This window comes from Ailuropoda melanoleuca, chromosome 14 (genome assembly GCF_002007445.2).
Source record: "Ailuropoda melanoleuca isolate Jingjing chromosome 14, ASM200744v2, whole genome shotgun sequence".
Classification (NCBI taxonomy): Eukaryota; Metazoa; Chordata; class Mammalia; order Carnivora; family Ursidae; genus Ailuropoda; species Ailuropoda melanoleuca.
This window is the reverse complement of record NC_048231.1, coordinates 7,479,521-7,551,609: the sequence shown is the minus strand read 5'-3', so window position 1 is coordinate 7,551,609 and position 72,089 is coordinate 7,479,521. Positions and strand designations below refer to the sequence as shown.

Sequence of the window (72,089 nt, the reverse complement as noted above, 5' to 3'; positions counted from 1 at the left end):
TTTTAGTCTCTATTTCATTTATTTCCACGCTGATCTTTAGAATTTCCTTTTCCCTACTAACTTTGGGTTTAGTTTGTTCTTTTTCTAGTTCCTTGATGTATATAGTTAGGTCATTTATTTGAGTTCTTTTTTCTTAACGAGGGTGTCTCTTGCTATGAACTTTCCTCTTAGAACTGTTTTTACTGTATCTCTTAGGTTTTGGTATGTTATATTTCTATTTGCATTTGTTTCAAGGTAATTTTTTATTTGACTGGTTGTTTAGTAGTACGTTATTTCACCTCCACATACCTGAATTTTCCAGTTTTCTTTTTGTAACAGATTTCTAGTTTCATACCATTGTGGTCAGAGAAGACACTTAAAATATAAAAGCTATTTTGTACGACACAGTAATAGTAGACAAATGATACCATATATTTGTCATATTGCATAAAATATACAACACAAAGAATGAACTCTAATGTAAACAATGGACTTTAGTTAGTAATAATGCATTAATATTGGTTCATCAATTAAAACAAATGTGTCACTCTACTATAAGATGTAAATAACATGGAGGGAACTAGGGAGCTGTGGGTGTAATATGAGAACTCTGTATTTTCTTTTTTTTTTTTTTTAAAGACTTTTTATTTATTTATTCGACAGAGATAGAGACAGCCAGCGAGAGAGGGAACACAAGCAGGGGGAGTGGGAGAGGAAGAAGCAGGCTCATAGCGGAGGAGCCTGATACGGGGCTCGATCCCGTAACGCCGGGATCACGCCCTGAGCCGAAGGCAGACGCTTAACCGCTGTGCCACCCAGGCGCCCCAAGAACTCTGTATTTTCTGACAAATTTTTCTGTAAACTTAAAAGTTCTCTAAAAAATTAAATATTTGTTAAAAAGATGCTATAAGCAAAATTAAAAGACAGGTGAAAAATTGACAGAAAATATATACAACATACATTACAGATAAAAATCTAATATCCCTAGTATAGAAAGAATTTTTAAAAGCTGAGAGAAAATGAAACCCAACACCTCATAGGGAAATTGGCAATAGATAATTCACAAATAATAAAATACATTAAAACTGCCCTTAAACATACAAAAATGTTCAACCTCACATCATTACGTTGACATACCATTTTTTACCTACCCCCCAAATTTTAAATATAATATTCTGCTGCCAAAACTACAGGAAAACAGGTACTCTCATAAATTGCTGGTGATAACGTAAACTGATACAATGCTAATGGAAAAAATTTAGCAATATCTAATGAAACTTATAGTTTATTACCTCCTGACTTAGCAATTTCACTTCTAGAAATTTACCCTAAAAAAACCCCCAAAGTATATAAACATATATGCACAAAGTTATTCATTGCAGCATTGCTTTTAATTGCAAATTAATGGAAAAACCTTAAATGCAAAAAGTCCTAAATTGGAGCATGGTTGAATGGACTACTACATCCACACAATCAAGTACTATGCAACTATAGAAAGATGAGGAAGATCAGTGACTTCCAGGATATATTAAGAGAAAGCAGTAAAGGGCAAAGAACATTTATTGTATGTAAATTTTTGAGTATAAGGGGTAATTAAGAAAATATCCATGGGGGCGCCTGGGTGGCACAGCGGTTAAGCGTCTGCCTTCGGCTCAGGGCGTGATCCCGGCGTTGTGGGATCGAGCCCCACATCAGGCTCCTCCGCTATGAGCCTGCTTCTTCCNGCCTGCTTCTTCCTCTCCCTCTCCCCCTGCTTGTGTTCCCTCTCTCGCTGGCTGTCTCTATCTCTGTCGAATAAATAAATAAAATCTTTAAAAAAAAAAATATCCATGGATCAGAATAAAATTTTTAAAAAGATTTAAGCAAGAAAATTAAAAGATTGGGGGCGCCTGGGTGGCACAGCAGTTAAGCGTCTGCCTTCGGCTCAGGGCGTGATCCCGGCGTTATGGGATCGAGCCCCACATCAGGCTCTTCAGCTATGAGCCTGCTTCTTCCTCTCCCACTCCCCCTGCTTGCGTTCCCTCTCTCGCTGGCTGTCTCTATCTCTGTCAAATAAATAAATAAAATCTTTTAAAAAAAAAATTCTAAAAAAAAAAAAATCAAAAGATTGGTTACCAGCAAGGAATGTGTATCAGTATTTGTGGCTGCTGTAACAAATTACCACAAACCTGGTAGCTTAAAACAAATTTACTCTTAACAGTTCTGAAGGCCAGAAATCCAAAATCAGTTTCACTGAGCCGAAATTAAGGTGTCAATAGGGTCTCACTCCCTTAGGAGTCTCTAGGAAGGAATCTGTTCCTTGTCTCTTCCAGCCTTTGGTGGCTGCCAACATTCCTTGGCTTGTAGCTGCACCACTACAATCTCTGCCTCTATGATCATACTGCTTTCTCCTCTTCTATGTCAAGTCTCTCTCTGCTTCCCTCTTACAAGAATATATGTGACTGTATGTAGGACCTACCCAGGGTAATGTCTCCATCTCAAAAGCCTTAACTCAATTTAATCACATCTACAAAGACCCCGTTTTCATATAAGATAACATTCACAGGTTCCAGAGATTAGTATCTGCATGTCTCATGTATGTCTTTTAGGAGGTCATTTTCCAGAGGGTGTATGAAAATGGAGTGGAAGAGATGGGGGAATGACATTTGAGAATACCTTTTTATATAGTTCTGACTCCTGTTAATGAACTCTTGTAGTTCTCAATCATATGACTGTTTCACATACCCAAAAAAATACACTGAAATCAACAAGTATGGAAGAGGGCTAGCTCTTATAATGGTATGTATACAGAAGGAACTAGACCTAAAAGTATTTCACATAATTAACACATCACCACTGAAAGAAAAGGGGGAGAACTAACTGAAATGACTCTTCTTTTTAAAGATTTTATTTATTTATTTGTCAGAGAGAGAGAGAGAACACAAGCAGGGGGAGCAGCAGCAGGCAGAAGAAGAAGCAGTCTCCCTGCTGAGTAAGGAGCCTGATGTGGAACTCAATCCCAGGACCCTAAGCATGACCTGAGCTGAAGGCAGACACTTAACCAACTGAGCCACCCAAGCTTCCCCTGAAGTAACTTTCGGGCACAGTATTTTGTCTATACTCTCAAGCTGAAAAAAAAAAAAAAAAACTAACATTAGTGTATTTTTACCACTGGAATGGGTTATCAGTTTTGAGGCTATCTTTTATGCACTCTAAGATTAATTGAATAAGCAAATGTATTGTAAATAATCAGAGCCAGGTGTCTCACTGTCAGCAAAGAGAATTAGAAATACTTGAAAAATTAAGTTTGGAATGAATCCTGGGGTACTGGATTGAAAAAGGAGCTATCAACTTGAGCTCAGTCATAGATATATATACATAGAAATATAAATGGATATGAATGTGTCAGTATGTATATTTTCCCAACAATGAGCACAATAACTAGCACCCAGACCTTTTATCTAAATACTCTTCTCCACTAAGAGGATTGAAACTTCTTGGAAAAACTGCTGATTTCACCTCAGCGGCTGGGAAAATAGTACAAGACAGACCCAGAATATCTTGTGCCAGAAACTAAGGAAATGCTCCAAGAATCATGGAAATATGTCGTAACAACACAGGAGTTGGCCTGAAGGGACCAGATCTACGACAATCTGAGAATCAAAATAAATGATAATTTGAGAGCACTAAGTAAAAATAAGAACCTATGTGCATGTACATGTTAGAATGTCAACTAATTAAAGGAGAAACCACCATTTGGCAACCACCATATATATGCTGATTCAATCAAAACCCCTCAAAGGAATGCCAAAGTAGTTAAGGAAAGTCTGATGAGAAACAAAATATTTACATAGTCTCAAGTATTTCCTCACAATATACTTACTAATTGCAAAGGAAAAAAAGATAGTGAACTGTTAACAGTGAAGAAAACTGGCAAGTGACCCAAGTTAACGTCACTGGGACAAATCAACATTGTGTGTCTCCAACAGAACACCCTGAGAAGGACACAACATCACTACTGGGTAGCCCTGCAAAAAATGCATAACTTGATTCTATGAAGATGAAATATTAGACAAACTGAGGGACATTCTACAAAATAACTGGGCTACACTCCTCAAAAAAGTCATTGTTACTAAAGAAAGACAGAGGGGTGCTTGGGTGGTTCAGCTGGTTAAGCGTCTGCCTTTAGCTCAGGTCATGATCCTGGAGTCCCCAGATCAAGCCCCACATGGGGCTCCCTGCTCAACGGGGAGTCTGCTTCTCCCTTGGCCCCTCACCCACTCTCTGCGCACTCTCACTCTCTCAAATAAATAAATAAATAAATAAACCTCTGGAATTTGATCCTGGACTGGAGGAAATGTTTTTTCTTTTGCTATATTATTTGGTCAATTAGTGAAACTTACATTCATACACTGAATATTTAATAAATATAGATAAAGTAAATGGATAGGTTTATAGAGAATGTCCTTAATTACTTCTGGAAACTGCTCTGAAATTTCATAAATAATACACATTGAGTTTTCAGAGGATCATGTCTGCAACTTTCAAACACTTCAGAAAAAAAGAATATGTATATAATAAAAAGAAAATTATTAAAAAATTTGTAAAATATTAACATTTGGGGAACACAATGAAAGATACAGAAGAATTCTTTATATTATTCTTATACCATTCATTTTTGCAAGTCCGAAATTATTTTAAAAATAAAAACTTAACGGGGCGCCTGGGTGGCACAGCAGTTAAGCATCTGCCTTCGGCTCAGGGCGTGATCCCGGCGTTATGGGATCGAGCCCCACATCAGGCTCCTCCGCTATGAGCCTGCTTCTTCCTCTCCCACTCCCCCTGCCTGTGTTCCCTCTCTCGCTGGCTGTCTCTATCTCTGTCAAATAAATAAATAAAATCTTTAAAAAAAAATAAAAATTAAAATTAAAAATAAAAAAAATAAAAAATAAATAAAAACTTAAAAAACTTTAAAGGTCACTAGGGCAATGATTTTGAGATTGGAAAACAGATTCCAAGGAACTGACCCAGGACCAGCTAGAGGGTGGAAAAGACTTTGCCACACCCTAAGGTCCAAAATTGTATAGTATAGCAGGGTAGGGACTAGAAACATGTCTATGTCTGCCTTGAGTCTTACTCAATCCCAGCTCCAGCCAGTGCCTCCCACACCAGGCATACTCAATAAACATGTGTTATTGAATATACATATAAATAACAAATATATATGTATAACATATAAATATAAATAGCATATACAATGTTATATTATATGTTATATAAATATAAATAACGTTATTTATAAATATAACAATGATATAAATATATATATAAATAACAACGAACATAAATAACATATAAATAACACATAATATATATATTAATATATATAAATATAAATAACGAACAATGATATAAATAACAACGAACAATAACATATAAATAACGAACAATGATAATCTGCATGAGAAAATGAACCAAGCTATTTAGAAATAAATCCTAAAGATAAAAATTAAGTTTCTACACATATTTTAGCAACAGAATCTTTTTCTCTACTAAAATCTTAAATAGAACCTTAATGCAGGAAAACAAAGTGAAGTCACTCCAGTTTTAATGTGGATCTGATGAAGATTTGGAACCCCTCAACTTTTCTTCACCCGGCATCAAGAATCCAACACCAATTTTTTAAGATTCAAGAGCTCTGAGAAGGTAATTTTTTTTCTGAGAAGTTAATTTAAAGATAGTCTTATTTTGAAGCTCTAATACTAGCCTCCACTGATACAAACTTTTCCTTGCTTTTTCTAAACTTTGATCCAAAGAATCACTCAACTCCAAGGCAAAATTATTTCCTTTTCACTGTTCTAAGCTTTAGGAACTGTTAAATAATCAATACCCAAAACTGGTTCTTCTCAAGAACCTTCAACTACCTGAATTCCATTAAAACACACAATAGCTTAAAGCTATGAAATTTATCTCAAAACAAAAAAGTTGAACAGGAAAATCCAGATTTAAAAAAATTATCAGTAAAAACTAATCCTCCCCAATAACTAAAAGATATATCCACGAACTGGTCTACTGCATATAAAGTATGATGTACAAGTCCACTGGGATACCCAAAATCCCTTCAGGGATCCACAAGGCCAAAACTATCTTCCTAATAACACTGAGATGATATTTGCCTTTTCACAGTTAACATTTGCATGCACAGTGTATGCAAAGGTAGCTAAAACTGCTTGTGCCTTAAAATGAATCAAGGCACTGGCACCAAACTCTATTACTAGTCATTGTGTGCTTCAATGGTTGGGTGGGGGGGCAGTAAAGGGGAGCTAGTTTAACTTAAAAATTTTTATTTTTAAAATTCTCATGCTTTGAGAATGCATCTTCTTAATAGTCTGTGTACTGAAATGGAACTATGCATAAAGCATTTCTGTGTGTACCAAAAAACAATAATTATCTTGAGGAAAACCACTTATAGGACTGGTTGAGCTACAAGCTGAAAGAGCCACATTCCGTGGGATACTGTTTTTACTTGAAAAAACTCTGGTTCTCCAGACCTGGGTATTCGGCAGACATTTTCTTGAAAATGAACAAAGTCTATCTTTTTGTATGTATGTATGTGAACGTACCATTTAAAGACATACGCTCCCCACCTGCAGCGTTCCCTGCCAGGGTAGCTTCCTGGCATGGTCACTTTTTAATCCAAAACCCCTTGTACTGCTCCACCTCAAAGCTGTCACAGAGCTCTGGTTCCTCCTTATTCTCTCTGCGCTGGGCCTCACATTTCGGAACCAGGCCTACCTCTCCTCTGGGATCAGGGCATCTAGGTCCACTGGCCATCTCAAGCATTCGTCGTGGCTCGGAACAGGGAATGTGGATGGTGGAGCTGTCCTGCTTGACCAGGAACACCTGGTAGAGGTGTGCATAGGCTTGTTGGTACACACGTGTGAGCAGGACTCTGTTGCTGTCAGCCTGCCAGGAGGACGAGCACAGGTGGCAACGTGCGGAGGGCAGCCCCCATTAACATGTGCTGCCACAGCAGGCTGCGACATTGTGTTGGGGCAGCCTAAGACCAAGACACCTAGACTCCACCTGGTTTCTGAGTGTAGCAGACACTTGGCCTTCCTGTACATAGCGGGGCATGTGCTCCAAGCAGGCAGCCCATGGTGGCCATTGCTCCTGAGGGTCGCAGTGTCAAGTGGAGGCTCACAGTTAGCCACTGGCCTGCTATGTGACCTGTCCCCCTCACTGAGCTCTGGGGCAACCTCAAGAATCAATGTTCTGGCTACCACTGGCTAATCTGGAGCACAAGTGATGGAGGCAAGGCAGTGCATACCGTCACAGTCGACCCAGCGCCCTGTCCTCCTGCAGCATCCAGTAAGCCTGTCTTTTAAAGTGACAGTTTCCAATGATAAAATTCCAACTTTCAAGTTGAGAAAATATGTATTCATCATAATGAGCTTAACATCTTACCTTTCTAATGAGATTGGTGGTGCTAATAACAGTGATTTTTTTATACTGTATAATGAAATGTGTCATGTCAACATTTGGAATATCTGCATAACTCAGTGAAGCAATATTTTCCAAATGACCCAAGCTTAATGTTACAAAATCATGCCTGGATTAAATATCCAATCAATGTACACAACATAGCCATGGATTTTAATGTAATAAAGTAAAAAGTAAAAAGGTTTAACTGATATAGTTTCAGATTTCACAATTTAGAAAACTACCATTTGTCAGGTCTTGACCTAGTATCAAATAGGATATCCACAATCATCTAAAAAGCTACAATTACCTTTTCCAAATACATATGTATGCGAGGTCATATTTTCTTCATATACTTCAACCAGAACAATATATCACAATACACTGAATACGAAAACAGAAGTAAAACTCCAGACATCTTCTGTTAAGCCAGACATTAAAGAAATTTACAAAAATGTAAAACAATGCCACTCTTCTCATTAACTTTTTTGTTTGGGAAATTATTTATTAAAAAATGCTATTTACATAAATATAATGGGTTTATTATTGCTATTTTTAAATGAATTGTGTTAAATTTTTTGGTTTTAATTTCTAGTGGTAAATATCAACATAATCTAAAAAATCAAGTTTCTCACAGTCCCCCTCAATAAATTTTAAGAATGTAAACTGGAACTTAAGAACAAAAGTTTGAGAAGCACTACTACAGAACTGACTGATTTGTTAGAAAACTTCCTCTAACTGCTACAAAATAAAGAAGAAAAAATTGACTGTCATTATTACAGCATAGCTCCATTCAATTCAGTACAGGTAAAACAAATGTTTTTAAAATACAACTAACTAAACACCTCTATTTATCTTAAAATATTATTTTCCCTCAGTAAGTAACCAAACTTACTTTTTTCAAATAACAGAAGGAAATTTTAGAACTTATTTTCTCGTCGTGAATTTCTCTATTCCCAATGTATCATTAATGTTGAAAAACACTCAATGATTTTGGATGGAATGGGATACTTTTAAAACCTCAAAGAAGAAAATAAAATTGTCAGCTCTCCCTGCTTATACTGATATTCAATAATACAGTACTACTAGTTAGTACTGCTGAGAATAGAAATAATTCTAAAATTCAAAACCGTTTACTTAGCAGCTGTTAAGATCACCTTTTAAGATCCTCATAAAGCTATGACAAGTGAACAAAGTTCATAAAGCTATGATGAGCTAACAAAGTTTATCATATTTTCAGGATAAGAAGAAGCTATGTAAATAAAATACCATCAAAAATACATTTTGGTCTTAAAAAAAATTCACACTACTTAATTTTCACTGATACTGTAATTACTGCCTATCAGTAAAATACCAAGAGAAAATTTAACGTGCTAACTGAACTGAGATAAAAAAGACAAATAATGAGATTCTTTACCTCCTTAGTTACAGAGATTGGAAGAGATTTCATACCAGCAGATACTGCAGATGTGCAGAAGAAGGGACTTTGTTTTTGCCAAATTGAGACAGAGTCTACAGAAGATCTGAGGAGCCATATACAGCATTTAGGTTATTTGGCAGTAATTACTGAAAGGCCACAATTTTTTATTTTTTTTTAGTATTTACTACGTACCAGGCATCGTTCTAAGTGCATTTTTCTTACATGAGTTAATTCATTTGCTTTTCAAAACCCTCTAAGTTCATCTCTACTTTATAGAAGAAACTGAAACATGACTTGCCCAGTGACACAGAAAGCTAAGTGGAAAACTGGGATTTGAATCCAGGCATTCTGTCTCCAAAACCTGGACCTTAAATGACTACTATATCATATTGTCTCTCTTGTGATAAGTGCTAAGGTGAAAACCAATGCTTTCAGTGACTACCCAGGTTATCAACGATAATGGACTGCTTTTAATTTTTACTGAAACTCTCTCATTGTCTCTGACACTGTGGATGACTCTCTTTCAAACACTCCTGCATTGATGCTTGATTTTTTGTTGTTCTTTTCCAAATATATATTTGCTGGTCTTTTTAACAAGTATTTGTTGGACATCTACTAACACTCAGGCATTATTCAAAGTGCTGAAGTACTGCAAAAAACAAGAGTCAAGAATCCTACTCTTCTGCCTGTCCTTTTAAAAAAATAAGAGTTGAACTAAAGACTACAAAAAAGTTGACATCAGCTTGATTTCAGTAATGGATAATGTCTGCTATATGATTTACTATATTTTTAATATGTGAAATGTTTCTTAGTCTTAAAAAAATCTCAGTAGAGACTACTGGACTAAAGGAAATGGGAAAAGGAACAGGGGAGGAAAACGGAGGAAGGGAAAGAAAAGTAGGGAGAAACAGAGGGCCCGAGGAGAAGTAAGGAGAAAGGGGTGAGAAGAAGGGAAATAAAGGGAGAGGAAAAGCCAAGGAAGAGTAAATAACTTCCTAACTATACCTTCCACAAAGGTGGCCAGACATTTTAAGTATATGATAGTCATCAATAAATTTTCTCTAGGTATCTGATATTTACCATGGCCTAGCCAAACACCATTGCTTAAATGAAGCATTTGTTAAGCGGAACTTTCTCACAAATTATTTTCAGTGTTTAAGGCCAGGAACATTATTTTTGCTTAATTGTGCTTATTAGCTTATTAACCTAAAACTGGACTACAAACATATACTAGTTCAACTTCCATACTCCTACCATCAGAGGTTCATAGAAGAACAATTACCAAATTCATTTACATTCTAAGGTTTCTACTCCACTTTCACTGAAATAGCTTTAAAGGTCATATTGGCCACTGATAACCTACTCTGAATTTCAGAAGTACATATGCATTTCAAAAGTTTACTATTTCATAACGGGAAATAAAAATTGAGCCAATATCTCCATAAAATAAGACTTCCCACTAAAGCAAATATTACTATACTAAATAATAATTTGAAAAATAAACGGCACATTATTTTATTCATTTTTGCTTGCTACTTGAGCTTTCATTGATAGACAAGTATTTAATAAGTGCTTTTTATAAGCATTACTAAAATGTGAGAATTAAAATAAGCCATCTTATATTTAACATAGCCAAAGAGATATCTACATATATTATCACGCCTACTTACCATTACACCTTTTAAAACATAATTCTATGCCGTAGCTCAGTGAAATGCTCACTTTTATGCATGTCAAGTTACTAAAGAACTAACTTCAAGGAATTAAAGATCTAATGGTATACTATTTAGTGTATAATGTGTACCAAGTGCCTTGACTAAATTAGCACTTTACATAGGGTACTGCTAAATCATTTAAAAATCTCACAACCACCCTGCAATTACCATCTCCATTTTACAGGTGAAAAAACAAATTCAGTTAGTAAATGGTAGGGTTAGAATTTGAATTCAGATCTGACTCCAAAACCATAGCTTCTTCCACTCCACCAAGTTACACAGATTAAAATTTATAGTATTATCTCATTCATTAACAAAATATCAGTAGTACTATCAGTCTCAATTATACAACAATGTAAATTATCTGCAGTACACTGTTTAATCCCAAACTTAGATGTACAATCCTTGATGAATACAAGCTAGTAAATGTAGCAAATATTTCATGCTTGACACCTGACAAGCAATGAGATCCTCCTGTATTAAAAATAGGCAGGCTGCCATGAATGAACATGCTATTCCAAAACCTATTCAGAACTTAAAATGCACTTTCCTTGTATATGAAAACAATGCTAAAAATGTTCATTCTAGGGGCACCTGGGTGATTCAGTCAGTTAAGTGTCTGACTCTTGGTTTCAGCTCAGGTCATGATCTTGCAGTAGTGAGATTGAGCCCTGAATGGGGCTCCCCACTCAGCATGGAGTCTGCTTCAGATTCTCTCTCACTCTACCCCCCACCCCGCTCTCGCTCTCTGTCTCTAAAATAAATAAATAAAATCTTTTAAAAATAAAATAAAATAGGAGCGCCTAGATGGCTCAGTTGGTTAAGCATCTGCCTTATGCTCAGGTAATGATCTCAGGGTCCTGGGGTAGAGCCCTGCAACGGGCTCCCTGCTCAGCAGGGAACCTGCTTCTCTCTCTTCCTCTGACCCTCCCCCGGCTCATGCTCGCTCTCGCTCTCTCTCTCTCTAATAAATAAATCTTTAAAAAATAAATTAAATTATTAAAATAAAATAAAATAAAAACGGTCATTCTGTTCCCAGGCCAGCCAATATTTAAATAGTAACTTAACAACAATATGTAGCTACCATTTATAAGTACAGGAAAATATACATGCATGTGTCTAGGTGTATGTGGGGAGGAGGGTGGATGTATTAATATTCTGAGTTCTAAATTGTGATCTCAGGAATTCAAGTGCCTCCCTGTTTGTCAGTGAGACCAGAGATGTCCGTGACACCCATGACAGCATGGCAGCTTTGCAGAGAGGCAGGGATTCACCAACAGAATCAAAGTTAAAGAGAAAATTAATTAATAGTGCCTGCTGGAAAATCTGAACAATCATCTAAGAGACAGCATTCCTCTATATAGAGATCAGTCACTTCCCAGGCAATTTCTATTCTATAGAGCACTTAAAGTATTTATAAGTCAAGGACAAACTATATTACAAGTTAATTTGGTGTACTGTAGCAAACACATTTTTATTTTCCTTTTTGTCTATTTCTACTTGAGATGCATAAAAACTATAAATACAATGCTTAATAGCCAATTTGGCAAACATTATGATTTAAATTATTAATACATGCAACTATTATCTCTATATTCATTTGCAAAAGGAAATCTATACTGCCAAGTTAGTTAATTTTTGTTACCCAGACTGTTGTTGGGCTGCTTTGACCCACCAATTAGTATATATATGCCTCGTAGTTGGTTTTACCTTGATATTAAGTAAAATATAATTAATTAGTTGAAAATACATAAACCCAATAACAACAGTAACAGCTGAAATTCCAGTTTTATCACATTCTTATTGTGTGATCTTGGGCAAATCATCTAATATCCCTATACTTCAGTTTCCTCATGTGTAAAATAGGAAAGTAATATTTAGCCATGATTATGAGCAAAACATAGTTTAAATGTTCAGCAAAGTCACAACTAATCAGTATTATTTCAATAGACGAGTTACTGCCTATTCAAAAATGTGACCCCCCCAAATTCTTTGTACAGAATGATTATAGTACTAATTCTTTTAACATAAAAGATTTTCTGATATCAGTTACCTTACACAAATACTTGAAAGTTAAAAAAAAATCTAATAGAGAAAACATCAAATAGTAATTACATAGGCTTATTTATTTAAGCTTATTTGCAAAAGCTTTATAAAGCAGACATATATTCAGTTTGTATGTCTTCTGTTTTACTATTTAACATACGGTTAAAATTGACTTTTTCAGGGGAATACAGTTCTATGAATGTTAACACATATAAACCACCACCATAATCATATACATAACAGTTCGATTACACCAAAAAACTTCATACTCTTTCTCTATACTCTTAAATTATATGTAGTCATAAGTAACATAACCCGATAACCAGTGCTATTTCCCATCACTATAGTTTTGTATTTTTAACAATGTCATATAAATGGAACCATCAGATAAATTGCTTTCACTAAGTGTAATTTTTGCCTTTAAGATTCATCCAAGTTGGTTCCTTTTATTACTGAGTGGTGTTCCATTGTATGGTGTATCTATTCACACACTGACATCTGGGTCATTTCCAGTTTCTGACAATTATGAATACAGCTGCTATAAACACTCATATACCAGTCTTTGAGAGAACAGAGTTTCATTTCTCTTGGGAAAACACCTAGGGATAGGATTTCTGGGTCATGCGCTAAGTGTATGTTTAACTCTATAAAAAACTGACAGGGTGCCTGGGTGGCTCAGTTGGTTAAGTGACTGCCTTTGACTCAGGACATGATCCTGGAGTCCCAGGACTGAGTCCAGCGTTGGGCTCCCTGCTCAGCAGGGAGTCTGCTTCTCCCTTTGAACCTATCCCCTCTCATGCTCTCTTTCTCTCTCTCTCTCTCTCATTTTCTCTAATAAATAAAATCTTCAAAAAAAAAATAAACTGACAAACTTACCTAAAGTGGCTGGACAATTATGCATCACTATCAGCAATGTGTAAGAGTTTCAGTTGCTCCACATCCTTGCCAGTTTGATATTGTCAGAATATTTTTGTTTGGTTCTGTTTTGCTATTCTAATAGGTATGTAGTGGTATCTCTCTGTCGTTTTAATCTACATTTCCCTAACGATAATGACACTGATATACTCAGGGTTTTTTTAATATTACATTTAATTCTACTATATTAAAGGACTGTTTAATATTTCAGCACTCAGCCTGTTAATGAAATGAAATAGTTTTATCAACTAAACTAAGCTTGATGTCTTTTCAAAATCATTTACAACACTGAGGATTTCAAATTGGCCTCACAAGCAATAACAGAAAGTTTATGCAATCAACTGAGTAGGAAATGTAGTCAAATAAATTCAACTTGTATTAAATTCAATTTTTGTAGCTTTTTAATAAAAATTGAGAAAATTTAATAGCTTCTTTTCCAACTTTATCTTTCCAGAAACTCCTATAAAATAACCTAAGTGTAACAATGTTCCTCAACATTTATTGCTTATTTTGTGCTACGCACTATGCTAGACCTTAAGTATGCAAATACTAACAAGTCAAAAGACCCTGTCCTCAAGCAATTTACATTATTCATAATTTTAAAAAATTAACTTTTTCTTAAAATAGGCTTTCTCTTTTTAAAATTTTACATTTAAGGAAAATTCAGAAGATAGTACATGGTTCCCATATACCACCTTTCCAGTCAGTTTCCCCTATTATTAACATCTTACATTAGTATGGTATATTTGTTAAACTAATACTGAACTTCCTTCAAAGTACCAAAGAATATAATTTCTATCACCCTTTAAATTTTTTAATTATATCTCATATTTATATTTATTTATATTTAGGAGTATGGCTTTAAAGAAACTTCTGTCCCTTCATTTGATCCTCCAATTCAAGTGCCCAACCCAGTCTGACTTAAGTTATATCTCAATCACAAATTATCAAAAGTTACTAAAAAGATTCTAAATTAGCCTGGATGAGGTACAATGTCCATTTTTCAAAGAAATGACTGGACTGTACCCTTCCATCTCTATTTCTGATTCTCTCTGGGTATTAGTAGGATTCTCCTAAACCCAGTTCTTCCACATCTTTACAGTCTCAAGACTAGAGAGGGTGCTCTCTTTCCCTGCTAGGTACAGTTCCAAAAAACCCAGAACACAGCTAGTATTTGTTCATCTCACATAACCATTCTTGCACCAATAACTGTGATGTGGAAGCTTCCCCATATTATTATATTTCCCCGAGATGAGAGTAGGGGTAGTAGGAGTGCTCCAAAAGCGGCAGGTAACGAGAGGATTAATGGTTATCTAGACAAATCACTGGAGGAGTTGCTGGTAGCCAATTAACCAAACCACTCTATGTCTAGCACCACTGAGGAGTGGGGGTGGTTGGGCTGGGGGGTAACTTAATAACTATACATTATAGATACAATTATAGATTGTATAGATACTATACATACAAAAAATATATACATTATTTTTTAGAAATTGCATCTTTTTCAGGGCTCCTGGGTGGCTCAGTCGGTTAAGCTTCTGACTTTGGCTCAGGTCATGATGCCAGGGTCCTGGAATGGAGCCACAGTCTGGCTCCCCGCTCAGTGGGAAGTCTGCTTGTCTCTCTGCCCCTCCTCTGGCTCCCATACGCACCCACTCTCTCTCAAATAAATAAAATCTTTTTAAACAAGAAATTATATCTTTTTTAATTAGGAAATAAAGTATCTGTAACTGCACTTACACATTTTCATATTCTTGCCTAAAAAGTTTCTTCAAAGTTATTAAAATTACAGAAACTATGTAACTAGCACTAACAGCAGCTTCTAATTACAATGCTGTGCCTGTGAACAAATGTAGAAAATATTGAGAGCAGAGATTTCAGGGATTTAGAAGTGGAAAAGTGGGGGCACCTGGCTGGCTCAGTCAGTGCAACATGCAATCTTGATCTCGGGGTCATGAGTTCGAGCCCCACATTGCATGTAGGGATTACTTAAAAAAATAAAATCTTAGGGGTGCCTGGGTGGCGCAGTCCTTAAGCGTCTGCCTTCGGCTCAGGGCGTGATCCGGTGTTTCCGGATCAAGTCCCACATCGGGCTCCTAGGCTGGGAGCCTGCTTCTTCCTGTCCCTCTCCCCTGCTGTGTTCCCTCTCTCGCTGTCTGTCTCTCTGTCACATAAATAAATAAAATCTTTTTAAAAAATAAATAAAATTTTAAAATAAAATCTTTAAAAAAAAAAGCTTAAAAAATGAATAAAAAATAAAAGAAGTGGAAAAGTGAATGGTACCAAGAGTTCAACCACAGAGCAAGAGAAGGGAAGCTGCCTTAGAATGTGTGTATGGGGGGGGGGTGTAATAAGTGGATTCAACTGTACATAAGAGAAAAACCCAAATTAACTCTGGCTTAAACAAAATAGATATTTACTTTTCTCTGACATAAAATAATCTGAAAACAGGCAGTTGACTGTTCTGCCATGTCATCAACATACAGTATCTTTCCACTCTCCAATCCACTATCTTCTATCTTCAGAGTATAGCCCCTATCCTCATGGTCTAACTTGGCAGCTAGAGAAAAAGATTAAAAGGATACAACTCTCCCTTTAAATAGAATTTTGGAAGTATCACCCACTTCCACTTACAAATCATTGACCAGAACTTCTTCACAAAGTTATACCTAACTGCAAGAGAACCTCGGAAATTTAGTCTTTCAGCAAGTACAGATAGTGCCCACTAAATATTTTTTGTTAATTTGTTTTGTAATTAATTTGTAATTTGTAAATTTGTAATTTGTAAAATATGTTTTGTTAATTTGAGGAAAACAGAGAACATGCCATAGTAGGTCAAAGGCAACAAAGTTAGATGAAGATAGGAGATGTGAATGCAAACTTTCCTTTCTCTAATCTCAAGCTACAAAATGGCAAAAATGAAATGTTTTTGATATTATCACTTACTAGAGAGAGAAGAAATGAAAAAAAGAGAAGGACCTTGAGACTCTTAACTATAGAGAACTGATGATTACCAAGACGGGAGGAGGATAGAGGAAAGAGTGAAATGGGTGATGGGGACTAAGGAGTGTACTTGTGGTGATGAGCACTGGGTGTTGTATGGAAGTGTTGAATCACTAAATTTTACACCTGAAACTAATATTAACACTATGTTAACTAACTGGAATTAAAATAAAAACTTCAAAAAAAAAAGAAAAAGAGAAGGACCTTTAATTCTACTTCTTAGAATATTTCTTACTTGGCTCCATATGATTACCTTAAGAAAAATTCCATTTGAGAAATAAAAGTGTGAATCAAACTAATTTGGCTCAAAGCTGCAAAACCATTTCACTACACAATAGTATAAAACCAATGTGTCTAACAAGCAGAAAACACCAAGGTATAGAGAGATAGTTTAAAACCAATCAAAGAAACAAAATCATACTAAACAAAGAAACAAAATCAACACACCTCTTCAGTCAAGAGTTGAGTTACTTTCAGGTCCAGAAACTCAGCCTAAATTCCTCCTCTCCATCCCCACTCCATTACTTGGTAAACCTCTTCCTTGTATTCATAAGGCATATCTTATCTTCCTTGGTTCTCCTTCCTTGCTATTTTAAGGATTTCACCATAATCACTTGGAATCACAAGAATAATCATGTTGAGGAGAGGTGGGTGAGGGGATTGGTTAAATGGGTGATGGGGGTTAAGGAGGGCACTTGTGATAAGCACCGGGTGTTGTATGTAAATATGGAATCACTAAATTGTACACCTGAAACTCGTATTACATTAAATTAACTGGAATTTAAATAAAATAAACTTTTTAAAAGACTAATCATGAAGAAATTATAAAGTTTAAGAAAATCTTATAAAATAATTCCCTGGAACCTCAAATATTCTCACTCTACTGGACAGAACTAATGATGTCTTAACTAGTATTCATTCATACCAACTTGTCTCAAACAATGAAATTGCATTTCTAAGACTGTAAACATGATATATTTCAGAGTCTTTCTTTACCACAGGCATGATACAGAGATAGCTGTGGTGGGTGATGGTGGTAGGACCAAATTAAGACCTTTAGAAGCCCCAAGTACAGAAAATATAGTATAATCCTCTACTCCACCTTATTAAATGCTACACAACTAAGATTAAGTTAATACAAAAGAATTATTTCTTTCCAGATTACTTCAAAAAATTTTTTAAATATTAAGTGCTTTCAATCTTTTTTCAAATTCTTTCTCCTCTGCTTTGCTGGTACCCTAAAGCCTTTGTTGGATATGGCTTTTGGGTAATCAGCACTAAGTAGTAGTAAGAAATAGAAGTAAAAGCAGTTGCAACTTGAAGAGGTCCGCTCTGTGTCAGGTATTTTACATACATTATTGATAATTCTTACCACATCCACAAAAGGGAGATACTATCAACCCTGTTTTGCTGATAAAGAAACGGCTCAAAAAAGCTAGATAAGATGCCCAAGGTCACTCATGCAGTAAATGGGGGAGTATCTGAAATAGGCCTTTCTATCTCCCAAGACTGATCCATTAGACATACTGCCTGTAGGGCATTTCTTTAGAACTTGCTCCTAAACAAAATTTCATTTCAGAGAAACACTGAAAAATGATTTTTAAATGCATCATTTGATAGTACTCAAATTTTCCATGGAACTTAATCACCGATAATTCTAGATAATGGCTGTAAATATACAGCCAACACTGCTGCACTGCACAACTCCAGAAAGCCTTTTTTTTTTTTTAACGTGAATGGTGTCCTCTGGATTGTGCAATGAACCAGCTATAACCAAATGCTTATCAAAACCCTTGTCAAGGCCATTTAGTGTTCTGTTTAAAAAAAAAAAAAAACTGCAATCATTTTTTTAAGATTCTATTTATTTGTCAGAGAGAGTGAGAAAGAGAGTTCGCACAAGCAGGGGGAGTGGCAGGCAGAGGGAGAAGCAGGCTCCCCGCTGAGCAAGAAGCCTAATGCAGGACTTGATCCCAGGGCCCTGGGATCATGACCAGAGCAGGAGATAGACACTTAACTGACTGAGCCAACCAGGCGCCCCTGCAATCATTTTTTAAAAGGCAGAAAAGTATACTCAGAATGTTAAAGAAAGGTATTTTAACCATTTATAACCAGCATCATGAGCCATCAGGAAAGTATAATTTAAAACCACAGTGATATACACCTGCTAAAAGAGCTAAAATCAAAACAGAAAACAAAACAAAACAAAAACCTGACAATACCAAGTGTTAACAAGGATGGACAGCAACTGGAATTCTCATATATTGTTGATGGGAATGCAAAATGGTATAGCCACTTTGGAAAAGTTTTGTAGTTACCTACAAAACCAAACATACACATACCATATGATTGCTAGGTATTTATTTACCCAAGTGAAATGGAAATTTACATTCATAAAATAAACTATTCTCAAATGTTTACAGCAGTTTTATTCATAGTTGTCAAAAACTAGAAATAACCCAAACATCTCTCAACAGATGAATAAATAAACAAACTGGTCCATCAGTTCTACGGATTACTACTTAGCAATGAAAAGGAATAAACTATTAATACACTCAACAACATGAATGAATTTCAAAGGCATTTTCTAAGTGAAAGAGGCTGACCCAAAAATCTACACAACTATGATTCCATTTACATGATATCCTGGTAAAAGCAAAACAATAGCCATGGAGAACAGGTCAGTATTTACCATGGGGTTGGAGACGACGGGGAGACGCTAATTACAAAGAGGCAACAGGAGCTCTATGTCTTGATAATTAACGGTGGTGTATACACAGTCCATACATTTGTCAAAACACATAGAATGGTATATCACAAAGTATGTATTTTAGTGCATGTAAATTTTAAAATTAAAAGAAAATTTAATTCATAAAAAAATAAAGGAAATATGTCAAATAAAAAAAAGAATGAAAGAATAAGAAAAGGTTTTTAAAAATTACTAGTTCTAGAAATGGTTATCCTCTGGAGATAATATAGCTGCCTCAAGTAAGCCATAGAGATAAAATTTTAAATATTTAAGACAAGGCTTACCACATTCTCAACTGACATTAGTACCCTTCCCTTTACTCACTTCTTTCACCTATGTACACATTTCTCTTTCCTATGGCTACGATTTTTATTTTCCTCCTCCTCTGCAATGACTACAAATTGCTTTTGCCTACTTCACGTTCTTTCCCCCATTTCTCTAGTTAATAGTATTCCCATCCTTTGGGGAACTGACCTTCCCCCATTTTATGTGGTTTGATGACAATTCAATGACAATTCCCCCAGTGATTAGCCCAAGGATGGGCTGTAAGCTCTCAGCAATCTGAGGGTGTGCATCTCTGTCATGGACGACTTCTAACATAAGCAGACAATTAGACTAACATACAGAAAGAAGTACGGTCAGGAAATAGAGTATCCTGAAGATATCATTTAAATTCCTGGATCTATTTGTACCTGGACTGCTCCACCTCTGCTCTTCCCATTTACAAAGACAATAAGTCATCTTTTTCAGCCAATTTAGAACTGTTGGTTTTAATGATTCCCATTTTAAAAGCACAAAACATTTTGTTTCTCTAAGGGAGCAAAAACAGTAAATTATCTCTTCACTTGCTATGGTCTTCAGTTAACTTATTCCCAATATTAGGGGCTATTAATATATAGATATTACCTAGCCCTGCTGTAGGGCAAACGTACATGTATAAAGAGATAGAAATAAAAGATAAAGCCATATATAAGTAGACTGAAAACAGCTGTCCACTGGAGTTACATTTCAAGTGCCAGGAACCTTAAAGACAGCTTTTAACGTAAATTTTAAGATTTTAAGTCTTCAGTAAATTTTAAGATTTTAAGTCTTCAGCGCAGGTAATGATCACTTTTCACCACTTGACATTTTACCATTCTACTCATTCATACCTAGCTAGGTAATAAAGATATGTTACTACTTTGTGTCACTCTGACTTTACCTTGTTCTTTCACTCATCTTCATCAATATCTGAAGAAAGGCAACTGCATATGCCAACATAAAAAAACACACATATGCAATAAGGATTAAAGCAAAAGTCATATGAATTGACAACATATAATAAACTTCCCATAAGTCTTTCTTCAGCTTGTCTGCCTGGAATGTCCCTACTTATTCTTTGATGCTAAGCTTAAACATTAGCTCCTTTCGATACAGCCTTCTCCACTTATCACACCCTAATAGAACTGCTGCCTCTGCCTCCTCTCTACCATAGCAGTTACCAAATTACAACTATTTATACGTTAGTGGTAATGAGAACCTTCTGTAGTAAAAATTTCTGTAGTAAAAAATGAAACCGAAGGGATGCCTGGGTGGCTCAGTCGGTTAAGGGTCTGACTTCAACCCAGGTCATGACCCCAAGGTCCTGAGATAGTGTCCCACATTGGGCTCCCTGCTCAGCAGAGAGCCTGCTTCTCCTTCTCCCTCTGCTGCTCCCCCGTTTGTGCTCTCTCTCTGTCAAATAAATAAATAAAAATCTTTTTAAAAAAATGAAACAGGAAAGAGCTAATGAAATAGGGAAACGCTCCAGTAACAGAATTTCCAGTTTAACAACTGAATAGATGTGATTGGGAATTTAAAGATGACTCAGAGTTCAAGTCTAGGTAATGAAAGGAATAAGCCAATAATAGAGAAAGGAAAGTTAGAAGAATACATTTTAGGAGAAAGAAAATTAAAGAAAATTCAAAGTTGAGCAGGTTGAGCTTAACAGCATGACAAACAGCTGGAGCTCTCCAGCTAAAAACTGAAGTTTGGGCACTTACGGTATAGGAGTGATCTGAAAGAAGTACTCACTGAAGCCAAAGGACCAGGTAACATTCCAAGAAAAAGCAGCTAGATTAAGAAAAATGTATAAGGCAAATACTTAAGAAACAAGTTGACCTTGTGAATGAAAAGAAGAGTGCCTAGAATATACAGGAGAGCTTATAAGCTCCTTATAAGAAGGGAGGAGGAAAAGGGGTTCACAGTGTCAAATCTGGAGAATTTAAAAGCAAGAATTAAAACTGAAAAAAGTCTATTTGGCAATTCAGGTCACTGGTAACAACAGAATAGCTTTAGTGAAAAAGAAGGTAGCAAAATTTAAACAATATACATGTTGCTTTTTCCTTTGGGCTATTGGATAATACAAAAAAAACAGAGGGGAAAATAAGAAAAAAAAGAATAAGACAAGGTGTTTTTGGGGTGGATTTCTTTTTGAGGCCATTGAAGATGTTAGGGAAGATTCAAATAAAAATAATAAGAGTTAACAAACAAACCCATATATTCTAACAGAAGGGATAAAAGTAGTAGCCATGAAATAGTCAGTCATGTAAGCCTAAAAGGACACATCTCTACCAAATGGTAGAGAGGAAGGGAAATTAAACAATTTAGTGATAAAGAAAAGCAAAGCTTGAAGACATTTCTGTTTGATGGCCTTAATCTTCTCACATTTAAAAAAAAAAAAAAAGTAACTGACAACAACCTACAAAGTCTGGGAACAGCATACAGGAATCAGGGGCTAGGGGGTAGAAAAGGTCAGAAATAGCCGCTGCGGGAAATCAACTACAAAAGAATTGTCAACCAATGTAAGTGAGTGTTTTGCAGCCCACTTCATAATTAATTATTCATCTCATTTTCACTTATCTAGTACAAGAGCACAAATTCTTTAGCCTATTTGATTTGACTGTTACTGTTTCATAACAATAGCCTTCTATATCTGATTTGAGATAATTATGTTCCTTCTGTAAGTCTTCTTTTTCATTGTATATTACTGAATTTTTTCTTTGCTATGTTATAAAACTTTTAAATTAATCATTTTTACTGCTTTAATGTGTCTTGCTCTGATGCTTTCCTTAAATATCCAAGTAGTACTTGATTATTCAAGAAATCCTTAATGTCTATTTTCTTAAAGTCAAGTATGTGAGAGAACTATATAGAGAATAGGAATTCTAAATTAAAAATGGCTATACCTTTTGAGGGGAGCCTGAGTGGCTCAGTCAGTTAGGCATCCGCCTTCGGTTCAGGTCATGATATTGGAGCCCTGGGATAGAGCTCCACGTGGGGCTCCCTGCTCAGTGTGGAGTCGACTTCACCCTCTCCCTCTGCCTCTACCCCACTTGTGCTTGCTTGCTCTCTCTCTCAACTAAATAAATAAAATCTTTTAAACAAAATGGCTATGTCTTTTGACAGCTGCTCACATTGTTATGTTTAAAAATAAAAATTCCCTGGGAAAATATGATCTTTAATATTTCAAAGCTTCAAAAGTTATAGGAAGAAGTATCTCTTCTCCTTTACACTGAAATTTTTCTTTTTTTTTTTTTTTTTAAAGATTTTATTTATTCATTTGACAGAGATAGAGACAGCCAGCGAGAGAGGGAACACAAGCAGGGGGAGTGGGAGAGGAAGAAGCAGGCTCATAGCAGAGGAGCCTGATGTGGGGCTCGATCCCATAACGCCGGGATCACGCCCTGAGCCGAAGGCAGACGCTTAACCGCTGTGCCACCCAGGCGCCCCTACACTGAAATTTTTCTAATTACATAATTCATATTTAGATACTTCATATGTATTAAAAATCCTGTGAGACATTTAAAAATAAATATGGCATGACATATATTTAAAAGAATATGGTTGCCATAAAACAGTCACCTTAGAAAGTTCTCAGACTTATTCCTAGAGTGCTGCCATTGCACAAAAAGCTATGAGATTCAACTTTAGAACTTGTTTAAAGCCTTAACATAATCATTATATTATTGTCAAAGTGACAAATCTTCACTGATTAAATATAGGTTTCACATTTGGGGAAATTTCTGGTTATCATAAGGTGGTCCACCTAAATTAGAAATACCACTTCTGAACAAAAAATATGACAATAAAGCATGAAACAAATTTTCTTATGCTGCTATAATGACTCCATCATTAACATATATTTATGACTATATTCCCCTCCTCCACAGTGTCTGATCTGTGGGTTACCAATCATACATTCTAGTATGTTGGGTAAAAATAAAAATTCAATCATTTTATAGCCATACTTCCTACTATTATAGGTAATATAAGAAGCTCTGATAGTTTCTAAGAGTCAAATTATTGAATATTTGAAAGTAGTTACAGCAATCTCATTTTTAAATGTAGCTAGCTGTTATTCAATGCCCTACCTTTTTTTATACTATACTGAAAATGTACATTAACCCTTTGGCATATCTGATGCCAGCCTACTCAGACAGTTGTCTACTCCTGTTACAAACACATACATTTACATATATATAGCACTATTTTTTAACTCCTTATATGTGTATTTTTTCCTTGGTTTATCACCTGAATGTTACCTATCACCTCTGCCTCTACATGAGCCCTAGGACAGTCTTCCCAATGGTAGCTATACATTTTCTTTGGTTCTTCTTTGAAAAACAGTCTAATCTCACCTGGCTGCCTTAAGCCCAACTTGGTTTAAACTTAACTAAAATCTCTCCATGCCATACTCTACCCCCAAAATAAAAAAATAACTAAAAAGCATAGTCTTTTTCTTACATTCATAAGAAGGTTCAATCACTTTTAAAGCTCTTCCTCTGAGAATTATCCAACTTTGCCTTTATTCTCTTCAAAAATCATTAACTCAGGGGCGCCTGGGTGGCACAGCGGTTAAGCGTCTGCCTTCGGCTCAGGGCGTGATCCCCGCATTATGGGATCGAGCCCCACATCAGGCTCCTCCGCTATGAGCCTGCTTCTTCCTCTCCCACTCCCCCTGCTTGTGTTCCCTCTCTCGCTGGCTGTCTCTATCTCTGTCTAATAAATAAATAAAATCTTAAAAAAAAAAAAATCATTAACTCAGCTTTTATGATCGTCCCTATTCTCAAAGTTACACACATGAACTAAGAAATGTTCAAGAAAAAGTTTAATCAGCCATCTTGTTTCTTCAAAACAGTCCCAAATTTGTCCACGGCTGACTCATGTATTAGACAATAAGCCTTGTTTTGGGGCACCGGGGTGGCGCAGTTGGTTAAGCACCTGACTCTTGGTTTCAACTCAGGTAGTGATCTCAGGGTCATGAGATCAAACCCCAAGTCAGGCATCAAGTCTGCTTGAGACTCTCTCTCCCTCTCCCTCTGCCACTCCCTGCCACAAGCTCACACACACTCCCTCCCTTTCTCAAATAAATAAATCTTTAAAAATATACATATATTAGACCAGAAGCCTCATTTTTTATTAAAAAAATAATAATAAAGTAACTGTATTTAAGGGGAAGAGTTAAGATACGTTCCAGGAAAAGGTCAGTGAATGTCTACCCAGCTATAAAAACTGAATAGAAGAAAATCAAAATAATTCATTTTATGGAAAAAAAGCAAAGACCCGGGGGAGCAAGTGGCTTACCCAAGTTTATACATTTGGTAGCAAAACTAACACTAGTATCCAATCTCCTGATTCCAGGTTTAAAGCTTTTCTACTTTAACCATTCATCCAAATGACTAAACGGGATTACACTAAATGAAAGGGGCCAGACACAAAAGAATACATATTGTATGATTCTATTAATGTCAAATTTCTAGAAACGGCAAAACTACAGAAACAAAAAGCAGATCAGTGGTTGCCTGGGGCTGGGAGTAGGAGCAGGGACTGGGAAGGTAGGCAAGACAGAACTTTTTGGAGAATGAAGTATTCTAAAATTAAATTGTGATAATGGTTGCACAACAATATATAAATTTATTAAAACTTAAGCTGTGGGGGCACCTGAGTGGTCCAATAGGTTAAGAGTCTGACTCTCGGGGCGCCTGGGTAGCGCAGTCGTTAAACGTCTGCTGTCGGCTCAGGGCGTGATCCCAGCATTATGGGATCAAGCCCCACATCAGGCTCCTCCACTATGAGCCTGCTTCTTCCTCTCCCACTCCCCTGCTTGTGTTCCCTCTCTCGCTGGCTGTCTCTGTCACATAAATAAATAAAATCTTTAAAAAAAAAAAAAAAGAGTCTGACTCTAGGTTTTGGCTCAGGTCTTGATCTCAGGGTTATGAGATTGAGCCCCATGTTGTGCTCCACAGGGAGTCTGCTTAAGGCACACTCTCCCTTGACCCTGCTCCTCCCCACCATTTGTGCACTTTATGAGATATAATTTATACTTCAATAAAGCTATTCAAAAAATGACTAAGAAGGAATTCAGATTTTGGCTTTAAGTCCATGGAGCTCTTAGGAAATTTTATGTCAAAAGTATCACTAAGGGCGCCTGGGTGGCTCAGTCAGTTAAGTGTCTGCCTTCAGCTCAGGTCATGAACTCAGGGTCCTAGGATCAAGCCCTGCACGGGTCTCCCTGCTGAGCAGGGAGTCTGCTTCTCCCTCTCCCTCTGCAGCCCCCCAAACCCCCTCTCTCAAATAAATAAATTTTTAAAAATCTTAAAAAAAAAAAAGAAAATAGAGGATGTGCTCCTTTATCTGTTATCTGGTCTGACAAATTGTTCCAAAACAGAATTCTTTAGTGATTTCATTTTCATGACATCTTTGTGCCATTATAATTTAAACACTAACAGTATTTTTATTAAGAACCATTCTTAATTGCATATTAGCAAGTTTCTCAAGTTTATTATTTGTGCATCCTTATTAGGGATACATCTCTTCAGCTTACTCAGCACTGACAGCCTATTCTTTGTGTACTTACAAATTAAAAATAAGTTATATATCTCTCATAACAGTTAATGCTTTACATCTATGAGAAACACCACTGTTTGGACCTTAAAAATAAAGTTTTAATTAATGGAGGCCTAGATACCTGTAATTATATCAGAGGAAGCAGTCAGGATTACTTAGTAAACCTACAGTTCCCAGGCTGCTGAGGCTCAGTTTACCGAGGCTAACGAAGGACCTTTTGGCCTCAAGAATTTCAATTACCACCTTCCTAAAGCCCTAGATTCTCACCAAACTTCCTAAAAGAGAAAGAAAAATCTGAAACTTATAAAAAGAAAGCGAAATGTTTACCCTAGCTTAAGCTCTAATTTTAAAGAGTAGGTTTCTCAAAATTACAATCTTTTGACATTTGGTAACTGAATGAATTAAGTAGTTATTCAAAGAATTCAAGACATGAAAAATAGAACACAATCTCAGCTGAATACCTCTCTCTTTCAGGTACAATTCTCTGTGTTAGAGAAACTGAATCAGTCAGATCCCAAATGATTAGGGCCCTAATTATCAAACATACACTTTTTCTTTGTGACTTTTTCACAATAACTGGCTTAAACTTGCTAACAGTATTGCCATGAATGGAGAACACTGCTGCTCATTTTAGTTTGTTAGTTCTCTTCAAAGGACACAGTATGGTTTTGGGGGGGGGGGGGTTCTACATTTTTCTTACTGCGATGAGGCACACAAAGAAGGTGAAGTGATGTTCTAAAAACCAATTCCTTATAGACAGAAACTCCATAGATGAAGACAGAAATAACAAAGGAGACATAAGAAGGCATTCCAGGAAATTGGAAGAGGGGATTATGATATATTAAATATTAAGCAGACAATAATGTGACTGATACAGCACCCTTAACAATGAATGAACCAACTACCCCATATCCCTTTTTACATGGAGTTACAAACTCATTTTTTAATAAATAATAATAAACTCTACCCCAACTGAGGTTCTTCTAGTCTCTTGCCTCAGAGGAAATGAAATCATTATAATAAACCTACTGTAACATAAAAGCTAATGTTTTACCAGGAAATGTTCTATGAACTCTAAGAAAAAAATCCTATAAGGATGATGTCAACTCCCACATTTCCTACCACAATTGGGAGAGTAAGGATAACAAACAGGGAAGGAAAGGAGGGACAAAGAAAAACTAAAGAAGTACTCTCGCTCACCTCCAAACAAAGCAGGCTCATCAACCAGTAAGACCCTCTGCCTCTCTCCTTCCCTTCACTGAATGCCCCAAACACAGCTGAAGTCTGAAACAATGGGAATAATACAGAAGCTACAAATTATATTTTTCCCACCTTTACCACCAATCAAGATGATATGATCAATTATATTCTAAAAATTATAAAAATGATTTTTAAAACTAGCTTATGGAATGATGACTTCAGTCATTTAATAATATTGCTATGCTTTTATAGTTTGATGGTTTGTAAATATTGTTTTTACCACATGCAAATTTATTCTGGCTCTAGGTATTAATGGAATTTCATATCTCATTTAAGGGATATAATCCAGCCACAAAATTATTAAAAATCTGAAACTCATTCACGGTTCATTAACAGTCAATTGAATAAAAAGATGTACATAAACACAAAACAGGTTCATTTTCGTTTAGTTATATGTTTGCACTAAATCAAACAGAAGAATCTCCTATTTTTATGTTACTTTTGTTCACTTAAAATCAGAAGTTACAGCATTTAAAGTTCATACCATGTAATATTTCTCATAACTCAGGTTCTAAAATACACATTAATTTCTCATTCACATCTATGATTAATACCAATATTTTATTACATACTTTATAAAGTGAACTTTATTTACATTAACCAGTCATCAAAACTGTGACAAGTAGAACTTTAAATCCAATGGAAACATCAGTATGCTGTCATATTTTTTCAGTTTATCCCATTGTTAAAAAAACATAAAAAACCCAAGTTTTAAGATACAACAAAAATAGGGAGCATTTCAAGAGTGATCTCTAAAGGTATATTCCAGTGCTTTAAATGAAGAGGTTATACTATAAAACCAAGACAAAAGAGAGTAATAGCAAAATCAAGTTTGAACCACATCAGTACTAGCCTTATATTAGTAAAAGTTGTCAATTTTTTTAAAAACTTGAAACATATTTCCTCTTCACATGTCATTTTCTGATGACCAAAAAAACAAAACAAAATTATCACAAAAAGATATTTTTAAAAACTAATAGGTGAGTGAGCTATTAGGTTTTGGTAAATAAAGTCTTTTTAAAAGAAAACTTAGGGGCGCCTGGGTAGCTCAGTCAGTTAAGTGTCTGCCTTCAGCTCAGGTCCCAGGGTTCTGGGATCAAGCCCTGTAAACTCTGTGTCAAGCCCTGTGTTGGGCTCCCTGCTCAGCGGGGAGCCTGCTTCTCCTTCTCCCTCTGCCTACCACTCTGCCAACTTGTGCTCTCTCTCTCTGTCAAATACATAAATAAAATCTTTAAAAAAAAAAAAGAAAAGAAAAGAAAGAAAACTTAAATGAAATTAACCATATAGCTCTGCTTTCTGTGACAAATATGAGTAACTAATATTGAAACACACAGCATAATCCCATAGGCCCTATATGTTCTTCCATTAAAAGTAAAATGCACAGTATCATATAAAGTTTATATGGGTTATATGTTTAGAATATTGCAAAGACTGATAATAAGGTTATTTATTTAATCAAGGAAGAAAAACCTATGCCAGGTGAGTGAAAGCATTCATTTCATTGGTTTGATCCCTAATTATTCCAAGAGAAAATTGTGGGATATGGAGTGAGGCTGAAGAAGAGATGTAGGCTGGAGAGCAGAACTTAGAGAGAAAAGAAGGTTCAGACATGAGACTAACCTCTTAAAAAATATATCTTAAATGCATATACATCTCTATATAATAGAATTTTAAAATGTTTTTTAAAAAATTGATTGTAAATATCTTTTACTTTTAAACATTTGTCTCATTATAGCAAGCTACAATTTAATAACAATTCCAACCACCAAAAAGAAACTGTATACTAAATAACACAGAAATATAAGCCACAGACTCATTAAGAAGGAAACCAAAGAAAATCTTGAACAGGTCCTCTAAATGCTACACCTACTACGCTACTGCTGACTATAGAAACCTGGGAGTACCAACAGGACTAAGTATTGATGCAGAGTATAAAAGTACTATAATAATAATACTTTTAGTTTCAGCATTGTTTGGAATCTTAGCTGTGTTTTGTTTTGTTTTTTATTTTAAGTAGGCTCCATGCCCAACATGGGGCTCGAACTCACAACCTTGAGATCAAGAGTCACATGCTATACCAACTGAGCCAGCCAGGTGCCCCAGTTGCATTTTATTTTTTAGTTAAAAAAAATTACATTTTTAAATATTTACTGGTATGATTATAAAATGGAAACTCTTTTATAAATGTTCTATAATATAAAGTGGGTGTATTTACCATTTAATTAAAACCAGAGATTTAGTAATGCAGTTTATAGTAAATTAAAAATAACCATTTAAGAAATTGAAAAACTACATAAAAATATTCTGGCATGTCTTATAAAACATTGTTTAATTTATAGGATAAACCTCTTAAAAATGGTAAACACCTCACTATTCTTTATCTCACAGGTATTACCATTCTTTTCAAAGAATCTATTTTTTATTTTATCAGCACTGAGATTCTGTTTACATAATGGACATAATGGACAGCAAAAGAGAACAGCCCAACCACTATCTTCAGAAAACAAAATATTCTAATAATTTTAATATATACATTATCAATTTCTAGCCTTGAATTTGAAGAATATGTGAACTGTGAGAAATATATTCGCATACCTCCTAACTGATTACAGTTGAGAAATCTAACTAAAGTGCCATAAACCAAAAGATAATTGCTTTATATTCAAAGGCCCAAGTTCAATTTAGTAAACAGGCTAGACTCACTGCATTATATCACAGGAGACAGAGGTTAAGAAGTGACCTTGGAATCCTTCATTCCAGATGTCTGAAGGGTCCATTTCTTAATGAAAGGATCTCTATTCTTGATAAATACTTAGCTTACTACCCAGTCAGTATCTTTGCCCATATAAGACTCTACTTGATTTCTGAAATTTTAGGACTGTAGATGTTATAAAGAAAAAATTTAAGAACATACAACATGCACAAAGGATTAAGACCACTTCTCTTGTGATGCGATGCACAAGAAAGTTAAGAAACTACTATCACACACTCTACATTATGGGGCATATTTTTCTGAGATTGTAAATGAGAAATTCAATAAGCCTTAAGCATATACTTTCCATTATTTCAGATCATGAAAAGATTTTTTAAGTAATTTGTAATACACATTTACATATATATGTATACATACATATATATATATTTCACAAATAACTATGTATAGATATATGCCCATATCAATTCCCTTACTCTTTAAATTAAAAATTTATGTTCCTTCTGGTTAAAAAATCAGGGTTTGGGTGTTTTAAAAAGTTCAAACACATATTAAGCTATGCTTTGCTTTGGCACTAGCTCCCCCTCCAGACCAACCTACTAATATAACTGCACTTAAAAAAATAAACAACAACACAAGTTTTTCCAAGCCACTAGAAAATTTCAAAATTCACCACTATTAAGGACATTCTAGTACTTTAAAATAATTAAAATTGAAACCAAACACTGCATAATGTAATCAGAATTATTGTTTTTTCAATTCCATACATCTCAAATAAGATGACGTGTAGGAAAACAACTTCGAGTAACTCTTTAAGAACATCCTAAAAGATCTATACAGTGCTATATTTTATGGAAATGATTTTGAATCACTATCCCAATAAACCACTGTATACTCCTCACGTTAACTCACTACTTGATCAAAAAGATACACTTTTGCATGTTTCTGCAATCTATACAAGTTTCATTCCAGATGTTCAGCTCTTCAAGTACAATTCTCAACCTATAAAAGCAGCAAAAGGAAAATCCATGCCCCAAATCACCCTTGAATGTTCCTTATAGCCTATTCATTTCTAACCCCCTACATTTCAATATACTAAACTGTAAATTCACAAATACAAATGTTTGAATGCCCACCTTACCCTTACTACTGTAGTATTTATAAATCAAGAAATTGCCACTTTCTATATACATTTTATGGCATATTTCACAAAGCTGGCAATGTACAAGATCTTATCATTTGGCATAGGATTTTAGGTTATTTTAAAGAAAGGAAAACACAACTTGCTCCATTATTTCAGTATAGTGTTGCTATACTTAATTTCTCTCCTAAAATGTTTTCATTTCATGCACGCTTTAAAAAAACTGTGTATAAAAACATGAAATTAAAATTTAATAAATAAATATACACTTACTCCCAGGGGTAACAAGAAGGAAAAAACCTATAATGAACCCTTACCTACAGTTTCTAAAGAGAGCCAAGTCAAAGTTCAGTCAGTTACCAGTGATGAGCTTAATTCTAAACTGACAGAAAACTTTTGTTGAATCTGTTCTGCGTTACCTTGAAGTTTGGGGTTATCTACTGGAGATTCTGCCTTTCCTAGGTTCACCTTCCAGAGCTGACTTAAGTTCACTGTAAATTAATTCAAACATGGAAAGAAGAAACAACACCTCTCTCTGCCTTTCTCCAAGGCCTCAATCAAAAGGCTAATAATATACGGCAAAACGCTAACAGCTCACCAGGGATAAACCCTAACCATGACACTGGCATTTAACTTAAGATATACACTGCGTCTCTGACGTTCTGTGTCGCTGAAGATTGCAATCCCCACAGTAAAAGAACAGGTGCTGCACCCGACAACCCACTCACTCTTGCAGGACAAATCTCCTTTAACTAATAAATAAGGACTCGTTTAACCTTTCCAAATAAGTTTAGATACTCAAAAGCCGCCAGCTCATCATTTCCACATCAACCGGCCGGGGGCGGGGGGTGCAGCGGCACTCACGCCTTTAACTGCCCAGGCATTGGCCCCTCGCCGGGAGCAGATCTTTGTACGGGTCCACCTCCCGATTTCTGGCCCGAGAACCCCTCACAAAAGCCCGTAACGTACAAGCATCCTCCTCCCCACAGTCCGTGACTACCGGGACCGAGTTGCTGGCGAAAGGGCAGGTAGGTGGAGAGGAGGAAAGAGGGACACCTCCCACCCCCGCCCCCATCCCTTCTCCTCTCCTTGGCTTCGGCCCCTGCCCGAACCAAGGATGCGCTACGCCGAGGACAGCCACGGCTGCAGGCGCCCCTCACCCCCAGCCCGCGCCCCCGGGCCGCGCCAGAGCGTCCCGGGGGCTTCCTCCCCACTTTTCCCGGAGCCCATGGGTAAGCAGCAGCAGTTGCAGCAACAGGCCCGGGGAACGCCTGGGGGTAAAAGCGGCGACAGCCCCCGTTCACATCCCCGGCGCCTCCTCGAATCCCGCACTAGCCCAGCCCCAGACCCCGCGGCGCGCGGGGCCCGGCTCCCAAACGCCCCCTTACCCGAGGCGGGAGTAGAGGCGGTCTCCGCCGTCCCCAGTTGCCGCCGCCACCACCGCCGCCACAGCCCTCAGCTGCAGCTGCCCCGTTGGGGAGTGGAAGGGGTGGCTGGGTGGAGGATGCTACTCCCGACTGAAGGGAGAGGAAGAAACGGAAACAGGAACCGCCGCCGCCGCCGCTTAACGGAGCCTTCGGCGCCACTGACTGAGCGAGAGCGCGAGGCGGCGCGAGCGGGGCAGTCGCTGACAGCGCGAGACCGAGCGCGAGCCGGGTCCCGGGCGCGCGACCCCGAGCAGCACCGGCCCCATTCCGCGAGGAGAGGAAGGGGACCGGTTGGCTGGGGCTGGGAGGGGGCGGTGTGGGGCGGGGGCCTGGAGCTGAGGGAACCCGGTTACTCCGGTCGGTCGGAGATAACGCGCGCACGCGCCGGAGCGGCTCTGACAACGAGCGCAGGCGGGGAAGCCTTGGCTAGCGCAAGCGTGCGCGCGCGGATGGGGGCGCGCGCCCCTCAGCGTTACAGACTTCTGGGAGAGGGCGCGCATGCGCCGGCCGCTGCCACCTACGGCGACCCTGGCATGTGCCACGGCTTCTTCCCGCCCCCTTCTTGCTGCGCCGGTGGATAGCGTAGTTGCAGCATCCGCTGCCAGGCAGAGCCGCGGGCCACAGAGGGACCGGGAGACTTCCAGCAGGGCAGCAGCTGCTCCTGGGTTCCTGCTTCCTACACGAGCGTAGGCCGCCCTCTACCGCCTGCAGGCCGGAGGCTGACGGCAGCGCGACTCGAGCCGAACTCCCCACTCCCGGGAGCGCCGTCTCCGGGGAATGTCGTATTCTCGACAGCCGGGGAACGGACTGGCCCGAGCCAGTTCATTCCGCGGCCTTAAGGAACACTGGTACTGGAGATTTGAAGCAGGCTCCTTGCTACTTTTTAGAGGGGATCGCTGCAGCTCAGCCCCTGCAGCCAGGTCTGGCCGTTCTGCAGCTTGCGGCGTGACCATAGAATGGCATCGCACCCACATGCAACCATCGAAGCCGTTTTATCTTGTGAGAGCTGTTTCCGCATTTGCCCCGTCAGAAAGACCTCCCATAAGGGCCTGAGTTTGATGTCTAGCCTCTCCCCCGACCCGCGGCTGCGACAGCCCCTTTGAGGCGGAAGTTTATTCAGTACGGGAAAGAGAACTTTAGGAGTGCGGGAAAGGGGTTCCCTAGGATGCTTCCTACCCGCTCGCACTCGGGAAATTCCTGGCGCCCGCGATGCAGAGCAGTGGGCCGAAGAGCTAGCTCAAGACAGGCCCAGACCGCGGGCTGAGCCGGAGGACCTAGGCGCGCCGCCCCGGCACACAGAGTAGTCGCGGGCCGAGGGAGGGGGTGCCACGGTGTCCAATCAGAGATTCGAGCCCTGTGAGTGGAGTGCGAGCCGACCAATCAGACGGCCGGAGGATGAGCTTCCCGTACCCAACTCTTCCCTGTAGCCTCGGGACCCAGATCCCAAGCCTGGAGCGAATACCTTGGAAAGAGAGATGGTGCCCCAAGGACAGAAAAATTATTTCTCTAGACTTGGGTATTTTTAAGTAAATGCCTTGGGTACTTAGAGCAAATAGCGGCGGCGTTTTAGATGCCGAGTATGAAAAGGATCACAGAAAAGAGCTTTACAAGGCACTGGCCTGCCAAGACTGCAATCTGCCTAATAACATTCATAAATTTGCAGCATTTATTGAGACCTTTTTATAGGCCAGGAACTGTATTACAGAAAAACAAATAAGATAACTGTTGATTCAAAGAAGAAAGAAAGGTCCCTGTCCTCAAGAAGCCCAGCTCCCTCGTAGGTTTGCTGGACCTTGTGACTCATATTTACTGTCAGTCCTTTAAAGAAAAAGCTCTCAGCAAAGTAGTTTCCAGTCATTTTTATGACTGTTACCTCCCTGTAAGAAGAGAAAATTGAGGGAAAAGTAGAGTGACCTGGCTAAAGTTACACAAAAAAGATACTGGCAGAGCCAGAATTATGTTCTAGCTCAGAGAGCTTGTATATATCATTCAACAATGATTTATTGAATGCATGGTTGCCATTCTCCACTAAAGAAGTTCTTGTACAAAGCTTACGAACAACGGAATTCTATAAGGGCCACAAGCTTTGGTTGCTGGAAATGAACAGAAATTTTGGGTTTATGTCATCGTGAGATAAAGTCTAACATCTTATTCATACTCTAAATCATTTTTAGAAGTCAGAGGTGAGCTAGATATTTACTTTTTAGCTTAAACAGCATTTTTAAAAATATTTTAGCAACATTTCAGTCAACTTAGACCTTGATTTAAGGACAGATTGTCTAGGTGTCCTCTTTTTGGGGAAAAAAAAAACAGACTTCTGAATTTGTTCACTGAAGCTTTTACATTGATTAATCAGAGGGATATAGGATAAATACTCTCCTTGCAATCGTTTTGCTTTATGCAATATATTGTACCAATTTTGTATAAATTCTAGACTTCAACTTGTTGGATCTGTGTATATAACCTTTGTCATTGAGTTTCTGGAGTTATGTTATAGATTTTGTGATTACAATGTTACCCTATTCTCCAGAACATGACTGTGAATCTCAAGTTTAGTTATTAGCTAAATAAGATTTTGAATAAAATTAGAGAGCATGGCACATTAAAAAAAAAAAATTTTAGCAAACATGTTTAACTTTATAGCTTACCTTATATAATACTTTAAGATCTCCAAGTTCAAAGCTTTACTTTACATTTGCCTCAAAACATCTGATTTTCCATCCGGCCTTCATATTTCCTTTCTGAAAATGTTGGAATTAAAATACATATCTTCTCAGGGGTGCCTGGCTGGCTCAGTTGGTAGAGTATGTGATTCTTGATCTCAGGGTTGTGAGTTTGAGCCCCAAGTTGGGTGCAAGGATTACTTAAAATCTTTTTTAAAAATTAAATAGAATAGGGGCGCCTGGGTGGCACAGCGGTTAGGCGTCTGCCTTCGGCTCAGGGCGTGATCCCGGCGTTCTGGGATCGAGCCCCACATCAGGCTCCTCCGCTATGAGCCTGCTTCTTCCTCTCCCACTCCCTGCTTGTGTTCCCTCTCTCGCTGGCTGTCTCTATCTCTGTCAAATAAATAAATAAAATCTTAAAAAAAAAAATTAAATAGAATACATCTACTCTACGTTCTTCTGCTTTTAAAAAAAAAAAAAATCTGTCCTAGGAATATTTGCCCAAGATTTAGTGCATTTTGATAGGATAGTATATTACATATTAAAATGCCAAATAACTTGGGTTTCTCTAGAATACACTCAGAAACTAGTTCTCTAGTTACTCTGATTGTGCTCTGTTGAGTCAATGTGCTTCTCGCCTGTGACAGGACACGGTTATCAAGACCCTTTCCAGGACATGCCCAGGATTTAGCTGCCACCTCAGAACTGAAGTATCTATTATACAACTGACTTTGGGAACAGATCTTTACACACTGAGTTCCAGATCCATACTGAATTTCCAAAAAATTCACAGCAGTTCCAGCTTTTAAAAAACGTTTCTTTTGGGGCGCCTGGGTGGCACAGCGGTTAAGCATCTGCCTTCGGCTCAGGGCGTGGTCCCGGCGTTATGGGATCGAGCCCCACATCAGGCTCCTCCTCTATGAGCCTGCTTCTTCCTCTCCCACTCCCCCTGCTTGTGTTCCCTCTCTCGCTGGCTGTCTCTATCTCTGTCAAATAAAAATAAAAAAAAAAAACTTTAAAAAAAAAAAAAGTTTCTTTTACTCTCTCCAGAGAGGAATATTACTAAAACTCTGCCTTTCTCTTACTAGGTTAAGTTTCTGAGAAGGAAATATCTCCAAAAGGTTCTAAACATTACTAGTCACCAGAAGACATCTCTGTCAAAAGGTGTTTTCTCCACAAGCTCTAGCTTCCCCACCACCACCACACACTGCTGTTCCTGGGGCCCTCTCACTCTCTCTTCTCACCCCAGCTGCCTGCCTCTGCCTCTCATCACTCCTAGTTTCTGATATTTGCTTAAGCAAGTAGAAGTGCTCTACCACTTCCTCCACCCTTCCCTCACCAACTAGGTTTTAGACCCATCTTTGCTTATCCGAAAACTTACAGATAAGTTCTGCTCAGCAAGAGATGGTACAGAACATTGTTTTGTTATATCATGCCAAGAACGAATAGAACCTTGTCAGCACATTATATTCTTTTACACAGCCTGCGTCAAATTCTTAGTCATCAACCAGAGCTGCGGGGTCTTGTGGGTGGGGCAAGAAGGAGTCAACCATTAGACAATGGAAAAGATGAAAATGAAAGTTAAAGTGAATACACTGGTAGCCATTTTATTGAGAGATTAGCTAGATCAAAGTTAATGAACTTGAATATTATCACATTTCCAAAGTTGTGAACATTCACGCAGGAACTAGTTTGAAGTTTACTACTACCATTTTATTAATGACGATAATAAAAATAATAGCCCAGGTGTAATATTGCTGAGTGCCAGGCGCCATGATAAACTCTTACTTCCATCATTTAATTCTCAAAGCAACCCTTTGAGGTGGATCCTGTTATTATAATACTTGGCTCTAAGAGGTCACAGAGAGGAGCTAAAGAGGCTCTCAGCAGCAGCTACTTACCACATAGTTTAGAAATGTTTCCATTTCTACCACTGTGGACCAACTGAATGTCAGTCCTGGAAACATTCTTAATAATTTTTAATTGCCCTTATTTTCTAAGTATTGCTCTAGGTACATTTACTTAGAGGATTCCATCTTGCAGGAAATCATTCAAAAGACAGCACTGTTACTATTACATGCAAAAAGATGTGACCTTGAGATAATCATTTTACCCATCTGGCCCTTAGTTTTCTGATCTGTAAAATAAAGGGGATGGACTAGAGAAATTTTAGTTGTTTGCCAGTTCTAGAACTACAAATCTAGCCAGCTTGACACACCATTGCCAGCAACCACAACAATGAAATATGGGAAAACAGTCTATACTTTGAAATCCAGTAAATGTTTTTAAGTCACATTTGAGCCAACTCCTTAAATAGAAATTCAGTCTACACCCACTTATTAAAGAACAGAGCAAATCTCTCCAGTCAGAAGAGTAAATGAAGTGATTGATTTAGAGACTTATGAAACTAGCCAAACTATCCCTTTCTATGACTTGCCTCCATGGCTGAAATTTCTGTCTTCTTCATTGGGATAAAGCATCATATAGTTCACACTGTTCACATCCACTTCTATTCCTTCCTCATTAATAGAGTTCCCATTCTCTCTCTCTCTCTCTCTGTTTGTTTTTTAGGTAACCATCCAACCTCCAGCTATAGAAGGGCAATTGAATTAGCCTACTTCAATTAATAAATTGATTAATTTATTAATCAATTAATTAATTAATTCCCTAGTATGGTAGAGACTTGCTTACCCTCTCTTTCCTTGCATATAAAGATATTATATTTTTATACATACATCCCTGCCACTCAACCCAACACTTGCAGTTAAGCTGCACCACGTGACTAATTATAGCCACTAGTCTATAGTGGGTTGTGGGTAGAAGTAATATGTGTCACTTCCAGGTATAAAATTCAATTGCAAGTATAAATTCTCACAGTGTTTACCCTTCCCCAGTCTCAAAACCAGTATTATTGAAGATGATAGAGCCTTTGTTAGCCTAAGTCCCTAAAAGAGGAAAATGTGGAATACCCCACCTCCCATCCTCATCAGGTCAAGATAGATAAATGAATAAAAAACACACCTTTATTGTTTAAGCCACTAAGATTCGGGGTTGTTTTCTACTGTAGTACTACTTGGAATCTAGGTTATGCTAGGTCTTAGACTATTCTAATTTAGGTATATTCTAATATACCTGAAAACCATTATAGTCCTGGGGTATACTGGCCCAATCAGACTGAAGGGAAGGATTTTTAATGCATGCTTAGGGGAGAGGATTCTCTCTTTCCTACCAGGTTCGAATGAGTCAGCCCATAACAGAGATTACCATTGCCAGCAATCTAACAACCACAAGAAGAATTAACCTTAAAATGAAGTCAACACAATACAGATGGCAAACAAAGAGAAAAATCCTTGAAGATATGTTTGAGCTGGTGGTTATATCGCTCCTGAAGGCTACTCTTTCTGGACTTGTAATATTGCAAAATAGTAATTCTGATTTTTTCTCCATAACACCATAAGCAGAAATTACATCTTGTATATCTTTAATTTCATCACAGTTCCTAACACAGATATAGATCTAGAAGCACTCAAAAATATTGGATGAATTAAAAAATTTTTAAATATAATAGCTCATGTTCTTGCCTTTAGAAACAAAATATTACCTGAATTAGCAAGGGGGAAAAGTAATTTAATACAACCCAATCTTTTTACAGATAAAGAGATTAAGACCCAGATACATTTCAAGATTTATCAAGTTCACATAGCTTTGTTATGGCAGAACTAAGGGGGGGGGGATCCCTAATAATTGCTTCATCAAAAATGACTATAGTTTCCAACTGAAAATAGAGAAGCAATGAGACAGTATATTACCATGGTAGTTAAAAACTTTGAAGTTAAGACAAATGTAGCTTACTTACTAGCTATATGTTCTTGGACAAGTTACTTAACCTCCCTGAGCTCTGGTTTTCCATCTGTAAAAGAGAGTAATAATCTCTAGCACATAGGGTTGAGGAATAAATGGCTCAACATGTAAAATGCACTCAGCACAATACCTGACACATAATAAACGTCCTATGTATTGCAGACCTATCAAATGGTGTTTATTCATAGCTAAATCAATTTTTTTTTTGCATTAGGCTAGATCTGCTCTCCTTTATCTTTCCTTTCATTTAATTCAGACCGTTGACCTGTGTTTTTCCATCATGTATAATTATAGTTTAGCCTATACAATTGCCTAGCCCAGACTGCCTTTCCTATTGGAACTGCTCCTGGTGTTTCCACACATCTGTCATATGATGGCAGCAAGAAAAGCCCTGTTATGACTGATTGGCCATTGGCCACAGCTAATTGGTCAAGAGGTGGACACCTGACCCAAATGGGCCAATGAAGCCATTCCTCCAAGATTTTTAGACTTTGGAAGGGAAGTAATCTCAAGTCTCAGCTAGATATATCATCTGAAAAATGTCATTGGACATGTTTTTGTTTTGTTTTGTTTTGTTTTTGCCAAGTAGAGAAACACATTCTGCATTTAGAGAATAAAGTCAATGGACAAAGGGAGAAGAAGAGGATGAAGAAAGTGTCTTTGTTTATACTGGAGATCTCAGTTCCAGGTTTTCTTGACTACTGACAAAATCTCTGCCTTTCCTTCTGCTTTGGGTGGCCTCTACCAATATTCTTCTATTATATTTCCCTATTTTGCATAAGCTAATTTTAGGTGGGTTTATTTTAGCTGTGATTAATGCAATAGTATGTTATATTGTCATAAAGTCAAAAAAAGAAGGAGAAAAATCCTTAAATTATCTTTATTAACAACCTGAGTGAAACTTCTAGGAATATGATCAAATTTATAAAAATGAATCAATAAATCTTTATCAACTGTACGTAAAGTACCTGTAAGCAGAGACTTCAAATTACCTCCCTATATCTGTTCTTTCACTCTTCCATAACAACCAACCCCCAATTTTTAAATGGTCATTTTGCCACTCAGCTAAAACCTAATATTTTCCAGTCTCCATTATTGCATAGGTGTGGCCACATGACTAAATTCTGGCTGTTGAAATCTAAGTAGAAATGTTGTGTGGGACATCTATTAAAAAAAAAAGTCATAAGGGGCGCCTGGGTGGCACAGTGGATAAGCGTCTGCCTTCGGCTCAGGGCGTGATCCCGGCGTTGTGGGATCGAGCCCCACATCAGGCTCTTCCGCTATGAGGCCTGCTTCTTCCTCTCCCACTCCCTCTGCTTGTGTTCTCTCCCTTGCTGGCTGTCTCTATCTCTGTCAAATAAATAAATAAAATCTTTAAAAAAAAAAAAAGTCATAAAAAGAAAGGGAATATACCCTTCTTATCTGTTCTCTGCATCCTATTACCTGGGCCATAATGTGATGACTGGAGCCCTTTCAGCCATTTTGGACCATGAGGAAGATAGCCAAACCCTGGGGTTAGCGTAATAGTGAGGAAGGAGCTGGCTCCCTGACAACTTTGTGGCACCTCCATGCCAGTCATGGGATGCTACCTCCGAAATTCTTTCATGTGAATGAATGAATGAATGAATGAATGAATGAATGAGCAAGATTCTCTCTTATTTAAGCCACAATTTTCTAAGTTTTTCTGTTACATGCCGCTGAACCTAATCCTGATACAATGCCATAGTAGTTTGATAAATTACATTAAGCTGGATCCTTAATGCTCCATAAAAACAGAAATAGATCCAAAAAGATTTGAAAGAAATATAACAAAGACAAGTACATACTACTATATTGAAAAAAATTTTTTTTAAATTTATTTATTCGACAGAGATAGAGACAGCCAGCGAGAGGGAACACAAGCAGGGGGAGTGGGAGAGGAAGAAGCAGGCTCATAGCGGAAGAGCCTGATGTGGGGCTCGATCCCAGAATGCTGGGATCACACCCTGAGCCGAAGGCAGACGCTTAACCACTGTGCCACCCAGGCGCCCCACTATATTGAAAATTTTAAAACCAAAAATAAAGATACAGACAGGAAGGATGGGATAGGTGCAAGAGAAAAATTAAAAATTCAGAGAGAAAAATTCCGGGCAAAGAAGACAAAAAATTACCAGTATCACTATGTCATAAATATTTGCTCCAGTAAGAATGGGTCTTGCCAAAGTCACCAAAGTTGCAAGGTTCTGTTTTGCAGGGACAAAACTCTATCTTAAGAGTTCACTGGAGGGAAAATTAGATTCTGAGGAGAAAAACTAACTCTAACCAAACTGACAAAAGTCTGAAAGACCAGAACGTCCCTTGAGGGCAGAGCCCCTGCATCTCTGTCTTAGTCACTACTACGCACCATATTTGCTGAATGAGTTAATTAATTTTCATTGCAATGTAACTGCCAGGGGAATCAAGAAACTCATAACCTCTGGTTAGTCAGGATCTTCTACAGTTTCCATGGGAACGAGGCAGTGTAGAGTCACGGTTCAGAAAGTAGATTCTAACTATATTCGAATCCAAGCACTGCCACTTAATAGTGGTGAGATCTTGGGAAACTTTTTAAAACTATGTGTCCTTTTTTTCATTCATGTAAAATGGGAGTGATAATATTATCTACCTCACCGGGTTGTCATGACTGTAAAATGAGTTATTACATGTAAGGCTCTTAAGAACAGCACCTGGCGCAGAGTTAGCACACAACAAATGTTAGCCATTTATAGCTCCACAAAAACCCTAAGCTAAAGCAAGCGTTTGTGGACACGATTATTATTATCTGATCTACATCCAAAGTCAAGATAACATGAAAACAGAATCTCGGGAAGAAAAGGAAGTAGGTGATTGGCAAGATTTCCTGGACCGAAGGTTGAGTGTCGTTTTAGTTCTGCAGTACATGCTACAATACAAGTGTTGGTATTTAAAACAAAGAGTAAAGGTTCTAAAAACAACCCCCTATAAATTGTGCTGGCACAGTTTACAAGGAGACTTGTAAACTCACATAGATTGGGTCAAGGGGAGCTAACTTATATTTCTTTCAAGGCTGATCATTTAGTTTAAAATACACTTCCTGTCTTCTGGGCACTTCTGTCAAACGGCTGAGAAGTCCCTCCAACTTACCTGAGCTCTTTAAGGTGCAAGGAACCAAATAACTCGGATGACTCCAAGGAAAAGGGGATTTGAACTGTTTTCAGTTCAAAATACATGAACTGAAATTGACCCTGTGGCTGAAGCACCATCAGATACCAAGGCAACCGGAGGTCGGATCCACATCTCCATCCCTCTCATGTTCCCCGCCTCATTCTCTGCTCTTCTGCTCCTTTCAGTACCGACTGACTTCCAGTTTTTATCCTACCTTTTGGTTTCTGGGGCTCGTGATTTTTGTTCCCTTATAATTTCATCTTTGTCATAGTATAAGACATAATCTTAACTTTCTCGGTTTCTTGATTCACATTCTCCAGAGAGGGAAATCTTGTCGGTTCTTCTTGTCTTTCTCTACTAAGTCACGTCATGGGTCTTCTGGCCTTCAGGCAGGTATCATTCTGTTCCAAACTACTATGTCAAGATGGCGGTGGCTGCCGCTTCAGCAGAGTCTATGGGCCTGGGCACAGCAGACCCTTTAGTAGAAGTAGGGGGTGGTTACACACAGGGATTGACATTGCTGACACCCTGCTGTAGTCCTTTCCCTCACTTTCCCCCTCGGCTTTCGACAACTGTCTTCATCTTTCTAATATTCACATATAGATCTTACCACTCTGTCCTTCTGTCCCCAGTACTTAGCAATCCAACTCAAGCTCAGCCTTCATATTGGTCTTTCCAAATTCCCTGATGCATTGTTTCCAGTAAATGCTCTGTTTATGAAGTCAGGCGGACTCTGTTGGAATTTATCTCAATGCACACAATCTAGCGTCTCACGAACAAAATGACTCAGCCCCCCCTTACGCTGTCACAAAATGAGCTCAGAAGAAATCATGAGTTATGTAAAGGCAACACTCATGGCTCCTTTTAAAATCAGCAAAAAGGTGAAAGCCCTATGATAATGGAACAAAACTGTCTTCACGTAGGAAAGACAGACATTTTAAAAGGGAATCGACAGGCAAGTTTTATTAAAAGCTAATTCTATTTGGTGCTGAAGCAAAGAGTTTATGAATATATACTATATAAATAGCATATAGCTCTAGGGTGGCTCAGTTGGTTAAGCGTCCGACTCTTAGTTTCAGCTCAGGTCATGATCTCACGGTTGGTGAGATCCAGCCCCAGGTCAGGCACCGCACTCAGTAGGGAGTCTGCTTGAGAGTCTCTCCCTCTGCCCCTCCCACCTCCTCTAAAAATTAATAAATAAATAAATCTTTTTAAGAAAAGAAAAAGAAGTCCTCTAGCTCTGAATTAACAAGGGGGACTGGGAAACACAAAGGAGTACATGGATGTTTGCTGGGCACTGATATTTCTGCCACATGCAGTAGATGACCAGCACAATCACATGTGGCACAGCTCTGGATAAAGTGATTTTTTTTTTTTAAGATTTTATTTATTTGACAGAGAGAGAGACAGCGGGAAAGGGAACACAAGCAGGGGGAGTGGGAGAGGGAGAAGCAGGCTTCCCGCTGAGCAGGGAGCCTGATGAGGGGCTCGATCCCAGGACACTGGGATCATGACCTGAGCCGAAAGCAGACACTTAACGACTGAGCCACCCAGGTGCCCCTGGATAAAATAATTTAAACATGAGATAACCTGAAGATGAAATGGACAGCAGGAGGTGAATTCCAGAAATCATGAAAGATGTGATAACAGATTAGGTGAAAAAGTGACTAATGATGAATGAGATTTGGGGCTTGGATGACGACTTATTTGATACCATTAATATAAGTCATAATTCAGTAATAATCACATTTAGAATTCAGTCTTCTGATTCCAACCCAATATCTGTCAGGCTCAATACTTCATTTACAAAAATGCAAAATCCTAACAAAGGATCATTGAATCAGATGGTGTCCCCAGTGTCTAGAATAGTGCTTGGTCTATGGGAGATGCTCAGCGAACATTTAATGCATGGATGAGTGAATGAATGAATGAAGAAAGTGACTTTATGTCAACGGAAAGGAGATCCTGCAAATGGTTTCCAAGGAAGTTGTAATATCCTTTAATAGCTATTTTTAAAGTATCCTAAGAAACCTTCCACATACTTATGTCCACATTCCTAAATAATAGAAGAAATCCAATTAACTTTGTCTTTCCTTTTATAGGAGTATTTTTCATTTTTAGAATAAGGGCCTAATAAAAGAATCTATGCAGCCCTTTTACTTTTAATATTCTGTGTGCCTCTAAGACAAAATGTGCTTGATTAGTTCTACCCTCCAACTTACAATGAATGTATTTACCGACTCCTCCCAGATAGATATGGCTGTGGTGATCATAATTTACTCACCCAATGGAGTGAAACTAAGTCTAACAACTAAATCTAGTACTTAAAATCTGAATTTTCCTGAAAGTCTAAGACACATGGACACCACAGGGATGAACCTGAAATATTTGTTTAAACGCCGCATGATTCCTCGTGACCTTGTACTTCAAGTGTCCTTGTAGTATATCAGGGCTGCTACACCAATAGGGCAAAATTCTGATCTGTCAGGGGTCTATTTTGATTGTCTGAGACCGTGCAATAGTATTTTGAATATTCGAAGAGTACCTTTGTCTTCTGTGAGCTTTAATTAGTAACGGGGAGGCTAATTGAAGCTCTGGTAAACAAGATTGCACACAGATCATTCTGATTCTGTGGTAGGAGAGTTTTTAATCCTTTCTTCATTGTCTCCCAATTACCACTTACCACTTTGTTCATCAAAGAATGTGGGATAAATTTTACACTCATTAAAAACAAATCTAGACTCCAGTATTACATGTAGATAAAGTAAGACAAATTTTTACAGACACAAAATAACTTGGATGTGTGTGTGTGTATATATATAATATATAATATATATATATAATATATAATATATATATATATTAAATATATATATATAATGGTTTTAGGTTTAAGTCAGTCATACTCTGACAGAGTAGCGTGAACCATATAACATCTGGAGGTACCCCTGTATTAATGACTCATAATTTCAGTTCTAGAAACATATACATTTCCAGAAAAACCAAACTGCTAGATAGAGATGCTCATTAAATTGCTTGTACAAGAAAAAGGATATTACTTTTTTTTAATTATAGTTGAAATGAAAGTTGAATAAAGTGCATCGGATTTCCCCTAATATCCTTACAATCATCTTCAACTGCTAGAATCATCTTCCAATGTTTTCTAGACTCTGCAGTGCAATTTACTCTCATCCTTCATATTTCCCAGACTCCTTGTTACTCAAGTTGGAACCATGTTCTAGCCAATGGGCTGCAGACAGAAATGATATTAAGTTACTTCCTACTGTGGTTATAAGTGCCCCTGTAAGAACCTCCAGCTTTTTCTTCCCCTGCCTTGGTGATCTTGGAGGCTAGATATTTCAGATGGTCTCACTATAAAATAGCTAGGTTGCCAGGATCCCTGAGTGTCCACTAGGAGAAGAACCACCCTACAAGCAGCGGACTGTGACATGAGCAAGGAATAAATTTTTATGGCATTAAGCCACTAGTGTTAATTAACCAACTATGATAGTGACTAAGAGGACAATGGGGGCTGAAATCTAGCCCCTGGTTTAGTACCAAACCATGTAGCTTGGCAGACTTTCACCAAAATGAGTGCCCTGGTCTGCATGCCCTCAGGGGAGTTGTACCTTTTGTAATTCACATGTAGATGCCATACGGACTATCAATAGCCATGACTGTATCCCCTCTGAATTGATCACCCAGTCTCCACTCTTTCTCCCCTTCACAATCCCTCTATAAAGAACTGCCAGACTAATATTCCTAAGGCATAACCCTGATCATGACATTCCCTGCTCAGAAACCCCCAGAGGAACCCCATTGCTTTGTGGATTAAGCCCAAAATCTTTAACATGGTCTCCAGACCCTCCGCAATTCATTGAGCAAACCCACCTATGAATCCCAATCACTACCTTTGTCTTCTCACTCCTGTGTTCTCCATCTCTGGAAGCTAGTGTGACATGAAACCAGAAGCTCCCTCATCTCGACTCCACATAGCAGGTGCACCCCAGCTCATACCCAGCTTACAAAACCTCCACCTTCACTCCCTCCACGAATTTCTATAGTATGGAATTTCTTCAAGTCCTCCAGCCTTCAGGAGACACCTTTTCCTTTAATATCCAAATCTAAAAGCTCAACTTCCATCCTATATATGATAAATTCACCTCCATCTGGTTTATTTGTGGGGGAGAAGGAGGTCTGTCTCACAGTTGTTCTTGAGGCAAGTCAATCTATAGCCTGTTCCCCCATTCGGCTCTGCAGCATAGCTAGAATTCAGCTGTATTCTCACCCCTTGTTGGAAGGTGTCAATGGCAACTCATCTTACTTGTGTAGAAGTCCCTACTTGTGTGGAAGGTGTCAATAGCAACTCATCTTAGCATAAGGGAACCAAGAGGTAAGGGAAAAACAACATAAAGTGCATCTACTCCTACTCTATGAGCAGCTAGGATTGGCAAATAAAATATAGAATATCCAACTAAATGTGCCTTTCAGATAAACAACAAATCATTTTTTAGTATAAGTATGGCCCAAATATTGCATAAGACGTATTTATGCTAAGAAATGACTTGTTGTTTATCTGACACTCGAATTTAAGGGAGCATCCTGCATTTTTATTTGCTAGATCTGGCTCCATAGTAGTGTCCTCCCTTTTGTTAAATTCTTGATCTTTGGCTCATATTGAGGAGGAAAGCAGGACTCTCCCTGCCAATGTATAATCCACCAAAAACACAGCCATATACATATATATTTATATGTATGGCATGTATATATAGTATTATATTGTATACTTGTATCAAAATAGCATTCCCCCTTCAACAGCAATGTTTTCCTTCCTTATTCATATGATATAATGATTTCTACACAATAATATCTCCCGTATGACAAAAATAAGCCTCTTGAAGTCAGGAATCTTATTCTTCATATTCTTTCATTGGCTAGTTAGATCTTGGAGGCAGCTTTCTGGCATTAACTATCTACTTGCTACATTGGCATTTCAAGAATTCAAAACTAGCAACAGCGCCAGAGATTTTAAAGCAGATAACAGAAGAAAATGCCTTAGGCATGTATAATAGCAAAGCCCTAGCACTTTTTCTGACTTGCATCAGCCTTGGATTTTTACTTTGGGACTTGCACATGTGTTTCCAAATATCTTCCAATGTCTTCCAGGAAATACTTGGGTGGGATTTACGTGAGGTGCGTCAGACACTCGTAGGAACCCGCAGGTTATGGCTAAAAGTCATTCTTTTAAGATAACTTTCCAAAGGTGTCACTCTCTTCCTAAAACATACTAAGTAGCATCCCCACTTTGTGGGTGTCATTTCACTCTTACAAACGTACTTACACGCTACCTGCAGTGCTGGAAAGGAGCAACCTGGCCACAAGTTAACATCTTGTGAAACACACAGCCTCACTGTTCAGCTCCTACATCCTGTGCTTTTTTGGTAGCACCTCTAGAAGCCAGAAAGAAGGGTGGGTTAGAGTATAAAAGTTAACTAAATACCGTAAATACTATATAGAATCATGGAAACAAATGGTCTTGTTCTTTCTCCCATATTCAAACAAGCGCAATGCTCCAGATGCTAGTCACTTAGGTGTCTACCATGATGATGATTCTTTCACAAGGAATAAGAAATTAATTACAGCCATGGAGGTGCCCTGGAGTCATAGTAGAAAGAGAGGGTATGGTCTGGCTTCTTTAAGCAAGTGATCCAGAGATGGGGGACCTTTCCCAGACTGCTTTATGGAAATCTAACCCTTTTAGAGAACTTTGGTTACTTTGCTGAAAAAGAAAAAGAAAAAAAATATATATGTATGTATGTATATATCAAGTAGCAGCAGTTTTTAAAATGAGATAACATATGCACATGATAAAAAATGCAAAGGGGATATGAAAGGGCATAAAAGGAAAAATGAGTCTCTCCTCCACTCTGTCCCCTAGTCCTCCTTCCCTGAGGCATAAGTGACACCAATTTCTATATCTTTCTAGATGTATTCTCTGATGTGTATAATCAGATAGCCCTTAAACAGATTTTACTTATATATAATATATATTATATAAAATAATACACTATTATACACATTGCTTTTTCAACTCCTTTTTAAATATTTTTATTGGGAAATATATAGGTAAGGTAAGGTTAAAAATTTAGATAGTGGTCTCATATTTTTATTTAACAACATAATTTTTAAAAAAATTTTATTTAAGTTTAATTAATTAACATATAGTGTATTATTTGTTTCGGGGGTACATGTCTGTGATTCATCAGTCTTATATACCACCCAGTGTTCATTATAGCTATACCCTCCCCAATGTTCACCACCCACTTACCCCATTCCTCCACCCCCATCTCCTCCAGCAATCCTCAGTTTAACAACATGTTTTCAAAAGCATTCCATATTAATGCATGCCACTCTGCTTCAGTATTGTTATTGTTGTATAATATTCTATTATATCGATGTACCACTAACCAATCCCAATGTCGATGGGTTTTTTGTTTGTTTCCAACCTTTGCTATATATTGAAAAAGCTATATATTGCTTTTTCAGTTATTTTTCCTTCTTAGAAAAATGGCTTCAAGTATCAAATAAGATATTCAACAGATATTGATTGACCACTCACTATGTCCAATACATGATACCTAGGTCCTGTAAACAATAACGAAACTAAGAATATTCCTATACATTTCTCCCTCTTCAGATTGTTTGGTCATTTCACAGGTGTGTGCTATGGGATTTGTATTGACCCTCCCAAGTCTGTAACTTAAGATTCCTTCTTCATCCATCAAAAACAAATCTTCTCTTGGGGCGCCTGGGTGGCACAGCGGTTAAGCGTCTGCCTTCGGCTCAGGGCGTGATCCCAGCATTATGGGTTCGAGCCCCCACATCAGGCTCCTCTGCTATGAGCCTGCTTCTTCCTCTCCCACTCCCCGCTTGTGTTCCCTCTCTCGCTGGCTGTCTCTATCTCTGTCAAATAAATAAATAAAATCTTTAAAAAAAAAAACAAAAAACAAATCTTCTCTTCTAGATGTACGTCACCATGGCAAAGTAAAAGTTTCATAGATCCAGAACTTTAAACTATCACTTGAAGACCATATATCAGTTTTCTCTGCAAAGGTGAACCTATGCTTAATTACATATTACAGACTTTGAGAGCCGGGGAAGAACCGAATGAGCCCATAGACCAAGGGCTCACGTCACAGATGAGGCAAGAGAAGCTGAGGAGAGGGTGACTGACTGAGCCGTGGTCATACTCTAGCCTATTTTTCTGATACAAAATTGGTTCAATATACCTCCCCATCCCCCATTTAAAAGTCAAATCTGGGACTTTCACTTGTGGCCATGATAGAATAACAGGGACCTGATTTACCTTTTACCATAAACAAATGGAAACCATTTCGATGGTTTGAGTTAACAATTGAGTTAACTATTAACAATAGTTTTCAAATATTGGACAACATGCAACAGAGGACAGTGATCTTAGAAAGAAGAGAAACAAATGAAGCGAAACTATAATTACCCCAGCTTACTGCCTAGAGTGATTCCAGGCTACAGCCCAGGCAAGGGCACCCCAACAAAGCCTGGCAATTTTCCTGAGTTGAAGAGACAGAAATGAGAATTCAGATTGGCTAAGGCAGCTAGAATTTGTAGGGTAGATGACCAGAGGGGAGAAAGCTACACACAGAGAAAGTACTGGAGATCTGCAGGGGATCCCCCTTGAGTCTTAAAGTAACATACATGTGTATAGAAACTATCTGAGGCCAAGAAAAAAAAAAAAATACCTGAAAGGAGCAACTACTGGCATCCACCCAGAGCTGGAAACAGTTCACATTCCCAACAGCCTAAATGGAAAAACTTCTAACACATTGAGCATTGGCTTGAGTATCAGAAAGGTATTGCCTCCTTAGTAGGCCAAATGAACCCTTCGTTCTAAAGGCTGGTCTGCTCCTATCAGAATTTAAAGGCAAGCTTCAAAAGGATCAAACTCTTTCCTAGTAACTTAACTGTGTCCCAGAACATAACTCAAAAATATTTAAAGGAATACAGAAAGAAAGAGAGAAAGAAAGAATCAAGCAGCCAATATTGTGAAATTCATAATGCCTGGAATCCAATATTTTTATTGATACCTTTTTTTTTAACCAAGCATGCAAATTGAAGCAGGAAAATGCAACCCATAATGAGGAAAACAAATCAATCAATCAATAGAAACAGTTCTGACAGAGATGGGCTCCCCGAGACCCAGGCCCAGCCCTCTAGCAAGACAGAGCCCCACGGCATTTTATTTTCTTTTGTTTGTGATTTTACATAGACTGAGGTTTTGTGGGTTAGGTTAAACTTGGGACCTCCTCAAAGAGGACCCATTTATTTATTTATTTATTTATTTATTTATTTATTTATTTCCAAAATGGCACCCTCCAGCAGCACACAAATGTTAGATCTGTAACAGGCGATGCTGAGAGAGAGCAAGCATTTCAGGACCTACAATTAAAGAACTTAAGATGTCAGGAGGATAATAAGAATGTAAAGGATCCTATAGAAATTCAAACCCTAATGAAAAAAGTCAAAGAGACCTTGGAATAAATCATCGACAGGTCCACATCGGCCAACTGTATTTGATTGACAAGCTTATCATTGAGAATCAAGAGAAGCCTTGGATCTGGGGAGCTATGACTGGCCCCCATTGGCAGCTCTGGACCACCTTCAGCATCCATTCTGTGCTTGGTATGGGGGCTCCCAACAGACTACTCGTGGCCCCTTCTATTCACTTAAAATAGCCTCTTGCTCTGCCTGCCCTGTAGGAGCTGATAAACTAAGTCCCGTTTCCATTCTTTTGCAGCCTCAGTAAAAAAGGATGGCTGTCCTTGATTCAACTGTTAGAATTAAGAGCTGCAGCTCGCTCAAAATAATGCTGTGTATTATTGGGTCTTCTCTCCACCCCACCTCTCTTTTGTATCTTATCACCATTGGTATAGAGTACCTCCACACTTTGTTTCTTGGTTGACAATAAACAGAATTGTCTCCCTAAAAAAAGGAAAAAAAGGATATGACACAGTTGATAAAATTAGTAGACAAAGACATTAAAACAGCTGTAATAACTATGTTCCATATGTTCAAGAGAGTAGAAAGAGTGAGCATGTTAAGGAAAGAAAAAGAAAGTTTTTTTAAAAAAGAGCAAAGTTGAACTTAATGTGAAAAATACAATATTTGAGATGAAAACTCAGAACTTCTATGACAGTTATAATTTTTGCCATTATTTCTATCATTAGTAATGTCACAAATGTAAAATAACATTTTCATTGGGTCTAAAAATACTCCTTTTCATATAGAAATCTCAAACCCACATACCATTGTGCATCAAAACCATCAACGCAGAATAGTGTTTGCATAGTAAAAATATGTTAGCTGCACTTGCTACTGGTATTTGTAAAGAATAGACGCACACAGCCTTTTCTGTATGCAAAACATGTTAAGCCAAGCATAACTTCTATTCAGAAGAGTTTAAAGTCCAATGAAGAATAAAAAATTGGGTTCTGCAACTTCATTTTTAAGCTTGGTGCATGCATAAATTAAAGAAAAATCATTTTATATGAGCCACTTAAGACAGGGAATAAAACCTGAGACCCTTGCCAGAGTCAGTGACAGCAGTATTCCCAATTTGAGAGTGAGCTGAGGCTTGAATTATCTAACTTAAGAAATGTAGTAAGAAGAAGGAGCAAATTAAGCAAGAAGCTGAAGAAGACCAAAGGAACTCTTACGAAGAGTGGGAATGTAAAAAATGTGAGTACTACGGTTTACAAGTACGTATGAATCTCCCTGACAGAGGCGGAGAAGGCGATAACATGAAAATGCAATTAAATCCAACCAACAGTTATTGAGTGCCTGTTACCTGCAAGACACTGCGCCAAATGAAGTACTATCCCCTTCCTCCAGCTGCACGAAATATGATGCAAGAGATGGATGCAGATACATAAATAATTGTACCATAAGTCAGACTGATAGCTGCAGTAACATAGACATAACAACAGCTAAGGGAACATAGAGGAGTGAAATAATAACTGGATCTTGGGGCTGGAAAATGAGGGAAGATGACATAAAAGGCAACTTTCGAACCATGTCCTGTAAGATACAAGGGGTTTTACTATATATAAAGGGAAATTCTGTAGTTAATTTAATCTCCCATTTAATTCCATTTATTTCCATTTCATTAATTTCTCCATTTAATTTCCCCCTCCCACATACCACCATTCAGTTCTCTGCCTCTCTCTGCCCTACTTTATAATCTAGAGACCATACCATCTAACCATCCTTGGTGGTTGGCTGGCTTTTAGTTGAGTTTGGCCAATCAGAGACACTTGCCAGAGATTAGAGGGCAGGAAGAGAGAGAGGCTGGGGTATTTATTCATTCTTCTCTCTCCGGTTCAGCACTGTGGTTTGGCAATGGCTGCAACCTTCCCAGTCCTATAGCTTCTACTCATGGCCCCCATTCCTATGGCCCCAGCTCTCCCCAGGCTATGGTGACAGTATTTCATCCCCTTGGCCCTTCAGGCCTATAGAAGGTAAGAGCTTTCCACTCTGCTAGCGTCTGGATGTCTTAAACACTCTTGTGGCTTCCCTTTACCTTGATTGTGCCTCTTAAATAGTCTCTTCATTTGGACAATCCAAGTTGAATCCAGTCCTAGAGAGAGTAATATAAGCAAAGGCAAGGAGGAACCCATGTCATGATTGAGGAACCATGACTGCATTATGGGGAACATCATGGAGTGGGAATCTAGGGTAGAGGAGAGGAGTTTTAGAGAACTGGGGCTAGATTGTGAGGGCCTCAGCAAGGAATTTGGACTTTACTCTTGGGTAAAAGAAATCCAGTAGTAGTTATTGAGTGGATACAATCAGATCTACTCCTGGTGGAGGATGGAATGCAGAGGAACAAGACCGAAGGCCGGGAAGCCAGGTAAGGAGTTACTGCAATAAGGTCCTAAAATGGGGCACTGGATGATGGCAGTGAGAATGGATTTAAAAGTGGTCAGCAATAAAATCTATAGTGCATGGCAAATAAGTGAATTGAGGGGGGAAATCCAAGGGAATTTTTAAGGGTGATTTCTAGGTCTCCAGCTTGGGAGAACGGTAGCCCTATAAACATAGAGGAAAAGGTTCTTAGACTTGGGAACGTGAGTTTGATTTGGACCACCTAAAAATTGAAGTTCCATGGACCATTAAGGCTGAGAAGCTCAGCAAAGAGTTAAAAAAATTGTAACAGGAATAATGTAAGAACTGGAGATAAAAGTAGGTATTACAGAGTTCTTAGTCCTAGTGGTCCTTGAGAATCAGCTGAGGAGTAAATGTCAGGGTCCAACCCCCAGATCAATTAAGTCTGAGTTCTGGGTGGAATCAGAAATCAGACTTACTTGGTGTATATTTCATGAGATTTCATCTGGGTTTGGATTTTTAGACAGCCCCCTCGCTAATTCTTAGTGCCCCCAAATCAAGAGCAAAACGGAAGCAGCTAAGAATGGGTGCTGACCCGGGAGATGATAAAGAGTGGCAGATAGAGATAAAAACAGCAAGAAAAATTTTAATCAGGAGAGTGGATAAACACATCACATGCCACCAACAGGTGGAAGAGGAATGAGAAGAGGTCACTACATCTGGTAAATAGGTTCTTACTGATCCCTGGGAAAGCAATTTTAGTAACTGCAGAAGCCGGATTGCAAGAAGCAGAGCAGAGAGTTTAGATGAGGAACCAGAGGGAGCATAGACCACTCTTTCAAGAAGCTTGGTCCAGTAGATAGGAGAAAGGAGTCAGTAACTTAGGAAGAAACGGTTTGAGAGAAGTTTTGTGGAACTTTACGGTAGGGCACATTAGCTGACTAAGGTCAGGAAACATCAGAGAGGAAGAGGTGAAGATACACAGTGGAGGGTGGGTGGACTGGAAGAACAGGGCCGCAGGGGAACCTGGGGGTGGTGGGAGGTTATCAGAAGAGTCCTGCGAGCAAGGGATATCAAAGAGATAAGCTCTAAGTTGAGAAAGGTTGAGGGAGTTTGTGGCATTGTTTTCATAATGCAGTGGACAGCATGGGTGACTAGTGAGAACAAAGGAGGTAGATAGGAGAGGGAAAAGGCAGAGAACAGTTACTGAGAACTTTCCATGTGCCCGGCACCAGGCTGAAATTCTACTAAGTTACCTCATCCAGTAATTTAATGTACTACTGAAGGACAAATGTCACATGGGACAGGAAGCAAAAATTAGGCCCGTTCTGCCCGATTTCAGCCATCCAGTCACCTTGCTCCTGTGGTACCATTACTAATTAATGGCCCTTTAAAGCTTAACCTGCAATCTGTTTTAAGTCAAAAGCTCATTTCTAGCTGAATAGGGAAAGATTTCAGCTATGATAATATTTCCTTAGTTTAGTTTAAGGAGAAGAGCCATAGAAGAACATTTTAAAGGAAGAGAAAAAGCCTATTATTGAGAACGCTCCATTAGCAATGGCAAAGAAAGATGGGGCTTTAAAAAGATAGTGTTTAATGGCCCAAGCTAATGGCAATTAATAAATATTTAGTAAGTGGAATTAACCTGCATATTTTTAAGCTCTCCTTTGAAATGTAAAAAATGTTAACTTTAGATTACAAATCTATCAGGACTGTGCCACCTCTTTCTGTGATGCCTGGACAATTGTGTGAGCCCAGGGGATATCAATAAGGATTGAGTCATCCACATTACCAGGCAGCCCCCCACCCCCCGCATTATTATCCATGCCGTATGGTACAGGCAAGCAGGCCAGTAAGCTAAATGGCTTCCAATTTTCCAGATGCAGATAGAGCCTCGAGATAGGAAACTCATGATGTTGGGGGTCCTTTTCTCTCAGAAACACTTTCCAAAATTGGGATCAGTAAATTTAGAAGTAGCTGCCGAGGGTTTCCCTCCTTGACACCCCAGTGAACCGAGTTGGGGAATGTGCATAGCTGCAAAGAAAGGCAGGAAAATTGACCAACCTGCCTGAATGAGCCTTGGGGAGCCCCAGAGGGATGATCCTTCAGCTGCCAAAAATCCAGTGGGAATAGAGGTGGAGATAAGGTTGAAGAGGGCTGGGATGAACTCAGGGTAGCACCCCTACTTGGCTCTCCACAGCTTGAATACCGAACCACTATAAATTGTTTCTAATTTATTACTTATGTCTAGCCTACTTACAAAAAGCAAGTTTTACATGATCAGGCCTCCCTCTCTTAAATCCAGAAAGTATGAAGCTTTTAAGTTCTGCGGAAACTGGATCCCAGTTTACATCACTCACCATGCGATCTTAGATCTAAGCACAGTGCCTGGCACATAAGGTAGTTGGCACTCACTAGATATTTATTGAATGCTTGAATTTTGTGCATATGATCCTGCTTTCTTGTGTTTCTACATACACTTCCTTGTAAAGTGTTTGTAAAGGTACTACTATACTTTTTCATTATTCTTTACATGGAATAGTCTAAGAAAAATGTTGATGCTATAAGGAAGAGTCACCACTGGGGCGCCTGGGTGGCACAGCGGTTAAGCGTCTGCCTTTGGCTCAGGGCGTGATCCCGGCGTTACGGGCTCGAGCCCCACGTCAGGCTCCTCTGCTAGGGAGCCTGCTTCTTCCTCTCCCACTCCCCCTGCGTGTTCCCTCTCTCACTGGCTGTCTCTATCTCTGTCAAATAAATAAATAAAATCTTTTAAAAAAAAAAAAAAAGGAAGAGTCACCATGTAGACACAAAGACATTTGCCTAACTCTCCCTTGGACATCTTTTACTTATAGTCCTGCAAGTGTTCTAACAGAGGTGCACTGCAGAAATATTAATCTGAAACTCCAGGGTTTTCTGTCCTCTGTCTCCTAAATAAATAGTTTTTCAAAGTGTTGTAGCTGGAAGACCGTCCAGGGTTGTAGCACCTGACATTTACTTAATGCAGTTCTTTAGCGGAGTCTCCATTTCTCTCCTAGAGTCTCCCAGAGTTCTTTATCACATCTTGGGTGGGTAGATACAAGACAAACATTTTCATCTCGTCTCCATTCTGAAAGGTCAAAATGATGACAAAGTCAGAAATAGAACCCACACCTTTGGCTTTATTGCAGATTTCAGCCTCCTTAACCCTTGTCCAAACATCGGCTTCCTCGCAGCCTCTTCCTTAGCAGTTCATCTTCCTAATTTGTGACCATGCCAGCTTGGTGAGGTGACGCCTAGACTATAATAACAAGAATAGTAAATTTAATTTTATATAGGATCTTTCATACAGCTCCATTACAAAATGCTGTGCCAACTTACGAGTTGTAGAATTACAGAGTGGCGCTACTGAATTAAATAAGTAACAACTGATACTAATAATTAGCTTAATTTATAGTCTAGTCGAACTGTCACAACTGAGGCAGCTTTCCCTCCACCCCTCATTTCCCTGGTTTTTCCTCCTCCTCCCTCCTCCTCTGGCAACAGCAACCAAATGATGTGCTGAGATGGTCATATTAGTCCATCATGCAGTCAAGTCACTTCTTCCTTTACTCTTAGCTTTACGACATTATTATATCAAGAATTTCCAACCTTTTTGGAGTTACATCACCCACCATCGTTTAATTTCACAACCGCTACTCCTGATGGCATGCACTGGCTGGGAAGGGCATACCAGGCTGAATGGAAATACCCTGAGACTCTGCAACAACTTCAGAAATGTGCTTGCAAGGTTGGCAATGACTCCTCTACATGGTAACCTTGGAAAGAGGGTTCTCCTCTCCACTTAAACCAAGGGACTAAAACTCAAACACATCAGCAGGGTACTATGGGGTCATGTGGCAGAAATTGGGAATGGCTGTTTTTCCAGTGTCTGTGCCTGATAGCTTTCCATGGACACTCTGAGCTCACTGGTAATTGGAAGTCAATGACCAGTCAGAATTCAAGAATGTTCTTATATGAACTTGGTCTAAAAACTCATGCAGCTTAGATTTCACACAGAATACCCATTTTTAACACATTTTATTTTATTATTATTATTTAATAACACATTTAACACATTTTATTATACCTATTATACCCACATTTATTTATACCCATTTTAACACATTTATTAATCACTTATCTCCGTACATACCGACCCCCAGCTTCTAAGTTCTGAAGCAGGAATATGGGTCTTCTTTACAATCAAAATAATGTAACCTGGTGACCAAACTCTCCAGGGCCACCAAAGCTGCTCCCTCTGTAAGATATGTTCTTGTGGCCAAACCGAATTAGGACTCAAAGGCTTTTTAAATGATCTGCTGCAGAGTGAGGGGTAATTGTCAGTGCCCTCTATGCTCTGATAAAATTGCCAACTTACCTGAATAGAATGTATCTCAATAACACTCCATGCTGGGGAGGGGCCCTGAGCAGGAAGTAGCACTAACCATTTTATGTATCTTTTATTATTGCATAAAAGTGATTAACAATTTATTACTGGGTTAAGACATCAAAACAATTAAAATGAACATAAAAATCCAACATTGTCAGATTCTTCTGGACTACTGGAGAGTAACTGACATAGTCATACTCCCCCCCCACCCCCGCCCCATGAAACTCTTCACAGGAACTCATGTTTCTCTCTAATACCTCCCTACCCAGAGTGGACAGAGGGGCCCAGATCTGAGTCCCATCAAGCTCGGGAGTACTTTTCTATTTTTGTCAGGGGGAAGAGGTCTCTTTGTTTTCCTCAAGAAGAGTTTGTCTGCTGTAGAAGAAAATGAGTGTTCTTTAACTGTGGACTGTACCAAGAGAGATTTCCCATTCTTGCCTCTTGCCACCATATATTTTTTCTGATTTGGTTTGGCCAATATCACAACCAAAACAGAAGCCTTCCTGACAACCATCCTCCCAATTCCACTGCTAGAAAAATGATTCATTGTGTAAAACCATGTTTGGCAAATAGAATGGGAAATTTCTGTTTGCAGAGAGTTCTTTGGTTTTACCCTTTGCCTTCCCAGAATGAACTCAGGCCCTTTCAGATTCTTAAAATCAAAGAGGGCTGAAATCCTTCTCTACAAGTCAGTGTCTGAAAAACATGAATTTAAATTCACTGGCACCACTCACTTGCCACAAGGCTCTCTGAGCCTATTTCATCATCTGTAAAATGGGTCCAAGTCCAGTGAGAGCTGTTGGCACTCCTGCCCTATTCTTGCTATTCACTGCCAGTACTTGCGATTAGCAGCCCGAATTTTACTGCCTATAATATTTACCACAGGTAGCAACTAGTTTAATTATGACAAGAGTTGATAGAAAATCATTTTTGGAAGTAATTGGACTACTTTTGAAATTCCCTGGGCTCATTTCAGAGGTTGTTTCCAAGAAAACAGGCAAAGACCAGAGTTCTCAGTTCTTGAGCCTTGGGACCTCTCACCTTCCAACTTAACAAATGACCCTGGATGTTTATTTATTAGTGACTGAAGAGCTTTTGTAAACCAATTACCATGAGCAAACAGCACTTATTGTAAAGCAATAAACAACAATATACCTTGCCCTTATCTAAATTCATTGCTCTAAGCCACAGACCTGCAGGGAACAGTTAAGTTTAAAACTCACAGTTGGTTAAGATTGAAGATTTATAGGCACTCCAGTCCAGCTCTCCTTGGGGAGCCAACAATGCCAAAGTACCAAGTCTAGAAGGCCAAATAACCTATGTAAGGGTCACCTTTGGTCTTTCACACTGGGGGCAGGAGAGCAAAGGGAGAAGAAAAAATTCTGGGTTTATCCAAATACCTTTTTTCCCAGGACGTATGAGTATGCAACACATTACAACCAGTTTCTTCTCCAGGTATAGTGACCAATAAGATAAATGGAAAAATCACTGTTGCCAAGTTACACAAGGCAGATTGAACACTCACATTTATCTCTATTCTCACAAAACAAATTCAGCAAAAAAAAAAAAAAAATTTTAATGACATAAACCCACAAAGACTAAAGGAGTATTAGACAAACACACAGCAAATGAAAGAAAGAAATGATATTCAGAGGAAGCTGAAACCTAAACAACCTGGAGAAACAAATCAGTTAGAGTCACAGAATCCCAAAGACTCAGACGCTGGGGGCAATGGATACCAACACGGGTCAGAGTTCTGGGCAGGCCTGAAAACAGAGGGATTGGTTGAACATTGAAATAAAACCCATTCAGACCACTTCTAGTTCCCCTCCCCCTCCCCCACTCCTCCAGGATTCTGTTCAGGAAAGGGACAGCAGACGCTTTGAAGAAGGCAGGACGGTGGCCCTGAAGATAGTCTGCCCACCTTCCTGCTTCCCACACCTGGTTTATAGCATGTCAGCTGTGGGCTCATAGCCGCAAGGGCAAACTGAAGGATTTTTCTCTGAGAAAATGGACAAGCCCAAGAAAAACTGAGGTCCTATTAGTTGACTCAGATCCTAGCTAGGGTGACCAGATTTAGCAAATAAAAATGCAGGATGTGCAAGTACATTTGAATTTTAGATAAACAACAGATAATTCCTTCATATAAATATGTCCCATATAATATTTGGGGCATACTTATATTAAAAAGTTATTTATTTTGGGGGCGCCTGGGTGGCACAGCGGTTAAGCATCTGCCTTCGGCTCAGGGCGTGATCCCAGCGTTATAGGATCGAGCCCCACATCAGGCTCCTCTGCTATGAGCCTGCTTCTTCCTCTCCCACTCCCCCTGCTTGTGTTCCCTCTCTCGCTGGCTGTCTCTATCTCTGTCAAATAAATAAATAAAATCTTCCAAACTGAACTGGGCATCCTGTATTTTACCTGGCATCTATGTCCCCAACCCCAAATTCCAGTTGGCTACTTGGTGCCTCATTCTTACACTGGAACAGAGCCTCAGAACCATCAGATGTGTGAGAAAGGCCCCCAACAGGAAAGACAGAGAGGTCAAAACCAACAAGGACACCTGAAAGAAACAGAAACAGTGAAGGCAAAGGAGAGAACTAAATGAAGGAGAATGAATGTCATCTGGAAGATAAGAGAAAACTCGCTTCCACAAAACAGGAACAGCATTCTATTAAAAAAGGAAAGAAGAAAAGAAGGAAGTGAAGAAGAAAGAAAGTTCAGAAAATGAGAGAACACTTCGTTATTGAAAGTATGATTTTTGAAATTCAAAATTTACTGTAAGGGTTGGAAGATAAATAAAGGAGTCCTGGCATGGGTGTTGGATGAGCACAGTATCCAAGGGAGGATACCCCAGCACAAGGCAGGAAAAGTACAAGATGAACCTGGACAATACGTTGTGCTGGAAAGCAAGAAAGTGCTTTCAAGAATGATGGGCATGTGTCAAAAGGACACAGAAGGCAACTTGAAGGGACTCCCACTGCCTAAACTGGGGACAATTTCAGCATCAAAATATATAATGAATAAATTAAAAGTTTGATGAGGAAAGGGATATTTGCAGTTTTTAATTAACTCCCCGCTAACTACTTATTAATTATGAAATAAGTGTCCTGTTATTTCCCAATGTGCCAAGATGGTGTACATCAGACTGAGGACCTCCTCTAGCCTGAAGGAGACTGAAAACATGATCGAGACAATTGTTCAAACTTGAATGCGATCTAAGTATCGGGTAACAGTAACATAACTCTTGATGTTTGTGACTGTGTTGTGGATTTTCAGGTTATGTCCATGTTCGTAGAAATACACAATAAAGTCTGGAGGATGACAGAGGATCAAATCAACAATTCACTCTCAATGGTTCCAGGGGAAAACATTCTATACACCGTACTTACAACTTTTCTGAAAATGTGTGAGTATTTCAAAACCAAAAAATAAATACATCATGCAGTTGTCCCCTTCCCCTGCCCATTCACATATAAGGCTGTACTGTCCGATATGGCCATTAGCTACGTGTGGCTATTAAGTACTTGATATAGTTTTTAAATGAAGTGTAAACATAAGTATAAAATACACACTGGATTTCAAAAACATAGTATGGGGGCGCCTGGGTGGCACAGCGGTTAAGCGTCTGCCTTCGGCTCAGGGCGTGATCCCGGCGTTATGGGATCGAAGCCCCACATCAGGCTCTTCTGCTATGAGCCTGCTTCTTCCTCTCCCACTCCCCCTGCTTGTGTTCCCTCTCTCGCTGGCTGTCTCTATCTCTGTCGAATAAATAAATAAAATCTTTAAAAAAAAAAACAAAAAAAACAAAAACATAGTATGAAAAAAATGTCAAAAATCTCCCCCAATAATTTGTATATTGTTTACACGTTGAAATAATAGTATTTGGAGCATACTGAGTTAAACATACTATTAAAATTAATTTCTCGTTTCTTTTTACCTTTGTAAATATGGCTACTAGAAAATTTTCAGTTATGTATGTGGCTCACGTTATATTTCCAGCGCACAGCACTGCTCTAAGGAACAATCCTGTCTTTTCCAAATCAATTTGTACGCTTTTGTTGTGCAGAGCTGGGAGGTGAAGAGAAATGGGGTTGGAGAGGTGGGAGGAAAGAGAAGAGGTGAATGAAGAGGGGACATAAACACAGGGCCCTGGCATTGAGGACAATTTGGGGGATTTGGTGGTAAAAGTCTCTGTCACATGCAAATTGAGGAAGAGAGAAAAGGGAATTTAAGAAGTGTCCTTTGGGTTATAAATCAGATTCCCTTTAGCGTTCTTTGAGAGATTTGCAGCTCTAAAGATTAGAACGCAGGTTTCATTTCTTCTTGGCTCTGGGATTACCTTCTTTGATTTGGTTTCTGGGAAACTGAGCCTCCTGAGGACCTCGGATTTATTCGGGTTACTTTAGTATTCTAAATAGTCATTGAATTAGTCCACAAAACTCTTTAGGACTTTTTTTTCCCATCCCTTTTCCCTATTCTTTCCACCCTGCCAACTGGGACCTGGGGTAATATGAGGGTAGCTTGCTCAGTGCTGGAAGGACCCGTCTACATTCCCACCCCTACCCTACCTGACCCCATCTCTTGTTTTGTTAGACCTCACACAGCCATCCTACGGGATTGACAGGTGCCGGTGGTCACATTCTAATGGAAGTCTCATCCCATTAAGGATTTCTTACCCACTAGGCTTGTTCTTAAAGATGAAAAATCATTTGCTTAATGAGATGTCACTTTCCTACCATCCTCATCCATTAATTATTCGGACCTTCCCTTTACGCTTCCTCTGAGGCAAATGGTCTCGGACACACACAGCTTCCTCCCATGGGGAAATCCAACTTCTGAAATGTAGGAACAAGTCCTCAGGACAGAGGCAGGAGAAGGAACAGACAGCAGCCATAGCCAACCCCTCTGACCAACTCCAGGTGTGTCCGAATTCCTCAAGCTCTGGAGAAGTCTAGACAAGTGGCAGTTCTTCCAATAAATTGCTCAAGGACACCTTCCTTCCTTCGATTTCCCCTTCCTTCAGCTCTCCCCTTTCCCCCAACTTTTCTATCTTTCTCCAGCACTTGCTTCTTCCTCTCCCTCTTCCCCCACAGAAAGCGGCTGTATCCTCTTTCTTTTTTTTTTTTAAAGGTTTTATTTATTTATGTGACAGAGAGACAGCCAGCGAGAGAGAGGGAACACAAGCAGGGGGAGTGGGAGAGGAAGAAGCAGGCTCCTAGCGGAGGAGCGCGATGTGGGACTCGATCCCGGAACTCCAGGATCATGCAATGAGCAGAAGGCAGATGCTTAACGACTGCGCCACCCAGTCGCCCCTGTATCCTCTTTAGAACCCTAGTGTGTAGGCAGGGCCAGTCTGCTCCTTCTCCAAAAGGCACTGCAAGGAGGCCTTTTCACTGGCTCTAGAATGAACAACTCGTTAGAAAGACTTCCAGTGTCCAGGATGTAGTTGGAAAGTCCAGAGTATTTTGAAGGGTAGGAGCCTCTCCCAGGGCTCTAAAAGCTTAATACTTTACTAAACTGCGTAATTTAACTGGATGAAGCAGGCCTTTTCAGGAGTCCACTCGGAGGGCTCCCTCGGCTTGTCTGCCACCACTGACAGGGTGCTCCTTTGCAAAGGGGCACACAGTTGTGGCAGGTCATATCCTGAATTCTCACTCTGGCTCAGTGTATACTAGCAGTAATCTTTATAATGTCACCATAAGCAAAAGACTTGCTAAGCATTTCTTTTCTCTGCAAAATATCACAGAAAACCATCTGGGGGATAACTCTTTCTAAGGCCAGTTCGTTCGAGTCTCTCTCCAAATATCAATTCCTCAGAGATGCCCTTCCTGACTACCTTGTCGCTAGTAGCAATTCTCCAGCCCCAACTGCCCTGCGTAAACATTACAGTGGGGCACTGTCGTCATGTTTACCACTGCCTTCAATGTTCTTGCTCATATTTACTCCAAGAATGTTAGAACATAAAGTCCATTAGAACAGAAACTTCCGAAGAGCAGGAATATTGTCTATCTTACGCTGTCTCTCCGATGCGTGGCACATACTGGGTGCTCAATGACCATCTCTTGAATGGACGAGTGAGGTAATGAGAGAGAGCGAGCAAGGGGGAAGAATTTGGCTTCAGGAGTCATGCCCCTCTTGGCTCTGTAGGCAGCCAGGGTACCTGCAAATGCTCAGAACATGCTGGATATTTAACAAAACCACAGTGGCTGAGGGCCTGTAGGTACGCTGCCCTGCCCCATCTATCAGAAAGAGCAGGGTGGAGTGCTTTAACTGGAAATGATACTCCCATTACTTTATTCCAAGCTGAGTATGGCCGAAAAGGGTAGAATACCCTGGAAAGGTACTTGCCAAAAGGATTAGAAGAGAGGGAAGAAGAAAAGATTAATGTGAAGTTGGTCACTCTAAACTTCAAAAGGTATATACTGTACCTGGGAACACGGCCAAAACACAAGGGGTGGGTGTGGACCGCATAACCTCGGGGGCAGGCCTTGGTGGGGAGAAGACCTGTGTGGCCCAGGACTGATGTGATATGGTAGAAAATAGGGTAATGGGATCATTAGTGATACAGATGTACCTAGATTTCAAGGAGGACTTGGGCCTATAGGAGGGTCATCCCAGATGCCTTTTTGGCCAGATTTCAGACAGAAATGTATGGGGGCCTTACAGCACTCTGTCAGGAAGGGCATAAACCTAGCTGAGCCAGGCTGAATCGAGTAGACAAAGGCAGGTCGGGGGCTTCCCTCCCTTTGAGTGCATCCGTGCAAGGGCCTAATGGCGTGGAGGCAGGATCCTGCCAGCTGGAGTCTGCTCTGTTGGGGCAAGGGAATGCTGAGAGGGAGGAGACTGCCTTGCACTGGTGTGAGCTCTTTATCCTCAAAATGGTTTGGGTCCAATATCTTATTTTACACCCATTTCAAACCTGTGGGGCTGGGAGGGCAGTTACTGTTTTCAGGGCCATTTATGAGCAGGGAGACAGAGCTTGGCAAGTTTGCAGTTTATCTAGAGTCAACTTGCTTAAAATAGTAGGGGAATGGTGCTCTCTCTCCACCAGGTTTCTAAAATGTGGAACCCCTGCATCAGAATCACCGGGGAGCACCTTTAAAATGACCACCCCAGAAATCCTCAATCAGAGGACCTCTGGGGTCAGAGTCCAGAAATCTGCATTTTTATTATGAATTCCAGGCGATTCTTATGCCTACTAATTATTTAGCCCGGCCTACCATCCTTAACTCTAAACCAGTGTGCAATCCATTGAGCCATTCGCTCAATTCTGAACCCATCTATTCCTGTATTCTTTTTCTCAAATAGTCTCCCTTTGAACTGGAAACACAAGGAGTTCCTTAGAAGAGAGGATCGGGTGGTTGTAAAGTGAAGCATGAACGAACGTTGATAAGGCCTATTTGAAGCTCTGGTGAGGAACACTTGTTGAAACAATCATAATTAAATTGCAGACCGTAAAACACAGCAAAGCCTGGGAACCTGCTCTTCAGTGGTTAAAGAGACACGCAACCCAACTAGCCAATCAAGTGTTCTGGGACTAAAAAGAATTGACAAAGAGCTTCGGAGTCATTGCAACTGGCAGAACCAAAGCTCCATGGGCAGGCTGGGGACTGTGGAAACAAGATACGCTGCAACAAGTTCCAGAGCAAAACAAAGAAAGCATTTTCAAACATCTGTTGGGAGTTTATAAAGTAAGGACGGGGGAGGCTCTGCCACAGCATCCAGGGCGGCTGAAGGAAATACCCAGGGCTGACGAAGAATGGATTCCTGGGCACAGGGGGGCGGCAGGAATCATAATCTGTACTGAGTGTAACATACCGTGAGCTTGTAGGAGTAGAAGCGAGTCGCTGAGAACAGTGTCCTTTACTCTATAGTAATGCCTTGCATTTGCAGCATTCTTGATGGCTTAAAATCCTCCATACAGCCATGCCTACGTGACCTGACAGTACCTTAAAAATACAAAGCCCTGTCACTCTCCTCCGCTAGTTGTAATCTTCACCCCTGCTCTGCAATAGTCATTATCCCTGTTTTGCAAGTGAGAAAGGTTAGGCCTATCAAATGAAGAGATCTACGGCAGATCCCCCAACTCATTTGTGGAGAAGCTAGGACTCAACTTCAGAGATTTCCCTTCCCTGCGCCCGGCTCCCTCTTATTGATTTCTGCAAATAAATAAAATGTAGCTCAGGCAACCATAGCAGGTGAGAGCTGTAAGCCAACCTCCCATTTGGCAGATGAGAAAACTGAGGCACTTAAAGTACGATTGAGGCTCCGTGCCGGGTTGCGTGGATATCAATAGGGCTCAGACACTGGGTCCCATCTCCTGATCATCCAGTTCAGAGCATTCATTCCACTCTGCTTTGCTTCCTCTCATAGTTTATGGGTCGCTAGATATAAATCACCCATGTTCATTTGGAGACTTGGAATAAATACCCTTAAAAAGGGAAGTAGGGGAGTCTAACAGATTAAAAAGTCATTACAGTGATTTAAAAGGGCATCTCTGGCCTTTTACATTTAGTGGCTTTAAAAGCTCGGACCTTCCAGCTTCTCACGCCTTGATATTAGAATCAACATACTTGCCACAGTGAGCAGTACAGAAATATTTGCTCTGAGTGATGTCCAGATTTCTCCTATTGGTGTAGATGGTTATAAGCTCCAGACAATGACGAAACTGCAAAAGTCATTTTACGTTAGACTCTAGTAACAGGGAGGGAACAATAGAAAGGAAAACTGGATTCAAAACATGATTTCTAAAGTTACCAGTTATTAGAAGCCACATGAGGGCTAGCCCCAAGACAAGGTGGAAATGAGTGTGCTTTGCAGGGGTGTGAACGGGTATGCGTGCGCCCATGCTCATAGCAGCATTACTCAATAGCCAAAAGACGGAAGCAACCTGAGTGTCCATCAACAGATGAATGGATAAGCGAAGTGTGCTGTATCCGTACATACAATGGGATAATCTGTAGCTGTGAAGAGGAAGGGAATTTTGACACGTTACAGCATGTCATTATTTCCATAATGAAGACATTATGCTAAGTGAAATAAGCCAGTCATGAAAGGACAAATATTATATGATTCCTCTTAGATGATGTTCTTACTTAGTGAAATTCATGCAGACAGAAAGTAGAATGCTGGTCTCTAGGGACTGTGAAAAGTGGTGAATAGGGAGTTAGTGTTTAACAGGTGTCAAGTTTCAAAAAAAAAAAATGAGTGTGCCTTGTTATTTTGTTTCCTCCCTCATTTCCTATGGGCAATAGGGCTATGTGTCCTTGGGACAGCCTGGGGACTCCAGTTCAAGCTCCAGGTTTTTTTCCTCCCTTTTCAAAATGTTCACTGAACATAGCACTACAAGCAAACAATAAGACGAATCCAGAATGTGGGACATTATATAAGACAGGCTGGCCTCTTGAAAAGTCGGTGTCCCTAAAAAAGGAATGAAGGGGAGGTTATTCTAGATTGAAAGAGACATAACGAAACACAATGCATGCATGAGCTATGATTGGTTCCTAGTTAGAAAAGAAAAAAAAAAACTCTAAAAGACATTTGGGGAACAACAGAAAAGGTGTGACTATTGACTTAGTATTAGGTAATATTTAAAGATCATTGTCATTTGTTCTAGATGTAGTAATGGTATCGGGGTTATGTCGGAGAGTCTCTTCATTCGGAGGACCTACATGCTGAAGTATGTAGGAGTGAAGGTCACGACGTTTGCAATTTTCAAATGACTGAGGGAAAAAATATATGTGCACGCAACAGCAAAGAAACTGTACAAAACCCACAAATAACAGCAAAAATGGCAATCATGAATAAAATAATTATTGAGTCTAAATGATGTATATAAAGGTGCTCACTATAATACTTTTTCAACAGTTTTGTATCCTTAATAATATTTACTGTAAAATGTGTAAAAATTGAGTATTCCTGCATTAATAAATACGAAATCACTAATGGATACCTTCTCTCGTCAAACCCACCATCATTGCCGGTTACTGAGTGTTCAAGTGTACCCGGCACTTTGCTAACCCTTTACACATTATTTCATGCAACTCTCATACACTCTATCAGGAGGGTACTTTCATAGTCTCACTTCTACAGATGAGCAAGCTGAGGTGCCCAGATTATGTAACTTCTCCAAGACTCCGCTCATGAGCACAGTCAGGATCTGCAAACAGTCTGGCTGCAGACAGGGTAACCACCTGAGAACTCCTGCAAGAACTGGAGACAGGGGCGCCTGGGTGGCACAGCGGTTAAGCGTCTGCCTTCGGCTCAGGGCGTGATCCCGGCATTCTGGGATCGAGCCCCACATCAGGCTCCTCCGCTATGAGCCTGCTTCTTCCTCTCCCACTCCCCCTGCTTGTGTTCCCTCTCTCGCTGGCTGTCTCTATCTCTGTCGAATGAATGAATAAATAAATAAAATCTTAAAAAAAAAAAAAGGAACTGGAGACAATTTTAGGCTTTGAGGCAAGCCCATGACGGAGATGTGTCTGGACCAGAAAGCCTTGCAAAGCCCCTCAAGCTATGGCCATTAAGGGTATATTTCTTTTTTTTTTTCAAGTAAGCTCTAGGCCCGATTCACAACCCTGAGATCAAGAGTGTCGCGCTCTGCTGACTGAGCCCGCAGGGCGCCCCAAGGGTGTACTTAACCGTGTAGGAGTCAGGTCTACCTGGGCTGCAATGTCCCCAGGTAAAAGCCTCTGTACCAGGATACTAGTGATGAATCTGGGTATTTTGCGCCCCCCTGCCGCCCTACCCCTACTCAGGGAAATTCTGGGTGTTTTACAGCTGTTATCTCACCTGTAGTCCCAGGCAAATGGGGAGCAAGTAGAATTAATTATCTCTAGCTGCAGCTGCAGAGGCTTGCCTCAAGTTCTTGGCTCTGAGACCCACCTGGCCTTAAACAACAACAGTAACTACAACAGTTAAAATTTATCTAACACTTGCTACGTGCCAGGCACTCTCCTAAGTGCCTAAATATACTAACCAATGCCCACACCCCTGTGCAGTAGGTATGCTATTATCCCCATTTTAGGGGATAAGAAACTGAGGCACAGAACATAAGTGTCCAAGGTCACACAGACCAGAAGTGAAGGAACCTGATTCCAGCCAGAGTCTGCTCATAGCTTCTGTTAATCCTGATGGGACCCAAGAGTCGCCTAGTAGTTCTCGGTAGTCCCGGAGAGAATTTTGTCTCCGTGTTTGCCCCTGACTATGGGAGTTGAGGCCTCTGCCAGTTATGTGAACCTGTGTTCTGGTTCCCCACTCGTTCTGAACTTGGCCTTGAAGGCCTTGGTTTCTTACAAAACAGCAGCAACTCTTACGTGGTTTGATATCTGAGCTGATCACCCCACCTTGCTACCTGCCTCGGATGTGGTGGCCCTGCCCCTAACAAACCACAGGAAACCTGCAAGCTTATCTTCAACAGAAAGAAGAGAAGGCTTTCTGGTCAGCAACACCTGATCTAACCAACCACAAAGCCAGCCACTGGACCCAACTGCAAAGTGGGACAGAGCCAGGCCTGTCCCTCCTCTGGCCCCACCTCCTATATTCTCCCACCTGCCACTGTCCCGCAGTGTCAAATGAACTCCTTCCACACAGTAAGCTACCAGCCATGCTTTTTTACATCTCTGGAGGACACATCTTAGGATCCCGTGCAGACAACAATATCGCACCCAAAGGAGTAACTCTTTGGTGGCACAATTTCACGCATGACAATCAAATGAGGCTTAGTTTCCTTTCTGCCTTTGGAAAAAAGATTTAAAAAGAAAAAGAAAACCACACAATTTCTGTTCCTGTTCACTGCCAACTAGTCTGACAAATCAGCCAAGGCTTTGTGTTCAGTGATCTCGGCCCCTGGTTCTGTCTTGGCTGGTGGCCATAGTTAGCAAATAGCTTTTCTTCAATTCAAGGGTCAAGCCCAAAAAGGAATTAAGCTGGAGGTGCTGGAAAGGATGGGGAGGGGACCGGTGGAGAGAAGCTGGGGCTTCCTGGATGAGGGACAGAGTTGACTTCTGCAAGCTTGGAAGGACACTTAAAGGGAGGCGTCCTCAAGTGCTGGACATCCATGCCTCTTGCGCAGTGCTCTGGAGGCTTTAGGGCTCTGGGGCGGCAGTTGGCGCCTGGCGGGCAGGCCTCCAAAATGTCTCTGCAGGAGGGTCTTAGTGGTGACAATCTGGGGAGAGGAAGAGGCCGTTCTAGCTGTTTATGTGGTTCTATACATGGGAAGGAGCAAAAATTAATAATCTATAGTGAAAAATGGAAGACACTGACCCAGATTATTTGGGGGAAGGTCTAAAGTTTCCTCAAAGCTCCTTCCACCCTCCCCCCATCCCAGGCTTGGCCCATAACTACTGCCTCAAGGACAGTCTCTAATTATATGACCTTGAAAACACGGGCAAGGGCCTATGGCAGAGTGTGCAGGCAAAGTAGACACTAATATTGGAAAGCTTTTACTCCAATAGTTGCATCTTGTAACAAAAGAAGAAGTATTAATAATGGTGGCTATTTCATTGACTGTCTCAGACCCCTGTTGCATTCTTCTGCTACCAAGTAAGCCTCTAGATTTTAGTACTGCCCAGGGGAGAGGAAGTGGGAATTTCGATAATAATTAATATCGAGGATCCCACCAGCCAGGCCAAGGTGGGGCTCAGAGATTGATTCCAGTTGATGTGGAAGAATAAAAATTTGCTCCTTGATGAAGTGGAGCAAATTCATACCTGTTGTTTAGGCAGCAGTGGGAGGGCAGCAGTGGGGAGGAGGGGGTGGTTTGAGTGATCCTCAATTCACCAGGCATCTGGAGAAGCTGCCAGGCTCTGCCCTCCTCCGTTTGCCGTTAGTTGGCAAAAGACAAATTAGCCCAGTGCCTCCTGAGCCGGAGTTTGCAATGCAGAGTCTGCAAGAATGTTTGCTTGGGGAGCCGCACTGTTCTTTCTCTCAGCAGGTATAATTCCATCACATGATTGTCTTGGATCTGCTTTTCCCTGCTCCAGCCCAAGCTTGCCAATTCAGACAAGCATCACTGAGAAATAAATAGTCCTTCTCTGTGTCAGCCCAGAAAACACTGGGGGTCTCTTCACATAGAATATAATGAGAATTTCCTGACTTCTGGAGTGAGAGAGGGCCTTTCTCCTTATCCCAAGGCCTACACACTGAACTTCCTTGTAGCAGGCAATTCACTGGCCTCAGTGGGGAAGCCAGGCTAACCCTGTACCCCCCCTCCCAACCCTGTCCTGAGCTTTACAGGTCACTGGAAGACCAATCAAAGAAAGAAGACTTCAAAGAGAGGCAGAGGGCCCAGACCCAGGCCTCCATAGAGACAAGAACTGTGCTGCCTTGGAAACTTCCAGGACCAGATTGCTGCGTCTAGCCCCAAGGGTTATTTCTGTTGCAGCATAAGGTTACCTTGGGCAGGTAACTATCACTGTCTGGGAATTGCGGACAAGGAAACCAATAGAAGGGGCCTTCTCAGCCCAAGTCCAAAGGTTCAGCCACTCAGCCCAGGGGAGGGAGAAGGAGAAGCCTCGTCAATGGTGGCTGCCTGCCCATTTGTACTTTGTGTGGGGTCCTGTGAAGCCAGGTCAGGGTCTAACCTTTCAGGCCACAGATGTTCCCTCTGGATGTCTGTTGAGGACTCAGTTGGCTTGGGAGACTCTGGGATTCTGAGCAGCCCTGACCGGGACCAAGAGAACTTAGATCCCGTGGTTAAGTTCCACGGATTCCTCAGGGCTGGGGTCGGACTCTGTGGTGACCTAATGTTTTACCTGCTCCAAACTCTCTTAGAAGTGTTTTTAATTTAATAAGCCCTGATGTGAACATTTTCATAGCAAAAAAAAAAAAAAAAAGCTTTAAAACTCAGAACACGCCACCAACCAATTGTTCTCACTTGTCTGTTCCCCTGCCCTTTCCTTGTCTACATGCGTCCATACTTGATGTAAAGCTGTCTTCTCAGCACAGATAAGCGTTCCACTTTCCTTATTAGATAACTGCTACCGCTCGCCCTTCATTCTGTAGCTCGGCGCTCCTGAAAGCTGGGTGTGCGTCATTTGGGATGTTTGCTTAAAGTTCATATTGCTGGGTCCCTTTCGGTGTGAGACTTGATTCTGTAGGCCTGGGCGTGGGACAAAGGATCCTGTTCCCCTCCCCGGATACAAGACCATAATATTTAATGACAGTATGTTTCTTATAAACATATGAGAGGGAAATATAAACAAGAGGGTAGGAAAGCAGATCACCTTACTGTTTTCTCCGGTGCTGGTGAAAGTACACAAGGGCCACTCCAGCTCCTTAGCTGTCTCTCATGCATGCTGGATGGTCTTCATTTGCCCCTCGAGATCCACTCTTCACCCTCTTCCACCTGCTCTTTGCCCCAAGAGGCTGAGCCACAGG

The 72,089-nt window shown here is 39.6% G+C and overlaps 1 protein-coding gene, 1 long non-coding RNA gene and 1 pseudogene across 8 annotated transcripts in view; 2 read left to right on the top strand and 1 right to left on the bottom strand.

The window, feature by feature from the left end:
• Positions 1–33,887, bottom strand: part of FUT8 (fucosyltransferase 8) — a 296,269-nt gene extending 262,382 nt beyond the window's left edge. For 3 of the 7 annotated variants that reach the window (XM_034643013.1, XM_034643012.1, XM_034643009.1), the window contains exon 1: positions 32,655–32,781. Coding sequence is in view for 1 of the 7 variants with exons in the window: in XM_034643008.1 (XP_034498899.1) it covers positions 27,353–27,373 (21 nt within the window). In the remaining 6 variants the exon portion in view is untranslated. Of the gene's footprint in view, positions 1–27,352; positions 27,437–32,654; positions 32,787–33,869 lie in introns of those variants that run through there. The other 4 variants (XM_034643008.1, XM_034643016.1, XM_034643015.1 and 1 more) reach the window with 4 other exon arrangements.
• A 15,656-nt stretch (positions 33,888–49,543) lies between these two features.
• Positions 49,544–52,408, top strand: LOC117796074 (annotated as a pseudogene).
• A 797-nt stretch (positions 52,409–53,205) lies between these two features.
• On the top strand, positions 53,206–67,497 carry LOC117796078. The gene is made up of 3 exons (XR_004620428.1): positions 53,206–53,324; positions 60,987–61,116; positions 65,019–67,497. It is a non-coding gene; the product is annotated as an uncharacterized LOC117796078 (long non-coding RNA).
• The last annotated feature ends 4,592 nt before the right edge of the window (positions 67,498–72,089 follow it).